Genomic DNA, 72,089 nt, shown 5'->3' on the forward strand with positions numbered 1-72,089 from the left:
AAAAAGAATACAGCACAGATTTGCTCCATGAAAGGGGTCTCACACACACACACACACACACACACACACCTGCGACTGGAGCAGGAGGAAGTCTTACCCTCTTCCTGCGTATTTACTGTGGGTGAGTCGAGTCACAATGTCTGTTATTACTGCACTGCTTTAAGGTTCTCCTCTATAAAACACCACCCCCACCCCCCGAACCCCATGTTCCTCTCTCTCTCTCTCTCTCTCTGCTCCTGCTCTCCTCAGCACGTCTCTGAGCTGCAGGTCTGAGTCACGGCCGTGTTTAAGGAGAAAAGAGGCTGGAATAATCTGCATGCAGAATTCTCTCTGTAGTGGGACAGCAGATGGGTCCACTCGCGTCCCCAGTGACTGACCTATCCGAGCATCGTCTTTCACACGCTCTCTTTAATGGTTCCTTCACTCATGTCTTCAGTGTACTTCTCTTTTCCATCCATCAGCTCGCTGGTGGTAGATGGAGATGTCTCTCTCACTCTCCCTCCCTCTCTTACTCTTTTTCTCTCCCTCCCTCTCTCAATTATCTGCATGTTTCTCTCTCTCTCTCTCTCTCTCCCTCTCTCTCTCTCTCCACTATCAGTATGCTGTCTCTCTACTGCCTATTTCTGTCTCTCTACAATCTGTGTATTTCTGTGTCTAGTATCTGTCTCTCTCTCTCCCTCAGTATCTACTCTCTGTCTCTCTGTCTCTCTGTCTTTATCTTTTTCTCTACTATATGTCTCTTTGTCTCTCTCTATATATCTTTTTTTCTACTATATGTCTCTCTCTCTCTCTATTTTTTTTTATCTACTATCTGTCTCTCTCTCTTTTAGGATCTACTCTCTGTCTCTCTGTCTCTCTGTCTTTATCTTTTTCTCTACTATCTCTCTCTCTCTCTCTTTATCTTTTCTCTACTGTCTGTCTCTCTCTCTCTCTCTCTCTTGATCTTTTCTCTACTGTCTGTCTGTCTCTCTCTCTACTGTCTGTTTCTCCCTGTCTCTCTGTTACCTCTCTGTCTCTCTCTATCTGTTTGCCTGCCTATCTCTCTCTTTATTGCCTGTCTGTGTCTCTCTATCTGTCTCTCCACTATCTGTCTGCTTCTCTCTCTCTCTCTCTCTATTGTCTGTTTCTCTTTCTATCTGTCTCTCTCTCTCTCTCTTATCTCTCTGTCTTTGTTTCTGTCCTCATCTTTTTTATGTGCCCACCCTCTCTCTCTCTCTCTCGCTCTTTCTCTCTCTCTCTCTCTCTCTCTCTCTCTCTCTCTCTCTCTCTCTGTGTGTCTCTCTATCTATCTGTATATCTATCTCTCTACTATCTGTCTGTCTCTCTTTGTCTGTGTACTCTGTCTGTATCTCTCTCTCTCTCTCTCTCTCTCTCTCTCTCTCTCTCTCTCTCTGTCTCTCTCTGTCTCTCTCTGTCTCAGCTCTTTGCTGAATGTAGGTCTCTACACGCCTACAGCCATCAGCAGCAATCAGTTCTGCTCCAGTTACGGTGACGCCACGGCAACACACACTCAAAACATATGAACATACATAACACACACATGAATTAATTGAGATATCACCATAAAACAGTTAACGCTCTCTCTAACGTCGCAAAGGTACCAGGTATGCCCTACTAAAGCATGCTGGGAGAGCTGAAGAACCACCGCCTCACACTGGCCTCATTTATTAACTGCATAATGAGAGAGGTCAGACGGATGCTAACCAACTGATGAAGAAGAGCAGAAGAAGAGCATTGGCTTTAGCTCTGAACAAGGGCCCCCAAGACCATTACTGTTACACTGTGCCCAAAAATAACCCCCCAACGAATAAATTCAGCTATATTAGGATGCACCCATTGCTGACACGGGTGTTCAGGAGCACTCACAGCTTGTATAATCTCCATTGAAAAGCACTGCCAGTAGAATATGCAGCAACACATTAAGGTTGAGGTCACTGTGGCCAATTCCTCTAGAAGGGTATGAAGCCCCTAGAGTATTGTGCTGTGGAGCAGTTCATTGGATTGATCTGGCCTCATCCAAAACCTTCCGGTCGAGTTGGATTGGCAATTGTGATCCAGAAATGATCTTCCAGTGTCATCACCAGATTTCATAATGCTCTCAAGGCTGAATACAATCAAATTCAAGGGAGGAAATATGGGCTAAGCCCAAAATTATAAAAACCCTGAGTAACTGAGGTGCAGTGAAAGGCAAGAAAATGGACATTTTAAAGGGTAATTTGGAAAAGGGGGAGGTTTCCTTGACCCTTAAAGCTCCAGATTGAGGGTTTGGAAGGGCTGAGTGTAAGACCCTGTTTATACCTGGTCACTTCATGTGCCTTGAGTATTAAGATTGTATCTGGATCAGGCCAAGCCACATAAAAAATGACAGTGTAAACACACCCTGATACGAACCTGATCACTCAAACCACTTCAGGAGGCGGTCCGAGTATTGGAGCCATCTCTAAAAGACGCATTCAACAACCAAAACCCCGCCCAGTATATCAAGTGAATTTGCATGTTCAGTCCCACACAGTGATCAGATTTTCGGAGACACATTTGAATACCCAGTGTCAACACATGTAGCAGAACCCAACACTCCAAGATGTACACAAAGTAATACAGAGTAATACAGAAATGCACTTTCTTTGTCCTTCCAAATCCACTCTGGCACTCTTAAATATGTCTGAGTCACAAGATGTTACTGGCCCATCAGTCCCCCTCCAGTGGCAGATTCTCACCTGCACCCAGCAGACACAGCCATTCCACTGGAGAGACGTTGTCTCAGTTTCAACACACCTCTGAGTGAAACAACAAAGAGCATTTGGAGTCTAAACAGCTTAGACTTGCTGAGCTTTCCTCAGCGTCCTCAACATTTTACTCCTTCTGATTAAGCACATTTTGGTCCAACTAACACTAACAAAAGGGACACACTTATTGAATTTCGGCACCAAACTCTGCCTGTCTGATTGCTCTGGGGATAAGGAGAATGACTGTGTAAAGGAGACTTTAACCCTGTGTTTATACTGAATTATTCAGTGCTGCGACCACAGCCTGATGACTTTTCATGGAGAACACCCAGAGGGATTTGGGGTGCAGGGGTGTCAGGGTTGGGGATTGAGGGGAGAGTGGGGGGAGTTGGGAGGCTCTCTCGAGTGTTACCCCTTCTCTGATGGGTAGATCCCATTTAACCTTCTCCCTCTGAGACAGATAAGACGGCTCTGTCTCTATATGAGAGTTATGTATCTATCTATCTATCTATCTGTCTATCCTGTACAACATCCAGAGAATTCGACCCTTCCTCTCTAGAGAGGCCACCCAGGTGCTTGTTCAGTCTCTTGTCATTTCAAGACTTGACTACTGCAACTCTCTTCTGGCTGGTCTCCCTCTGCGCACTATCAGGCCCCTGCAACTCATCCAGAATGCAGCGGCATGGGTCGTCTTCAATGTCCCTAAATTCAGCCATGTCACTCCACTGCTGCGTTCTCTTCACTGGCTTCCTGTAGCTGCTTCCCGCATCAGATTCAAAACCCTGACTCTGGCCTACAAAGCCAAGAACGGACCAGCCCCTCTGTACTTGATGGCAATGGTCAAAAGCCGATCCGCACCAAGAGCCCTTCCAGCTCGGCTCGACCCGCCATCCCTTAAAATTCACGGAAGACAAGCGTCCAGGCTTTTTTCTGTCCTGGCACCAAAGTGGTGGAACGAGCTTCCCCTGGGTGTCCGAACGGCAGAGTCGCTCACTGTCTTCAAACGCAGACTGAAGACCCACCTCTTCAGAGAGTACTTGGACGACTAGAGTACTATGGTCACCTTATTGTCTTGTGTTTAGTAATGTCTAAAGCTTAGAGGTATCCTTTGGATTATTAGTCTATTCTAACTAGCTGAGGTTTTTCTTGGGTAAATAGCAAAGCACTTTGTATGTTGCTTTGACCATCTGGAAATATATCACAACATATGGCAATATTATCTATTTATACACTGAAATACATCAAATATATGTCTCTCTCACCCTTCCGCCCTCCTTCCCTCTTGCTCTGTCTCTCTCTCTTTCGCCTCCATCCCACTACACATACACACACACCTCTCCAAAATCATGGCAGGTGTCAAATATCCATTAGAGTTAATCAGAATTCTCTCAGTTAAATAAATCATGGGTTGGGATTCCCAACATGAGTGTAACACAGACACACACACACAGTCATAGACATGATTTGCATAAAAACACATCCAGTATGTGCTGCTTCTGAGAAAATGTTTTTGTATGTCAGTAAACATTTACACACACACACACACACACACACACACACACACACACATACACACACACAAACACACAGACACATTGACATTCAGGGAATTACGGGTGATGTGTTAACTGTCCTCAGGAGATTTAGAAGAGGAACAGGGATGACAGGAATGGGGGAGACTGAGAGCAAACTCATATTCCAGAATAAGATGCTTTCAGCTGCACTTTCTGAAAGCACGCTACTGCTGACCGTGTTGATAAAGTGTTTAAATCTGCAGTTACTGAAGTTCAGGTTTCAGTTGTGTCTGTTTTCTCTACGCTGAGCTCTGTGGTTCTGAGAGTGTGTGATAACAGTGAGAACAGTGAGTTTGGGCCGGGTTGCTTAGAAGCTGCATTAATAGAAAAATCAACAGCTCTCACTGGTGTGTGTATCATGGCCTAGTTAGAGTTGAGCACTGGAGTGTGTGCTCACAGTCCCAGATCAAAGCAGTGCAGAGTCAGATGAACACACACACACACACACGCACACACACACTAACTAGTAGAGAAAACATGGAAAAATAAAACAGACTGAGAGAAAAGGCGTAAGAAATGTAGCATGAAAGAAAAGAAGGGCCTGGATGGACAGACAGATGCAGGCATGCAGGGAGGACAGACAGCAAGGACACAAGGGGAAGAAAAAAGAAAGAAAGAAAAAAGAAAGAAAGAAAGGAAGACATAGAAAGATAGACAGATAGACAGATAAATAGATAGACAGATAGACAGATAAATAGATAGATAGATAGATAGATAGATAGACAGACAGACAGACAGACAGACAGTCAGACAGACAGGCAGGCAGACAGACAGATAGATACATAGATAGGTGGTTGTTTTTTTTAAAAACACATGGCTCTCCACCATAGTTAGGATGCCGTGTCTAGAGTGGGGTTCAAGTAGGCCTAGGTTGTAGGACCATGAACGTGTGTGTGTGTGAGGGTGAAAAATACCTCTCAAACTATTAATACATGAGCATTGACTTATTTTGTAAGACCAGCCTTAACAGTCTATATGACCAGATCATTTCCTTTCAGTTCAACTTAAAACCTAGGCCGACGTCCTAACCACAGTGGAGACCTGTGTGTCCTCAGTGTCTTCTTTTATGGAAACCTAAAACATGGTCACCCTAGCATTAGGATCAGAGTTTTTAAGGTGATGCCCCAAACATTTTGACAGGTTCTGTATAGTCAGGATGAGCAACATGATCTAATGATCATGACACAATTTTTTTTTGTCAGAATAGAGGAAAGAAAAACCCTCCATTCAGTAACTGAGGTACAACCAGACCTGCTAGAGAGTGCCTTTCCATTTCTAGTTGTCATGGTCTAATTAAAGCTCTCATTAAAGAAGTCAAATCTCCTGTTTCACACAGAAACCTTGCCTAACCTTGGCCTGCAAGTGCCCAATATAGCTACCAGAGGAAAGCGGCATCTATGCAGCTCAGCCTGATGATGATGGTGATGATGATGTGTGTGTGTGTGTGTGTGTGTGTGTGTGTGTATGGGGGGGATAATTGCAAATTGACCCTTAATTGCACATTTGGGGGGGGGGGGGGGGGGGGGGTCAATCCCAGTCTGCCTTTCCACACATTGGTGAAAGAATGGGAGGTTCTAAGGAGCTCACTGAATTCCAGTGTGGTTCTGTATGTAATAGGAGCCACCGCTACAACAACAACAACAAGTCAGCTGGTGAAATTTCCTCCCTCCTAGATCTTCCACCATCAGCTGTAAATGGTATGATTGAAAAAGAGTGGAAGCATTTAGGAACCATAGAAACTTCATGTAAAGTAAGGGGTCAGGAGTGCTGAGCTCAGTGCAGAAAAGTCTCCAACGCAATACGTGTCCCAATACTTTTGTCCATATAGTGTAGTTTAGAGAGCTTCTATAGACGAAACAAAGTGATGATGCTTTGTTTGAAGTCCAGCCTCACTAGAAATACATTGCGTTATTTTTCCCTGCCCTCTCCCTGCGTTCCAGTGAAAGAGAGAGATTTACGATGACATTTCACAGCTGAACTGCTGAAATCAGAGAGGGAGATAGTGGAAAGGTTGTAGACGTTTAGAGTGAACAGCTGAACTAAAATGAACTTCAGATCACTCCAGCCCACTTAACCGAGCTTATCAGTTCTTTTAGTTAAACAGGGATGAAGTAGGTGTTTAAGCTTTGAGGCCCATGTTTACCACATTTCTCAGGTCAACGGATTAGCGTTGCAGTAGAGTTCTAATTAAAGCAGCTTTATGGAAAATTCACATTTCTTGCTTCTGGGCTCCCTCTACAGTTGGGAAGTGAAATTCCCACCTCAAAAGTCAACTAAGGGACACGCTTTCCCGGACGAGCTGAGAGAGACAGAATCAACACTGAAAGTGAAAGAAGCATGTGGACTGAGGCTGTAGAGTAATATTACCCTATTTTAAACATTATTACTTTGAGTTACATAATGCAGTTAGCAGAGTAGCAACAACCGTGACACTATTCTTCCAATTACAGGTCAGTGGAGCATCACAATGATTTTAAAGCTATTTAATTTTTTTTTTAAATGATACATTGTGTTGCTTTAAAACTAAGCAATGAAATTTGCCACATTGCTAATGATCAGATGATTCTAAAAAACAAAAACTGATCTATCCTAATGTATAATTCCATGATGGTGGATAGGACTGGTTTCATAAAAAACAGTATACCCAAACCATTATAAACCAGTCTAAAATGCAACACAAGAAAAAAAAACTATTTTTTGATTTGTTTTGCATTTTTCACTTTACATAATGTATATTTTTACATTTTACATGATGAACAGACCAATAGAAATGCTCCAAAAGGAGCTAACTTAAATTACAATTACAAAACCTAATTTGACATACATTTGAAATTATGAAGTTTTTTTTGCTTGACAGACAGACAGATAGATAGATAGATAGATAGATAGATAGATAGATAGTCAGACAGACAGACAGATAGACAGATAGATAGATAGATAGATAGATAGATAGTCAGACAGACAGATAGACACACAGACAGATAGACAGATAGATAGATAGATAGATAGATAGATAGATAGATAGATAGTCAGACAGACAGACAGATAGACAGACAGACAGATAGACAGATAGATAGAAAATGTGTGTGTGTGTGTGTGTGTGTGTGTGTGTGTGTGTGTGTGTGTAAGGGTGGACATACCTCTCAAACCATTAATACATAAGCATTGACTCATTTTGTAAGACCAGCCTTAGGTTTAACTTAAATTGACATCCATTTGAAATTATAAAGGTTTTTTGCTTCTCCTGTAAAGTTGCTGTTTTGGAGATGCAAGGCTTTAGCCTGATAGAACGTTATTATACTAGTATTTATTTATTTATTTATTTATTTATTTATTTATTATGTGCTTCAGGTAATTGTGTGGAGTTCTGACAAATACCTATATTTCACTCTGCTTTTGAGCTGATTTCAATTAGCTACAAAAGAACAGTCCAATCTAACATTATAGTACTTTTAACAGGAAATTAAACAGTATATAGCAAGTCTAAGCAGAAATGTTAATGATCTAATGTGAACAACGTAAGGATCCTAGGGGAACTTTTGGCAACGTTCAACAAAGATGTCCAACTTCACATCGGTCTGTGTTAGGATCAAGGGTGGGTCAACTGGGTAAAAACAACTCAATATACAGAGCAGCAGACTGTACAATTCAGCGTTTCCCAATCCTGTCCATTGGGACATGTCACTGGGAGTTGGAATAGAGCAAAAATATGTGTACTGTCTGGAGGTCACCATGGACTGAGCTGAACACAGCTGTATACCGTACAGATACAGATACGGCATATTTAGGCTGTTTACATGAAATTCTAGAGGTTATACATGGTAGACATTGCCCCATGAGGAAGATTCAGAGATGGGCATTTCCCGGCTATACCAGTCAGATACACAGCTGATGAGACCACAGACCTGATCTGCAGTGACCAATACTCTTGGTATCCTGCCTTGTCCTTTTCGTCACAACGCCAGCATAAGTAAGTGATGATTAACTCCCTTCTGCAAGTCATTGCAACAGACGAGAGCTTTTAACGTGGAGCACGGTGACAAAGATCTCAATGAGTTTCCAAACTCCTTCTGGCTTCGGTTCTGGATTCTTTGTTGATCTCTGTTACTATTTTCATTGGATGCGGGAAACGTTAAACAGATGGATCGGTCTAGTGGTCTTCCTCTGAGGTTCCGTTGCTCTGCGTCAAGCATTAGTCATACTTAAGGATTGTGCTCTGGTGTTTAATGAGGCAGCTTGGAACATTTCAGACACCTAAGCAGCAGTTGCACTCATCCCTTTTGTGTCAAAGCTCTCCTCAAGTGTAAATCGACCCGTTTGTTGTGTCTGTGGTCTGTTGCTGCTTTGGCAGTTGTGAGGTGTTTTGGCTGTACAGTGCCTGGTGTGGTCACATTCTTGTGTGGTTCCCCGGGCCTAATGGGCCTCCCCGCTGTCGCTGTGATATTGGCATTGTGGTTCTATGGGCGCACGACGTCACTGAGTTGAGGTCAGCTTCGTCTCTCGTGGTTTGCAGTACTTTGACTTTCTGCAGCCTCTTCTGAAATTCTCTGTGGTCAGATTTCCTCACAGTGGGGGTTCATTCCAGCTGACGCTCGAGTACTGCAGCAGTAATGCACGTGTACACACACACACACACACACACGCACACGGTCAAACACATGCGCTACCCCATCCTCCCTGTCCCATTCGTAGGGACGTGACAAACCACAGACCACCACAGATGACAGAGTGACCGCTAAGAGCAGGAAGGAGGGCTGAGGCCAAGCAAACTCTGTGGTAAAGCCAGGATTTCCTCAACGCATTATTAACCTCCTTCCCTCTCTCTCTCTCTCTCTCTAACATACACACACACACACACACTGTCACTCTTTCTTTCTCCTTTGCCCCCCCATTCAGGTTTTGCTTATGTCCTTCCACATGCTCACCATGGGGCTCCACTCAGGCAAACGCAACAGTCATAGAAAGTGAAGGACTCTCTCTCTCCTCCACTTCCTCTACAGCTTGACTACAACTCATCTATTCGTGCTCCACCCACAAACGCAGTCTTTAGTAGCAGCTGTCGTGAGATTGGACAGGCGTTATAGACATTTTATAAACTGCTCATCAGTGTTTGGCCTTCACGTTAACCGTTCAGAGCCGTTTTAGACTGAAAAACTCAGATAATAATCTCTGCTACATACACTTAATGGACAAAAGTATTGGGACACACCTCTTCTTAACTGTTGAAAGGTGTCTCATCAACAGTGTTTGGTCTCATTTCCTATGGATTTAGAATAGGGTGTCAAAAAAGCTCCTGTAGGTGTCCCAACAGTTTTGTCCGCATAGTGTACGTAGAATAAAGCAGCACAGGATGTGTAGCTGTCATGTGACCACAGTAAAGTTGTCACTGTCATTTACAACTTGCCTAGCTTTAATTAGCTACAACATAGTCCGGTTCGATAGACCTCCTTTCGCATGCCTCCAAGTGGCCACTTGCGTTACTGCAGATAAGTGTTGAACAAGTTGTGAACTGCAGGGTCTCAATAGGCTGACTGGATAGTTGCCAACCTTCAGTGAAGCTCTGTAAATCACACACGGAGCAAGGCGGGGTCACTTACAGTAACATTCAGAGGGTCAGGAATTACATACAGTAAGTTTTTCCATTAGACATGAAAGCATACACCCCTCTCTCCTCAGTTACACTTGGCACACAATATGAATACACAACCATACACACACACACACACACACACACACACATACAAAAGAACAACCAGGCCAAGGCGGCTGTGCAGTCTCCATGACAACTGGCTGGAATGTTGAGGCTATCATCAGCATGCTCGTCCACATCTCGGCTGCTGCTCTCTATCTCACTCTCTCTCTCCTTCATCCCTCCATCTGCCTCAGGATGGACATCTTCTTCATACAACCATCACTCCACACAGTACATCAGTGGGCTGGGGTAAGGGGAACCTCTGTGAGTGTATGCGTCACCATAGCAATAGCAGTTGAGCAATTAATGCAGTGTAGAAAGGCCAGGTCTGGGACTGTGAATGCGATTGCGTTGGTGCAGAGCTTGTGAGTGGACAAGTGGGCCCAGTTTGACTAACATGCTTTGAGGACATTGCTTGTATTGCACAGATAGCTATGAGGGTATTTGCAGAACCATAGAGAGATCCCCATGCTTCATTATTTATGCATTTTGAAAAGTTTCTATAAGGTTATAGAAAATGTATGGAAGCCAATATGAGAATAACATTCAAACACTTGTACTCCACAAATACTCATTAATGTAATTATTTAATAAACGGTTCACATGTTAGCAGTGCAATCCATAAATTATGCGGATATGGACCAGCAGCTTCAGGTCCTGTCCACACCAACCATCAGAACAGGGACAAAATGTGATATCAGTGATTTTGAGCGTGGCATAATTATTGGTGTCAGATGGGCTGGGGAGTATAGGAATGCTGATCTCAGCTCAACAGTCTCTAGAGTTTACTCAGAATAGAGTGATAAAGATAACTCCTTGTTGATGAAAAGGGTCAACAGAGAATGGCCAGACTGGTCCCAGCTGATAGAAAGGCTACAGTAGCTTAGATAACCAATCTGTACAATTGTGAAGAGCAGAACAGCATCTCAGGATGCACAACATGATGTGCAACCTTGTGGCAGATGGGCTACAACAGCAGAAGACCATGACCTTCTACTTCTGTCAGCCAAGAACATAAAGCTGAGGCTGCAGTGAGCACAAGCTGACCAACACTGGACAGCTAAAGACTGGAGAAACATATAACTAGGTCTGATGAATCTTACATTTGGAGAACAGCATGAATCCATGGACCTGGTGTGTATCAACAGTCCAGCCATGTTTTCTGGCCATACTTTGTGGCTGATCTTGTGGCTGACCTTTTCCACACTTGCACACTACGGTGACACCTAGGGGTAAGTTAGCAACGTCAATTCCACCTGAATATAGATTCAGATATTTTGAGGTACAGTATTGTGTTATCCACCGAATAGATAGATGAAGATGGCTCCAACCGTGAAATAAGAGCCTCTTCAGGTCTGATATAAATAAAAAATAAATAAATAAAATCACTGTTGCCAGCTTCTGTGGCTATTTATAGCCATATCTCCATGTCCCATCTGTGCTTCCAGGCCAGAAGCCTGGCGCACTGGTGCTTGGGAATGACTCCGGAGGGCACTGGGGCGCAGGGGCAGGGTCAAGCTGGGCTAGGATCTTGGCCGAGGGCACATTTGCTTCATCTGAACTCTTTGTTTAGTGGATCAAAAACTCCAGCCTGCCAGCCTTCAAGTGGGGACTAAAGCATGGATCAGAACTTTGCTCAAACCATAGTTGATCGCAAATCAGAAGCTGTGATTTTAGGAGGTTCTGTCTAATCCAAGGGTGTCCAATCTTATCCTCTAATGGGCTGGGATGACTGCAGGTTTTCGAGAAACGGTCAAGCGTGCTCCCACTTGGGATTGAATCTGACGCCATGCTGGTCTTTTGTGGATAAGGTTGAAATATCAAGAGCACTATATTAAAAAAAATATCATAGGGAGCAGAATTCATGATGTAAATATTCGAATGTAAGTGAAGCTTCATTTACACATACCACTGATGTCACACAAAAACCTTGTATCTCCAAACTACCAACTGTACCGGATGAGGAAAAAGCCCTTTTAACCTCCTTAAACCCTTTTGGGACCACTGGTTGTTGTCTTTTTCAGCCCTGTTATGAGGGTATAATAAAAGCCATGTAGCATAAGGGGTTAAATTTAAATGGAAGTCAATGTAAAAAGATTTCAATGCATTTGTGGAGCATTTCTATTGGTCCATTCATCAAGAACTTAACACAATATAAAACGGTAAGTATAAAAAGGTTGATGGTTGACAGTTGATGACTGTCTTAAGAAAATGTGGAAAAGCTAAATTTCCAAGGTACGAATCAGCACGGAGCAGTAACCTATTTGAGTAGCTAAACATACGATATATGTCCAAATATTTGTGGACACCCATTTCAGGACATGCATTCAGCTACTTTAAGTTGCCAACATTACTGACACTCATGTGTAAATGCACACTGACAGCTTGTTTAGTCCCTGTAGAGAAGTACTGCCAATAGAATAGGACCAGGCATGGGCTTGTAGAGGGGTATGAAGCCCCCCCCCCAGCATTGAGCTGTGGAGCAGTGAAAGAACTGTGCTCTCTGGAATGATGATGGTGCTCCACCCAGTACTTTTGGAATGAGTTGGGGAGTTCATCCAACACCCTGACCATGTCACGCTCTTGTCACTGAATGCAATTAAATCCTCACAGTAATGCTCTTCCAAAATCTAGTAGAAGCCTTCCCTGGACAGTAGAAACAGCTATTCCAACAAAAGCAGGATAAACTGTGAATAATGAATGAGCAGGTGTCTCAATACTTTTGTCCACATAATGTAGCAAAACCACTGGGTAAACATGATCAACAGCAGACCTTTCAAAGGGGAATTAAGTAGTGTATGCAAAAGGTTAGAAATACTTTGGTAGAGGATGGTTCTCTGAGGGATGCCCTAGAAGAACCACTTTTGGGTCCAGACAGAACCCTGTTTGTAATAGAGGTGCCTGAGTGTGAAGAACCTCCAGTGCTGTAACATCTTTCTTTCTCAGAGTGCCACATTCGAGAGCCCTCCCTCTTTCCCACGGTCACTTAACTGGCCTCTATTCAACGCAGAGAAGCTCAGTCAAAGAAGTAGCACTGAACTTTAACCCCGTAACTCTCAGTTTCCTACAAGTGCTTAAGTTTACAAACATGGGCAGGGGGTGGAGTAGGCATGAAGGGGGGTGCTTCCACAATTCGCCATTGCTTCCGTTTCTTTCAATCCTACGACACACCATGATATCGTATCATACATGCAACCATGTTGACATCATTCTCTTGGAACAAAGACTATCATAGAGGATTCCACAGCTTATCAGCAGAGGCCAATCATCTTCTCCTTCTTTTCTGAGTTCCCCTGGGCAGCCTGTGCACTGTGTATCTAATTAGCTGAGACAGAACATCTAGAAATAATGAAAGTATTGACTATTACATCGTGTGCTGGGCTTACATTACGTTTACAATGCAAGCCCGAGCGGAAGCATGACTCAGAGTAAATCCAGCCATAGAAAACGCAGCACAATGCAGCACATTTCGCATGGGGACCAAGTGTGGTACAGGCAGCAGCAGCACCAGGCAGTTACATAATTGGACAATGAGGGATGACTGAATGAGAGGTACCCACGTAACTGTAGGACAGACAGACCCCCACCGGCGGCTATTCCACTCACGCTTTTCAGGAGGACTCTATTGACAGGCTGCACCGCCTCTTTCGCTGGCCAGAAATACACCATGGAGGAACACGGCATGCCCCAGGCTGCTCCGGGAATCACACACACACACACTCCATTCTTCAGGAGGCAGCACAGGAGGAGGCCTTGAAGAGAACATGAGGGGTTTGTGTGTGGACGCAGACCAGGAATTAGAAAAAAGGACGTTATTCCCTGGAGGGAGAAAAATGCTGTAGAAAATAAGGGTCTGAAAAGAGAAAAGAGTTCCCATCCCAGGTCCTGGAGTACCCTTGCCCTGCACATTTTAGTGTTTTCCTAATTTCAATGGGCCTTGAGACATCAAGCCGACATCAAAGAACTACTAGTGCCAAGGCCAACGGATAAACACCTCATGCTCTGTGAGAAGTTGCACTTAAGCACACTGCAAACACTGGCTGCCACACAGTGAAAGGAAATTACTCTCCATACCAGGAGGTGGCAGTAGTGTGTATGTGTAATGTATCTGTTATTTATTTATTGACATTTACAGCATTTAGCTGACACTCATATCCAGGGCAACTTTAATGTAAATCAAGTTACACAGGTAGGAGAATATAGTCTTGAGAGTCTTGCCCCAGGACTCCCTTTGGTGCATTGTGGTGTGCTGACCTGACTGGGGATTTGAACCCCAGTCAGCCTCAGGTAAGGTCTTGATGGTGTTGTTAGGGGCAGTCATGGCCTTATGGTCAAAGATGTGGCCTTGTGACCAAAAAGTCGCCGGTTTGATTCCCTGAACTGTCAGATTTGACGGATTTAAGAATTTAAATGCACTTAAGCAATTCACCCAACCAACAACTACTTTCCAGGAACCGCAGCTAACACCGCCCATGGCTCCTGAGGTGAAGGTGGTGTGTTAAAGCAGGGTACACAATAGGGGGCCCTCTGGGACCAAGGTTGAGAACCTGTGTGCTAGACTGAACAGCTAATCAGGGAAACAAGGGCCAGCCACTGGGTGTTTTAGGTCTCCAATACAGCCAGTTCAACTGCCGTCAACTTAAGGGCTTCCATCAGTTCTCTGTAGCTTCTCAGAGTATGAACACTGATCTACGATGCCTTTCCTGACAGGGACAGATCCTAGATCAGCGCTCACAGCTTGTGAATATGAGCCAATGATTAGATTGTATATTACATTGAGTATTGGGCTGTGGTTTTACCTCAAGGCATAGCAGAAGAATGATTCAAGGTAAACCCTAAGAGTTCTTTTTTTTTTGGCTGATTAGTTGGATCAGTTAGTGCTAGAGCAGAAACACCTCCAACATCTTCAGGGTATGGATATTTAGGCACCAGGACTGGGAACCATTAACATAAGGGCACTGAGTGGAACTATGAGTGGAGCCCAAACCAGCCATTAGCTTCTATCTAAAAGTAGATTTGGCTCCCTCACTGCATTCATCATGTATGACGGTGCAGCGTGGGGAGGACTGCGGAGCACGACGCTCAGACTGTGTGTAGGGTGCCTGCTATTCTAGACATGGAGGTGGGATGTGTAGAGAGGGATGAGAAAGGAAGGATAAGCCCTTACATAAACCTGAACGCACGCAGCATCCTCCACACTGATGAGTCCTGTGTGATTCACCATGACTCAAAAACATGGGTACCACTTCAGCCCAGATTACCTCTCTACTCTCCCATCTCTGATCCCGAAGACTGGAAGTGAGACACAGCCTCCGACGTGTGGAAGAAGTGTTAGAGCCGGTTCGGCACTAATCACAGTCAGTACTGCCAAGCCTACTTCAAACAACAAGAATATCTCAGGCTTCAGGCATTTCCTCTCAGACCACCCCCTCCACCATCCACCCACACAGGCCACATGGGCACGGCCTGTGTCTCGAGGCTACGGTTGAAGACGGATCAATGGGCCTGCATTCACACCCATGCCCCTGCAAATACAGGCCAAGATAGGCAACCGCTATGCAGGCCAGCAGCATTCGATCCAAGCGCTGCAGGAGCCATGTAGTGTTTTCCGGCTTGAAACATCTAAAGTCTCCCACCTCAACTGTTGATCAGGCAAGACACCCTTAGCTTCCGACATTCAGGCTCTGTACTGAAGCTTACATTTACATCTATAGCATTTAGCGGACGCTCTTATCCAGAGTGACTTACAAGGTTACTGGTATTATAGAGGTGAGCCAATGTAGTGTTAGGAGTCTTACCCAAGGGAATCAAACCAGTCTCCAATATAATGTGGTAGCTCAGTGGCAGGTAGTGGTGTTCTGTTGCGCCACACCAACCAAGCTTGGAAGCTATTGCAGCCGACTTGTAGCCTAGTGCATGCTTACTGGCACATCAACAAATGCAGGCCCAAATCATACACATGGTTCCAAAAGGTTAAACAGTCCGTAGGTGTATATACACACTGTATGGGCTAAAGTATTGGGACAGCTGCTCATTTCTTTCCCTCCAAAACCAAGGCTACTAAAAAGTAGCCAACCATGCTTCTGTTGGAATCACCATTGCAGTTTTATCTTATATTTGGGAGCAATGCTCTGAGGATTTGACTGCATGCAGCTACAAGCGCATTAGTGAGGTGGTGATGTTGGATGATCACCAGCCCACCTCTTTCCCAAAAGTCTTGCACACTGTATGGTCCTCTAGCCTACATCTGGCATGGCGTCAATATGTTCATCTGCTCCAGAGAAGAATGCTGTTGTCTACAAACCATGATAAAGCAAAAGGTATTGCAAGTCCCTTATCCAGTTAAAAGATGCTCCATTAAAGGGGCCCTGGGGCCCTAACTTAAATGTTAACTGCCAGATTTAGTAAGTGGAAGCAAGTAAAAGCAACTGGTCCAGCCTCTTCCAGACCAGGTGAGACTACCCACATTCCAACACTCCTTAATGACCCTTTGAGAACACCCAATCCATTGACTGAAGTCCACAAGATCAGTGAGCAATGCACTGTAGCATGAGGAGACACTGTCACCTAGTGGACAACTGGAAAATGAACATTTAGAATTAAATGATAAAGGAAGGAAGTTAACCATCACCCGGTCTTCAGGGAGAATGAATTAAAATAAAAGTGAAATAAAAAGCCAATTCAAGTGATTTAAGACTTTTGGATGTCAACACTACCAGAAACCTTCATAAAAAAGAAAAATACAATGAGCAATATGAATGCTTAAACACCTTTATTGTGCACAATCAAAAAACTGAACTTCACACCTGCAAGTACACAAACTCAGCAGACCACAATGAGGTAGAATAAGAAAAGCAGCCGGGCTTGAGAGGCTCAGCATGGAGTAGATATGGAGAAATGACTCAGATCCATGAGCTGTTGACAGTCTGGGAGTTTAGAAATAAAGTGACATCTGCATTTGGTCTACTAAGGCTCTTAAGGTACGTTCATGTGAAGTTTAGAGTTTTTACATTCAACAAGCAGCTGTTGGTACTCTGGGGGTCATGCCCTTAGCAATACCTGCTGATGTCCAAAATAAGTGATTAAAAACCTACCCCTTTCCAAAGTGCAAATTAAAAAGTGCAACAATAAAACTATGTGCAAGACGGCCATTTTCAATTCTGATTAAACAAGTCAAGTTGATCTGAAAACTTGATGCAACCCAGTAAAAAGCAATGCCTTATAGTGGCATGCATTAAAAAAATGATCTGGGTTGTAATTGCAATATTTAGCGCAAACCTCTTGTTCCACTGAACAAAGCTGAACAAGGGAGAAAAATACTCTCCAGAAAAATTGTGGAGGAAACTCAAAAAAAAACAAAAACAAAAAAACTGGAGGAAAATTAAAAAGCCAGTAGGTAGATTTCTGTTCAACTTTCCATGTCATGGACTTAAAACCGTTTATGTAAAAATTAGTAAAAATAACTGCGTAAAATGTCTGGAAGATGAAAATGGCTTCATTATGTAGCTGTGTATCAAAGTAAAAAAAACTCAGCTAACCACAATGGAGAAAAGCAGCTAGAGAGGAGAGGAAACCAATTTAAAGGCACTGTATGGCTTCGGTCGGTTAAAGATGAAACTTGCATGACTGTTCAAAAAAAAAGGACTGCAACTAAAGAAATAAATTCCATAACGAGAAAAAAAAAGAAAAATCAGAAAAAAAAAAACAAATCTTCTAAACCATGGCCTTATTCTTCTCACCCCAAAAACATATAGGGGGACTTTCAAACGTGTGGGCCCCTGCAAACCCATCCTTTCACTGTGCAAAGTGCCAAAGTGAACAAGCCAAAAATAAAAAAGGAAAAAAATTAAGTGCGAAAGTGAACTTTCTACAGTGTTTCCGCAAACCCGCGCTCCTGGAAGTGCCCTTTAGGGAGGGCTGGCGCTGGAGCTGTGCCCTTGGGAGGCGTGGTGGGGGGTCCAGGCTGAAGCACGTTGACGCCGTGCAGGATTACTACAACTTTAGCTGGAGTCCCGGTTCTTCTGGTTACGCATCAGAGGGCGATGGTTGCTCAGGATATCCATGGAGTGTTGCCAGTGCCAGCAGGAGCGACAGTAGTACTTGAAGCAGGCCTGAATGACAAGCGACATTGTTACGCCACAGCACCGAGATTTATAGCTTTTATCAAATGGTATTTAAAAAGTACTTTTTAAAAAACTGCTTTGTTAGTGGCCAAACTCACTGTAGAAAGTCTAAAGATGGACAACCCTGAACTACCATCCATCTATGGCCAATGAGTTTTGAATCTCTGCTTCTGGGCAAACGGTACCCCACTGAACCCCACCTGCTTTAATTGCAGTGCCTCACCTGGTCTCTGCAGAAGAAGGGTCCAGGCTGGCGGCTGCACACCTGGCACATTGAATCCTCCAGATATGGGTCAATCTGAACCTAAGGGGGTAAAGTCCAAAATGGGTACCCGAGTTTAGACCACACTTCTCTACAAAGACGCATGGAATATTAAGAGCTTGCTTAGACTTCACATACATTACATCTTCCTTAGGCTTTCTATTACCATAGAGGCAAAAGCTTCAGATTTACATTATTTTTTTAATTACGTAAATTTGAGGTCATCCTTCATTCAATCTGTAGCAAACCATATATTGAGATTAGATCATTCCACATTAGGGGTAGGATGACTGCTTTACATACGTCACACAAAACTATAAAAAGGGAGATCTACCCAATGTCACTGGGAGCTGCAACTGATTCACTTGATTAGAGAACCGAGACAGACTAAACCTTCACATACAGAACCTGCTACAACAGGAAAGGAACATACCTTCTTAGTAAATTTTGGCGTCTTGATTTCAACAAATGCAGCACTTACAGCCTTCAGGTAACTGCGCTGGTTGTTAAAGGTTACACGGCCTGACCCTGGCAATGACAAACACCATTTGAACAATTTGAGCAACACCTGAAACTGTGCCATGGTAGACTCTACATCACAAGAGATACCCTTAAAGACAGCCCATATCCAACCTCCCTTTGGGTGTTTTTAAAATTACATTTTTAGATGAGCCATCAGCACAGAACACCACTTCTCAGGGTTATAGGGAACAGTCCAGCACAATATTGCACTTTATGCTCAAACCCACTGACTCAACTTGTGCAATTGCCAGGATGTGTAAAAGTGGACTCTAGCCCCCAGTTCCCTACCCAACTTTACGCCCTGGAGCATAATCACCCACAAAACCGAAGGGAGTGACCAGGTAATCTTACCAATTGGGTACTTGTGCTTGTCTGTGTCTATCCCTGCATACATGACTCCTCCAAACAGGTCGTTCATGATGCTGGCCAGAGCCTCAGCATTCAGCATGCCATGCAGAGCTCCGACAAACACAGTATTACTGGGGTCCAGCCGCTGAGAGGGGCAGCGCACGTAGTTACTGTCAGAGATTACCCATGGGATTACCTGCACCTAGAACAGCAAACAGATCCACTTAAATTAGCGTGCAATCGTTAAAGAACAAGTTAATTCCAATGACAAAAGAAAGTCCTGTAAAATCATGCTTACATCCTTACAGCGCATCCTCCTGCTGGACATCTTGAAGTAGTACTCGCTGTAACCCTCAGGATGGAGCAGATCCTGGGTGCAGGCCTGCAGCAGCCCACGCACAGACTTCTCAGACTCAAACACCAGGTACACATAGCCTGCAAGAGACTAGCTTCAGCCCAGGACTCCAGGTACACCATGAAGAGCTGCATATATTAAAGCAATCAACCACACTCTGGACTAGTAAGCATCAATGCATAGGCTTCAACATGCATGACCCCAGGGGGAAAGAAAAGGGGAAAAGACCTCCAAAAAAAAACCCTCGAGTTTACTGAACACCAGAGAGTTAGCGACTACCCAGTGTCATTTAACGTGCTCTACAAATGTTAGAAGACACCATGCCTCACCCAACCCTTGGTGCAAACCACCTTGAAAGTGCTGGAATAAACTTAGACCTACCCACTGCATTACCTTTGGGCATATTACCTTTAGGAGGGCAGCGAGGATGCTTGCCATCCTTACCAGGCCACTCCACACTCAGTGGGCCATAACAGTTGAATGTGTTTATCAGGCCAGCTGGTGGGGGAGGATAAGTAGAGCAATGAGAAAAAGACCAAGAAAACTGCAATACTACAGAAAGAGTAAGGCAGTTACCCACCCTCAGTAATGTCCCAGGGAACGCCTCCAAGGAAGACCTTACAGGAGTACACTGGGTTTTTGTAGTTTCTTGAGGGAAGCTGACCACTCCAGGTGAAGGTAGCTTCATTAATGGCTTATTTAGAGCAGAAAGCAAAGGCAAATTAATAAAAGCAAGCTAGGATATCCACTTGAGTACATACAACCCTAAAAGCATGGCCTCAAAAGCCTGTATATCCACACAACCAATGAACTTAATCCATATTTAATATTTCCATTTAGAGTTATCAAAAGAAAGTATAACCAAACATTTTAGGTATCAAATAATCAGTTGCATGACATACATGCAGCCTGTCTGTGCAGACGAGCCTCCCTCTCAATGCTGAAGGGGCCTTCCGGGGTCTCAAGCAGGTCCCAGTTGGGCCACACTGACGCTCCAGGCCAACGGCGGGACAGGCTGCTTCCCGGAGTGGAGCTGGGTGGAGGGGTCAGGGGAGAGCTGTCATGATCCATGCGGGAACCCAGGCTAAGCTTCAGAGGATCTTTTTGCATACTGGACATGAGGAAGGGCACTGATGGGGAGATCCTTAGAGAGGACTACAGTAGAGGGAAGAAGAGACTAGATTAATACCGATAAATCGGCTGAAAACAAAACTGATACTGATAAAGTGAGGTCAGCTTGCCATCTATACATTGGAAGTGTTGCAACAGCAAGCTAGCACTTGATGACCCAACTCACCAGCAGGTCAGAAAGGTGATCAGAGCCAGAACTGAAGCCACTGGTCTCAGAGTCCACAGGGCTGCTGGAGTGGGAGCCCAGCAAGGAGCGAGAGTTCAGGCACGCCAAAGCTGGAAACTTCTCCAGGAAGTCTGAAGGCCCAGTGTTCGACTCATGTGAGCTGAAGCCCTGAGGTTTATTTAGAAGCTGACCTAGAGGGCTTCCGAGCATCCCCAGCACTGGAGAATTACATAGAAGGGGGATTAAAGTCAAATAAAGTAAATATTGACCAGCAACTCAAAATTAAAGCTCCACTAGTTAAATTCTTAATGCCTCCAAAGTAACAGCAGTAAAGATGGCTTATTTAGGAACACAAGAAACTGATGGGTCGTTGCGAACCATTTTGGCACCAATGGGAAGGCCAGGCATGAGACAAGCAGGGACTTTACGACAGCAGAAACTCCAAGCTCTGACTCACTGCACAGTTTTGTTTTGAACTGCTTGCTGTGAAAGCATTAGTCATCAGCCCAGGTCATAACATTAGACAAGGGCAGCACTAATATCTAGGTCAAAAACAGGACAGATTTATAGCTTCAACAAACCAGGAGAACATGCTTTAGCTAGTGGTGGAGTCACCCCCCCTCCCAACCACCCACCACCAAACCAATATAAAGTAATAAGCCAAACATGCCCCGGGGGCAAACAAAAAAAACTAACGTACAACGAATTACAGGTCACTCACTCGAGGTGTTTGTGCTTGGGGCAGAATGCTCCGAGTCCTGGCTGCTCCATGGTCTCTCCCAACCGGACAGGTTGAGGGACTGTAGGCCCAGGCCCAGCTCGCTGACGTCAGGCAGACCCCGCGACGAGTCCTGGCCATTGCTGGGAAAAAGCATTCTGCTCCGGACCGCAGACAGGTCCGAGTCCGGATGGTCTGTTAACACAGTCCAGAAATAAAAAACAAAGTATTTGTACACTCCACATCAGCCACAGGGGTATTCTAAAAAGGCACGCAGCTAAAACACTGCCTCTAGACTCTGCTGATAAACACTGATTCCTTTAAACCCTGTCAGACTGAATCTGCAAGCTGGCAAGCCCAAAGCGCGTGAAGATGCAGCAGATGCCATGCGTTTCCCTCCGCAGAGGCGACCCACCCTGCATGTGACCCAGGCGCTGATGCCCTCGCACCCCCCTGCTAATGACATCAGCCCTCAGCCCCTGCTTCGCCGCCACACCAGTGAATTCCTGTCAAATTCTCCTGCAGGCAAACAAGCAGAGTAGCCTTCTCTCCTCAAGGCCGCTCGAGCTGTGGCTGCTGTCCTTGACGGAGGCAGCAGAGGGAGCACGGAGGAAGCTGTGGGCTGGAGAAATGAGGGGAGAAAGCCCTGGCGAATCACAAGACTGTAGCAGGCAGAGAGGTGCTCTGATCAGAGGAAAGAGGATGGGCAAGCTGCACTGCTTCCCCAGAACTGGATGCTATCCAGCTGCTCGATCCAGGCCTGACTCTGCACCCTCTGGCCACGCAGCAGCTGCATGACATCGCATGACCAATGCAGCACTTGTGTAAGAAGCCTGACTGCAGCAGGGAGAGGGCTCTGCAGACAGCATCGCAGCAAAAAAAAAAAAAAAAAAAAAAAAAAAAAAAAAAAAAAAAAAAAAAAAAAAAAAAAAAAAGGACGACACTAAACTCAATTCTAAGAGAAAGTTGAGTCCATTTGAACATTCAAGTGGCTCTGGAGTACCACAGCTCTCTACGTCCTAAATTCCACCGCCTCCATGTTCACCCAAACATTTTCCATACATTACATTTTATAGCCTTCCAGGATAAACAGGCTTTACACCCATCATTACATTACCCACTAAACATACATGGAATGTTATCCATAAGATGCAAGCCCCCCCCCCCACCCCCCCGAATAATTAAGTGTTTAACAAATAGGGCACGAGGGTCTCAATAGCTCACCCTTTCCAGGATCACCAATACTCCCAGGATACAGCAATTGTAACCTTCCAAACATTATGACCTTTAATTTTTGCCTTCATCAGTTACTTCGTTAATCTGAGCATCAATTCCTTTAGCATCAAACTCCTTTAGGTAAAAACAGCAGACAGCTAATAGGATGCAAGCAAGATTCTTCAAGCTGGCAAAACCCCAGAATGAGGGCTACATACAGCAAAGGAGCCTCTGAACATTAGTAGCCTTTGTGAATCTGGCCACTAGTGCTCTGCTGCCCTGGGAGTTTGGGTCTGGCACCCCCCCCCCACCCAAAAAAAAAAAAAAAAAAAAAAAAAAAAGAGCCAAAGGACAATTCTAGAAGTTCATAAGAATTTAAATTCCCAAAAAACCATCACTCTTAAGCCTTAAGATTCTTAATTCTGTGGTTCTTTGCATTACAAATGAATGCATGACTAAGGCCACACATTCTTTATATCTTAACCTTGCCATTATTCAATCAAATCCTTGTGGAGGTGACAAAGAGGCATAACCACTAAACCAAACCTTCAGAAAAAGTTGTTAAAGAGCTAGAAGAGACTGATGGAAACATCCAACAGGGGAGAAACTTATTGGATAGCCAGAAAGACATCATTTTCCTCATGCTGAAACTAACAGTACCTTTAAGAACTACACTTACAGCCCATAACCAGTCATTCTAATTAAGTTAATTAAACTAATCATTTGATTTGTGAAAGATTTGATTCTGAACTTGGGCCAAGTGTGAAGCCATCATAACACAAATACTCAAGAGCATATTGAAGACACTTATTTTCTTAAAAAAAAAAAAAAAAAAAAAAAAAATGTATTACCTAAAATGTAAGAAAGTAGGAAAAATGCCTTAAAAAAAAAAAAGCTTAACATTTGCACAGATGTCAATTATAGCTGTACATTAGTTTGTACATTCTGACTACATATGGACATGCAGTATTCATACCTGCACAAGTAGATTTATTAATTTATTATTTAATAAATTCACAGCTCTTTATTTGTATTAACTCATTATTCTTTTTTTATTTATTACTTCATGCTTTTGTAAATCTTTAAATAATTATTAATAGCAGCCTGTATGGGTCATACCCATGTTACTCTCACCAAGTAATATTTCTTGTATGTGTTAAAATAAAGATTTAGAAAAACATCCAAGAAAATAAGGACCAAGACACAGCCCCCCCAGGCCAAACCTGGGAACCCCACTACTGCCGTACACTCACCTGATGAGCTGAGACCCAGTCCAAACTACAGAGGACCAGTTCAAGTCCAGTTCAATATAGCTTGAACTGGACTCAAGCTGGCCCACTGAGAGTAAGGCTTACCAACACAACCCACACAAACTGCAGCCATCACTGCAGTCACTGAACCAAAACTTGGGAGAAGCTGTTACCCATCAGAGAGTCCCGCTTGGTCTTGGCACTTGGAGTGGTGCACACTCCAGTGAGGTCCAGGGAGTTCCCCAGCATGGTGTTCATTCTGCGGAAGATGTCTGCATTGCTGCAGGTAGACAGGGCAGGAGTGTCTGAGTCCCAACGATTAAGGGCTCTAGGATTGTCTCTCTGTAGGAACACAGGAGCACATGGTGAGGGGAGGTCAAAGGGGCAGGGACTGTCTAGGCCCTGCACTGGTCAGACACCAAACATATCCATGACCACAACCAACAGACAGACAGGAAAGGCGATATTCCAGAGTGCCATGAATGAGGAACGCCGAGCTACACCTATTTCAGCCCTTAAAAGATGGCGTCTACCACAAACAAGCCGTTGCTTTGCGGACAGAAGGGGGCCCTCCTGAATGCGTAAAGGCGGAGAGACCCCAAAAGGCCACCTTTTCGACTGCAAATACTCACCAGAGAAAACGCCATGGCAGAATTAAACAGAACGATCTAAAACACCACTAAACTCCCTCAGCACAGGCCTGCTTAAGACCCCTGCAGAGGAATCAGCGCTCATTCACAACACCTGCGCAGCGCCTCAGCGGATTGACCAATCAGAGGCGTCCGCCAATTTGGCCCCGAATGAGGAGCACAAGGAGGCCTGAGCGCGAGAGGCGTGATTAACCCGTTAATGACCGATACCTGAAATGCAGCTTAAAAGGAACCAAGGCCGAAAAAAAATGTACGACTATTAAAATGTGCTGTTTAGACACTTTTCATCTAGTAGTTTTACCTAATTTTACTTGAAAATATAACATTCAGCGTTTTCGACCCTAGCTAGAACGTGACGTCACTGCCCCATGTTTTGTAGGACCAGTAATGTTCTCCCACTATTTATTATTTTATATAAATATTTTTTTTATTAAGAACAGGACATTTCCATATTATTTCCCACATACATTTCTAATAGTATTTGATGCACCGTATTTTAAAGCAATCAAGTCAGAGCTCCTTTAAAATTCAGTAATTCCAAATTCTCTGAGCTTTTCTAATCACGAAGATGAAGAATATTTAGATTTTTTAAATGAATCAAATTAATTAGCAGTAAATGATCATCATTACTAATTAACGATAATAAACTATCATTTATTTATACCAAATAAATAAATAAATAAATATGTTTTACTTTAAGTATGATTTACTTTATTTATTGTCCAATTTACTGACAAATAAACAAACAAACATGAAGTTACAAGTTTAACCAAGGTATAACTATAAAAAATACACAAATCAGAATAGTTTCTGTGCAATATTATAATTATTGTACGTTATTGGACATAAATGCTGTATTAGACCATAAGAGTGATTAAATGTACCCTTAGAATTCACTATTATTATTATTATTATTATTATTATTATTGTTGTTGTTATTGATGTTCTGATTATTATTATTATTATTATTGTTAGTATTATAATTATCATCATCATCATTATTGTTATTATCATCACCATTATTGTTATTATTACTATTATGATTTTTATTAAGATTATTGTTGTGATTATTATTATTATTATTATTGTGCTTATTGTGATTATAATAATAATATATTATTATTATGTTGTTAGTATGATTATTATTATTAATATTAATAATATTGTTAGTGATTATTGTTGTCATTACTGCGAATGTTAATATTATTGTTGTTAGTATTATTACTATTAGTAGTATATTAGTATTGTTAGTAGTAATATTTTAATATAATCGTTTTAATTTGTTTGTTAATGCTCTTAAATCTTCAGTTCACAGATTCTAGTCCTGGGGTTGTTCTTGTTTATATAGAGAGTGCCTGTCCGCCCACATACACTAGAGGGCGTTCTCTTTCTCTTTCACCAGCTTCAGTCCTGCAGGTTGGTGATTTCCCTGCTGCTACTCATTTACTAAACGTGCTGATAAACTAACAGCTTAATGTGTGGTATTTAAGCTGGAAACTTGAGCACTTCTAAAGCAGCTGGCAGACCGTGAGGCATATCTTCAAACAGCCGGCACACCACCCGCCACACCACCCGGCACATCTGTCAGCCTGCAGCCACACCATCCATCGCACCGTCCGGCACATTATTCATCATTAATTCATGGTGGAGGGAAACATGCAGGGCGTTGTAAGTAGAATTGTCCCTGAGGAAAACTATTTTACCATCATAAATATTCCAGAAGTGTATATTAGTTATTATATTAATATTATTATTATATTAATAATATTAGTTATTTGAATGTTGTTAAGCATTAAACACATGATTGTAGTATGTTGGATTTTATACTAAATATTTTTTTAAACCACTTAAAACACTTTATTATGTGATGTTTAGAGGCTCTTCATGATTTCTCTGTCTGTATGCACGAGTTTTCATGTAGAAATGACTCTGCAGATGGATCTGGGTTTCAGCAGAGCTGGACTCTCCACATGAGGTCAGACGCTGAATTCAGACGTTCAGAAATTCGCCTTGCTCCTCATTTCAAACCCCATTCCTATTGGTCCGTTCATCACTGTAATGTCTCCCTCTGCTGGTTTCAGTGAGGAGCTCATGCACATGTCATGTGCTCCAACGTGCCAGGGCTAAGCTCCGCCCTTCACCTGAGGCTCAGCTAAAGGACACAGGTGCTGATCATGATTGGACAGATTAGGACTCCTCTTAAGCCCCTCAATTGGGCGCGTTCTTGGTTAAGTCACTGGTTCTTCACCAATCTTGTGGTTTTTGGGTTTGACCTTCTGCTTTCTTCTGTGACCTGGATTATGGAATTTGGCTTTAGCCCTAATAAAGTCCCTCTATACGTGCAGCCTGCCTCAACCCGTATGTTACAATCACACCTTTATTGTAACAAACACGCGTAAAGAACACCTGCCAGATTCCAATTATGTCAAAAGTGAAAATGCAGATAGGAGATTTGGATAAGAGGTATTTACGCACGGAGCGGAGTTTTACGCACGTAGACCAAAGTTAAAGAAAAGCAAACAAGCAGCTAACCTCGCGCTTCTCGCCCATTTGAGGGCGCCTTTGGTCCCACTACTGCGCTGATGATGACGTCTATAAACAATAAAGAGCGCGCAATAAGGTAGGGAATCTTGCGACGTCATGTACGTACTTGATTATGGAGATCCGTGTATGTAGATTAACAGCAGTGGACTGTTGTCATGCGTGCCACACAGGGTCCCGCGTTACCCTGTACTGTTTATGGGGAGAGGGTCCATTTCCATTAATCAGATTAATATATTTTAATTAATGGAGGATCCTGAGATGTAGTCACGTGTTTGTTTTTCTCTACAGCTGTTGTGACGCTCTCCAGGGCCTTTACGCACGGCGCGCATTTTTACGCACAGTGGGAAAACCTCAGGGAAAAGTTTAAATTTCATATTTCTTCAAAAACGGAGTGCAGTTAGTCTCGAACAGTGAGCTTCAGCCTCATCTTGTGATTGATGAAGTGGAAACTGGACCTCTCTCCAGTCAACAGTGTACTTTACAGTGACTGCTCATGATCTTTGTTCCAACTGGTGTTCCAGCTTCTTTAAGACACGCTGGCCTGTGCCAGGTTCAGCCATGTAACGCCTCTACTGCCATCTTGTCACTGGCTTCCTGCAGCTGCTGCCCACATCAGATTCAAAACCCTGACGCTGGCCTACAAAACAAAGAATGGACCATCCCATCTGTACTTGATGGCAGTGTTTAAAAAAGTCGATCTGTACCAAGAGCCCTTCCAGCTTGAAGTATGACTTAGCTTGACCCACCATCCTTGGTGGGAGACAAGCATCTAGGCTTTTTTTCCTGTCCCGGTATTGAAGTGGCAGAATAAACCTTTGTCTGGGTGTCTGAACAGTAGAGCCGCTCACTGTATTCAAACCCAGACTAAAAACCTACCTCTTCCAAGAAAGTAGTGTAAGTGGAGTATTATGGCCTCTAAGGCTAAACTAGCTAAGGGCATTTGAGTAAATGATGCATTTAAAGTCGCTCTAGATGAGAGGGTCTGCTAAAGGCCTCAAATGTAAGGTGTTCAGTCCCTACAGGCAGGTGTCCAACGCAATTGTTTGAATGCCTTCACACAAATACTGCCTGTATCAAGTTTATTACATGGAAACAAGTTTTCCCTTTAGTAAAACAGTACCACTTGCTAATAGTACTGCTGCTAACAGTATCCAGCATTTAGTTTAGCAAGTTTCCATGGTGCTGTAGACCCTCTAGCTATATGGCTGAAAGTTCCCAGTTTACAAAACTGGAGGCTAAACAAGTGAAAACGAACAAACTCTGCTACGGTTTTAAAGAAAAGATGGGGTGGTGGTTGTGGTGGGGGTGTAGTAGTAAGGAAACCAGGCCACACAGCTTGTAATGCATTAACATGTTTTAATACTGTATCATACAATAACTTTTTTTACAACACACTTTACAAATAAATTTCTAATGTCAGTATTAACCGTTACTATAATCCACATTAAAACCCCTTCATGCAGTGCGTATAGCACATTATCCAGCTTATAACCTTAATGGCAATCCATCATTAACAGTCAAATCTGCCATCCACAACAGGTTAGACTTGCGTCCGTATGACACAAAGCTAACAAAAGAAAAAACACAGTTCATCTGCAACTGTTATAAAGGAGAGGGAATCCAATCAATGTTGTAAATAAACAAAAAGAGTTAATAACTTACAGATTATTTATTTCATTGCACAAATACTTCTCCCCATATGGCCTACTTTATACTACATGGATCGTCTTCTGCTTTGGCAAGGCCAAGCTGTCACACAGGAACACATTTACAAGCTCAACCAAGATGGCCAATTAAAACCAACCATAGCTCATGCTCAGGATGTAGACGTGGGGGCAAGGGAAGGAAGACATGGGGAGGAAGGAAAAAAAAAAACAAAAAAAAAAACAAAAAAAAAAAAAAAACAAACAAAAAGTCAAAGCCTGCTGAACAAATGAGTCGGCCACTACACCTCTAACAGTAGACCAAGCTACCAAAACACAAATAATGAAGAGGATTACACCCAGGCAAGGAGGAATACACATTACAGTAAAGGGCGCACAGAAGCTACTACTTATCTAGTTCATGCCATAAGAGGGAAAAAACAAACAAAAAAAAACATGCTTGATGTGGCAGCTGACTGGCTCAGACCCTGTAAACCCAGCAAATCTAAATGGAAAAGAAGCAGCCTCAATTTCAATTTTTTTTTTACAAACTGGTCATTCAAAAAAACAAAAAAAAAAACAAAAAAAAAAAACCTTCAGAAAGGAAATAACACAAGTGCTACTATGGCTGTACCATCTGAACCACAGCTGGCAAGACATTCAGCCTCTTTCAGCATCATCCTCGAATTGGTTCCAGTAGGGAGTAGATACATCTGTGTTGCTGAACTCCAAAAATGAGCTGGTCAGGATTAAGTACGAGCTGCAGTGGGTTCACTCCATATGAAGCAAACACCATTTCATATCTGTGGGGAAATATTAAATAAATAAATACTGGAGTATTTGTATTGGCCCATTCATCATGAAATTAACAATGTTAAGAACCATCAGAAAAATGGATAAGGTTTTAGCGAGACATGCGCAATGCTGCCCAAGGCCCCGTCCACATGAGATTTCCTGCTTTTTGCTTTTGAAAATATTCTCTTTCACACAGATGAAGCCCTGTATGGGGTAACATTGCCTTCAAGAGACATCAAAACCAGTTTAATCCCAGACTACTCCCTATGTAGCGTACTATGGAAGTCATCAAGTTAGATGCCAATATATACAGAGTAGCATATTTACATTTATGCATGTGTGAAACACTGAAAGCTAGATACATCTGCAAGTACACTTTGTAGTTTTGTGACTTCAGTAGTTTACTACATAGGGAGTAAGGCAGTGTTTGAGATTCAGGCCAGAAACATGCATGCCGAGACATCAGGAGCTTCAGAAAGTCCCATTTTCTGTCAGACCAGTTTCTACTAATATCCGGACACATGGATGGGTCCTAAAATAATTACACTGCATTTAAGCACAGTGGGTTTAATACATTGAAGGATGGACATACCATATTTAACAGAACTGCCTTGATTTCCATCCAGGTTGGGATGACTCTGAAGTAGAGGGATACCAACGCATCTGGGGAAAAAAAAAACAAAAAAACAAAAAAAAACACAAATTATGCAGAGAGTGTCCCGATATACATAATCCATCAAAAGGTACATTGTGACCGACTATACTGTACATTATGAACTATATTCATAACATGGGTGGGCAACAGGACAACATAACACCAGAGCAGGACTGATGGTCAGGTTTCATTTATTCCACCCACCAGGGGGCAGAATAATGTCATGGTAGAATAATCCTCGAGTCTACAGCCTCAAGTTAAATAAATCTGATTTAATGGCCATCAGTTTGTGGAGTCCAGTCACCCCTCCTTCCCCAAAAGACCATATGACCTACTCAAAAAGGTACTTTGATATCAGAAGAACCACCTTTGGCCCTAGTAACCACCTTGTCTTATAGATGCAAGAAGGGTGAAGAACCTTCAAATGGTATAAGTTTACATCAAGAGAAGGTTCTTCAAACATGGTCCCTTCTGAAACCAAAAGTGGTTCAGGAATTACTCCAATAATCCTTTATTATAATACATTTATTTAAAACAAACAAAAAGTATGAAAATGACTAGTACTACTATGACTATACTATGACTACTTTGGCTGCAGAGCTGAAGACCAGAGCTTGCCCTCCTAACATAGATATGGTGTTTCACTCAGGAATGGTAGGGAGATGCCTTATATTTCCCAGGTCATGCTGCATTTAAAAATACTGATTGTAGTAAAATCACCCATCAAACATGGTGCTACAACTTAGCAGTTATGTTCTTTTAGGGTTAGCCTAACTGCCAAGTTATAGCACCATATTTGATGGGTATATTTATATTAGTGGACTACATAAATCTTCTAAGCCAGCCAAGCACTCCTGTATGAGCCGGTAATTGACAGTTTGACAAAATCCCATCAACACTTTTTATTCAAACATCAAGATGTGTTGGTACGTCCACAGGAGGTCCATTACAACTTGCAGTTTGCCTACACTCCAGTAGGAAAGCTCTGCCAATACAGCCATCCATTATCAGAGAGCAGTTTGACAGCCACATAATGCAATACAGGTCATCAGCAACACCACTTTTCATTCCACTAAAAAGTACATTGGCTTTAAACTGTAAATAAGCTATTCATTGAAAAGCACAACTCACATTCAGGACATTATCAGCCATTCCTTTACAGACAAAGCTAAACTGCATTTTAAAGCTGGGAAAGCTGGACCCATGTACGAGCGCAGAACGGTAGCCAGTTGTCAGACCTTGAAAGCCCTTTTCTGTGAAAGCATCAAGTCACACTCGAGATGGGTCTCAACACCCAGTGGACCCACACTTCAGACGCTGGGCTGAGGTGAGAACCAAAAGAGTTTAACGCAGCACTATAGTGCTCTTGGTGGATGCACTGTAGCATGGCCACAAACGCAGAGTCCAACTGAAGTATAGATCAGAGAGGTGGGGCAAGACTACAGATTTTCTGGAGACATTTGCGATTCATTCGCAGAGTCTTAATGAATAATGCCAAATTAAAAATGTAATAAAATGCAGCATCATTTGTGAAGCATAAACAAGAACTAGGACAGACTGGAATTAATGGACAAGAGGTGATCCTTGGAAAACATAACTGACATGAGGTCAGCAAGCAGTTCTTTTCCTTATGTAGAAACAAACCGTACTTTAACAAGTCCCACTTTTAATCTGGTCAATTAATCTAGTAGTTCAAATATTTCAACTAATCAATTTAGAGGCCGACCTTCTGCCCTCTACAGTCCACGAGGAGAGTGAGTAAGGAATTCACCACACACCAAAACATCTCTCCATGAATTCCATGAGTTCTCCATGAACTCCATTACAAAGCATGATTCTTCTAGAACCATTTGTAGCACCTTCATTTATGAAAGTTAATAATGGGCACATGCCACCATTAATGCATTGCATTTAGGCTGCAGCTCAACATTGGTTCTGTCTCTTGTGGGATAAAGGGCACAGTGATTGACCAGAGCCTGGCCTCCTAATGTACACACAACACTGGGACAGCAGCACAGTCACCATCACTGAGGGCAATTACTCAGCCAGCTCAGATAGCCTCCCTTCTCTACAGTCCATGACTAGAGTCTATTTTAAATAATTGTTAGATATTCTTAAGGGAAAACACTTTGGGTTTAAACCCAGTGCAGAGTCAAGATAAGCTGCATAAACTATTCTAGGTTTCCAGACTGTAGGTCTAGGTTGAACTGTACTGTATATTGCACTGCTGCTTCAGAGACAACAATGAAACTTCTACTTCAATCAAGTTCTGAGCTTTGCATCCCCAACAACCCACCCCCCCACCCCCTTATTACCAAGAAGGCCTTCATGTGGAGCTCACCTGGGCGTGGAGAGCAGCTGCAGCAGCCGCCGCTGCAGGGTAGGTGAAGGCGGCGTGGGGCAGACCAGGGCTCAGCTCTGCCGTGTAGAGAGGGTATGGTGACCAGGCCTCTGGAGATGCTGGGATCAGTGCTGCCCCAGTCAGGTCATCTGAGAAAAGCCACACAGCAAGCCACACACACACATACCACCCTATTGAACTGGTCTTTTTACATTATGGCTCTGATCAATCCCAACACGTTACTTAGTGAGGTAGTTTGGCAAAAGTGAAGGTAGAACAAAGCGAGAAGTATGGTTATTGCTCAACAGTAGGCACTAAGTGGATGCTTGCATCTGCAGTTTTGCTCAGAACAGCAGAGAAAAGCTGAATGTGGTGCGAGATGTTGAACCTGAATGTAGAAGTTGCTGGCCTGAAGCAGCAGTTTGCTCCGATGATGCATGCATACATGTGGAAGTGAATTAGTTTGTTCCTCAGCTATGGGCGACAGTTCTACTCATGCCTAAAGAGTGTGTCTACCTCTGCAGAGTGAAAGCTACCGTGTGGCCGTACACTTACATGGGTCCCGTGCTATGAAGTGTGCTCCTAGAGCTGGGTGGATATTTGTGGGGTTCGGAGTGCCCATCAGCTTACTCTTTGCCATCTTCGTGTTGGCTTTAGCAAACTCTAACCGGAGGGTCTGCGGGTTTTCAGGGTCAAATCGAACCCCCTGGAGACACAAGGTGGGGGGAATACAGTAATAGGAGTGGGCTGTGCCTGAGAAGACTCTGATAGAAATGTGCAATAGTGTGCACTAAGCTGGTGCCCACATGCAGGTGAATGCATCTACGTGACTTCACAGAAAAGGCTAGTGGTGGTCTAAATACAGTCACTGTTAAAGTAGAAGATCCTTGAGGAGCTTTTGAAGGTTCAATTTGAAACTGTGGAGGAACCTCTTAAGGAGGTTCCTCCACAGTTTCAAATTGAAGAACCACCAAAATGTTTCTCAAGGATCTTAAACTCAGCAGTGTACCATCAGATACTAGGGGTGTAACGATACATTGGGTCAGGTTTGATTTGATTCTGGCACTCAAGCTCAATTCAATTTTAAATATTGCTATTAAAATAAGGCCAAGAACCCCCATAAACTCTACCATTTAACTAGTTGCCCAGTTCTGACCATTGATTTCCAAGAAACATTTTTTTTATATAAACACAGCAGATTTTTTTTAGTTTTGAAACCGTTACACCCTCATTAGATACCATTTACCATGGTTGAGAAAAAACACACTACTGTTAGTCCATAGCAAAATGAGCACTCATTTCTGTTGAGCCCAGATGCCCATCTGCCAATTGCCAAAACATATGGCATCAAGTTTAACAGCTATTGTTCAACTATTCTGTAGGCCACCAACCTACACATCTTCCGTGACCCTGCAGCCAATCAAGAATAAGCAACATGTACTGAGAGTTAGTCCTAAATCTGCTATACAGGGTTACAGTAAGACAGTTACACCAATACCACTATTAATATAAAAATGTATAGCAAAAACCACAACCCATAAGCCCCCCCTCCCTCCCCTCATCTGACAGATCATCAATAATTCAAGCCATTGCTTACAGATGGCTAGATGCTTACGTTTAATGCATTTTTCGCCGCTTCAGCGCCAGATCGACAGTCAAAGGTCACAAAGCCAACCGGCTGGAAGAGAAACAAGGAACAGTGAGAGGCAGAATTTAGCTTTAATGCCTTTATGTGGAGAGCAGAGGCTTCAGCAACATTAAGCCACTATAAATGGCAAACATTAAATGGACCATATACTCCTATATTTGGCAAAGCCCCCACCTAAAGCCTTATTATAAACATACCCCCTGGCTGTATGCCAAATATAAACAAATTTTACAGGTCACAAATCTCGACCAGCAAAAAAGGGGCATTATTGTTGGTCCAGTCATTGTGAAATTTGGCCACAAAAAAATAAATAAATAAATAAAATAAAATAAAAAGATTTAACATGTCAAAAGTAGGGAAAAATGGTAAAGACAGGTCTGAGGGACAGTGATGACCCAGTCTATGCAAATCACCGTGCATTTAATTCAATAATAATAATTTAATAAGTCCTTCGACCATTTCTATTGGTCCAATGTTCATAAAGCGTTGATACAAAGGTTAGGTTCATATTACAAGCCTCATTCATCAACACTTGTCAGATCGGCTTTCACCATCTTGACTGTTCACATTTATAAGTGACCAGTATCTGATCAACGAATAATCTGGCCCCGAAACGACATGGACACATACATACATAAAATGAGGACATTTCCACTGGCTAAAACATGAATGGAGAGTTCTTGTAATGTTAAACATGGCGACAGGTCATGAATAAAGTCTTGCCCTTCAACAAAGAGCTAATCAGCTTACTGGTTACGCCGCAAGTCTTTGACAGTCTATTGGGGGGAAAAAGGGTTTTAAAAAAAAAAAAAAAAAAAAAAAAAAAAAAAAAAACCCATCCCACCTTACCCTAGAATATAGGCTAAAAAAATTAAAAAAAAAATGCACAAAATATATCTATAAAACTTGTCACATTGAGGCATGAGAGGAGGAAGGGGGGGGGGGCAGTTATAATTTATAGCCTTTTAGCTATAATTGATATTAAAATAAGGATTTTCACCAGATTGTATCAGAAGTGAGGATTGTATCCAGATCATGATGTATTCTGCATACTCAATACTGGAGTAAAATAAGTGATTTGGCAGACAGTGTGCCTCTGGTAGATGAGTAATGAAAAGGCCAATTCCCCATTTGTAACAAGCAGCAGCAAAGAGGTAATTTGGCATTGCACCTGCATCCTGTGAGGCAAGATTACGATAACGATGCTAAAACAATATATTGCACAGCCTTAATATGGACCATTTAAAGAGACATTACTTCCAAACCTACAATATTTGATTCCTTAATTCAGTTAAGCTGAACTAGTACATCTTCAGCTTCTACAAAAATGAATAAAAAACTATTGGCTGGTGCCAAGTTAAATTAGCAGGCCAGACAGAGAGAGCAACAGTGACCAACACCATACTCTACTTCTACACTGTAGCACCAGTCAGCTGTGATATCTGCCACCATCTCACCTGCTTTGATGTTAACTTAATCAGTGAACCTTCATAACCCTGAAAAGGAAAAAGAAATCCAATTAGGAGCCATGAAGTCACATGCCTGCAGAGAAGAGAGAAAAAAAATCCTCCGGCATTCCCCATAAGAAGCCAACCCAAGACAAAGCTCCATAAAGTCAGTCAGCTTTCACCTACAAACCGGAGGAAGTTAACTCCTTGAATTAAGCAACAATTCCCCCTCAATTAGGCATCGAGGTTTTCACCATATGCAAGCAGAACAAGCTCAGGAGCTGCTGGAAATAAAGTCCAGGGTTCGTGACAAATGTGGACATACTTGTGACAGAGTTAAGCAATTAAAATGACTCATGCATTCCGATTTTACAATGCCTCAGAAGTTACTCTTAGTGCATTTCTAAACATAATTCAATAGCTAAAGACAGAAAACAGCTGCAAGACAAAAGCCTGACATTAGTTACAGGAGGACACTGCATAGGTGGAACAAGCCCCCCGCCCCCCCACCAGCAATCTGCTCTTACCTTAAACGGTCTAAACAAAAGATACAGCTCGCGAGGCTTGATATCTGTTGGCAGGCCACTGACAAACAGCGTTCGGACCTAGAAGACGAGGAGAACAGGAAAGAAAGACGGTAAATTAATGGGAATTTAGGCTTAACCTGTAGATAGACCTGGTTTACAGGTAAATACTGGATAATTAACACTATGGATGCTAGGCCCAGTTGGACTGTACTCGCCAATATGAAACATCTTAAAATAAATGTACTTGGGACGGTCAGCCATGTTGGTCCCCTTATGAAAAACAATGTATATTCGTTAAAATAAAAAGGTGCTTCAGGTGGTTCTTTGAGGTTCCCTAAAGCAGCACGTATAAGACACTCGTACAGCTCGAAAAACCTTTTGAGGGCCAAAGGGGGCTCTTCTGCTGCATTCCTCCAAGGACCATTTGAAGAAGCCTAATTTAAGAGCACAGTACATTACAAATCAACTCCACCTTAATCTAGAAATCAGCCACTAAAAAGGTCTGGTGCACACGCCTTAAAAAGAGGGCCATGTCTTCCACCAACAGTGCAAATAGTTCAACTACTGCTGGGAAATGAACAGCCTGCAACATTCACAGCTACAAATCTGCAGAAAGCGAGATATGAACATAAGTAAGGAAGGCCCGAGACCGATCTGTACTGAACACAGGGCCGGTTTGTTCCACCGGCTACAGAAATAAACAAAAGTGCAAACATCCACTTGTTTGAGCTCAGTGGGAGGCTCCGAGCTACAATGGGCTGCGAGTGGAACAGCGACGGACAACAGCGCACAGCATGACCGCATTTCCTTCCTCGGCCCCGCAGAGCACAGCCATTCTCCAGAGCTAGACTGCTGCCGCTCCACCACACCTCTCCTGGGCTTTACCACTTAGTCAGACATATTTGTAATTCTTGCAGCACATTAAGGGACGTCCACAGCTAAGCTAAAAGCACTGATAATGAGCAAAACCCGCACCATTACAGTTACACTGTTTGTATATACTCAGAAACTTGAAGGGTAGTTGGCTGCTGATCCCACTGGCTGTTTAAAGGGATCTGAGGTTCCAGGTCAGCAGTGACAATATCTCACCCCATAGAAACGTCCATAGAAAGTGCAATAAGGCTTTCTTTGCAAAAAGTTACTATTGGTCACCTCATGAACTGTTCACACAGTGTAAAAGGCAGCTGGCATCACCAGAACAAGTTACATAAACTACAATAAAAAAAAAATACAATTTGGAAGTGCACATTCTGAGTTTAGATGATTGGATTAAGACATTATGTGGAAATATAATGGATCAGTTATTGAGAACCAGGGTTTCCCTCTTCAGATTGGCATAAAGCAACCAGAGAAAAGAAATTAAATATCCAGTTTTAAGAACCGAGGGGACCTGAAGACTCCAAACATCAGGGAAACACTTCATTCTTAGATTTACTCTAATATTAATTTGTAAATAATAATCATAATAAGTACAAATAATGTAAAATACTATGTGCAATACCCCCCACATGCAATTAAGAGTCATTTGCAATAACTTAATATTATTGCTTTTTTAATTCTTATTTATATTGTGTATATAGTGCAAATTATCTATGTTTTTGTAACTGAGTGTCTTGCTATGCCTTTCTGCTGTGACACTGAATTTCTGAATTATGGAACTAAAAGGATTCTTATCTCAATAATAAAAACAAAATAATAATAATAATAATAATAATAATAAATGTATAGACTTCTCACTACACACACACACACACACTACAACATCTCACTACATCTACATCTTTACAGCAGTTTAGCTTTTACAACTGACTTAACCAACCAATTTTTATATAAAACAAATAGCCTAGAATAAATAATAAAAAAAAAAACAATTCTCCAAAAATAAAAAAGGAGACATGGGGTTTTCAGTAAAAAAAACAAAAAAAACAAGCCATGACCATTTACCATCACTTGTATTTCTAGAGGGTTCTTGGTTAAAACGGAGTGGAATGCAGATGCTATTGTATTTGCCTAATTGTTGCTCATTTTAATGAAATAATAATAGCAAAATGAGTAGCTTTAATAAAAACAGGTTTAATATATTTATAAACAATTACATTTTCTCCACTTCATTTCATTCAGCCAGTAAATCTCAGTTAAACTCGCCATAAAAAGTAAAAGCAGTGCTTGTGTTTACACGTTCCCAGCCCAGAACCCCAGCTGCACCCAGTCCCAATGCTCATCCAGCTTCAGTACATGGAGCAGAACTCCAAATCAGCTCTGTTCTCCAGCTTTAGCAACAAAAGCGAGCAGTGACTGAGGAACAGAACCTTCAAGAGCCAGAACAGAACCGCACCAGTACCGGAGAGAGCAGGGGCAGTCTAATAAGAGCTCTAGCTGGTTAAGCTGTAACGCAGCAGAGCTCAGGGGTCCCACAGCAAGACCCGTCCTGAGCGCTGGGACGCAGGTCACTTACCTCTTCTTCCAGAGAGACGTTGTTGTTGTTTGGCTCCGAGTCAGACTTGACACTCATGATGTAGGTAGACAGCCCAAAAGCCGAGACAGCCAAAAAGAGAGAGAGAGAGAAAAAGCGCAAGAGAAACTTTCCTGCTTCTCGCTGAAGTCCCAAAAAAGTGCGTCTGGGGTTCTCCTGCGGTTCGTGGCGCAATGCTGAGAGCTCAGTGCCCGAGTGAAGGTGGAGGTGCCAGATCCACAACGAACGAAGCCCTGGAAAGTTGCAGGTGAAGGTAGGACAAGAACTGAGGCTGAGGTGATCTGGTGGTGGTGGTGGTGGAGGTGCTGGTAGTGGACGGTGGTGGTAGTAGTGGGGGTGGAGGGAAAAGTGCACTGTGGGGATGAGACAGTGGAAGAGGTGACGTCCCCTGCTTCTGCTCACATCGACTTTGCTTTAAAGTGTGCGCTTACGAGGAAAGGGAACATAAAGGGAAAGCTGTGCCATTACTGCCCTGCTCGCCAATTAGGTCATCAAGTAAGGGTTCAAAGTGGCAATCAGGGCCGAGAAAGGCAGCAGCTGGTGGGAAAGCCACGCCCCCTCGGCTGTGCGTCATGGCCTTTAGGATAACATCCACCAGTCAGAGTGCAGCTGCCAAGTCCACTGTCTGATTTGATTGGACGGTGTGATGCGAGCGACCCACCAAACTACTAGACGTAGAAGTATTAGACAAGTATTGATCTACAGGAATGGAATAAGGCCAAATACGTTTACTGTCATTAATCAATAGAAAAAGTAATGCACCCATCTTCTGTTAGGCCTACCAGTAGTTACCAATGGTGAGACCCTGGTATTTTCCTTGTATCTGCCCCACCCACGCTCTTCTACAGTGTATACAATGATTGCATGCTCATTTCTGTACTTTTACTATGTGGCTCATTTTTGGTTTTGCCAGGGAGAGGGGATTGTGCACTAAAGGGCACACTGCTTCCTGACATTGTGTGGGAACACAATCAGGGCAAAGTTTGAGCTGGAACTTTTCAGGACATTTGTCTTTCTATAGTAATTGACCTAAACACAGGGAACCTCATTTTGGCAAGTTATACTATGCATGAGGGACCACCTAGGCTTCTATTCATGGCCACATGCTTTCCTTTGGAGCTACGTTCCTGGGAAGGGTCTATTTTTCTCGCCGTTGGTGCTGCCAGTTAACCCGCAAACATGTAGCTCCCCTAGCACTAGCAATGCTCCTGACTCTAGGAGGGTAAGGATATACCACATCTCCACCACCAGCGACCAAAACACGCTCCTAGGAAAGCGCTGGTTCCCCAGCTCCACCACACCAGTGTTGGCCCACGTTGCTTAAGAGTGATGAGGGGAGAGAGCGCCATCTACCCACTCAGAGAGAGCTCGGCCGATTGTGCTCTCTCGTACTCCGGCCTCTGATGGCCTCAAAGCGGTATGGCTTGGGATTCGAACTCATGACCGACTGCAAGCCCTTCCTTTAATTTACATTGAACAAAATATTCATTACATGAATCCTCCAAATTACAAAATGATCCCGGCAATTAATTGGCAACTTAAAGGACCCATATCCTTCATTTTTCTTAAATTTGACATTTTTCCTTGAGGTGCACTATGGCCATAATTTGTTTTTATGTCTCAGTTTTCCAATCTTCATCTCTTTTAGATTTAAACAGGCTGTTTCTGCATATTTAAGGCCTTCATTATAACTGAGCTGTGTTCTGCATTGTCCCTCAAGAGATTAAACAGTCCTTAGCATGAGTGGGCAGGCCTAAACTGTGGAAGGCTGAATAGGTGGAGATATGTAAATTCGATGGTTGCATTGGCTGCGTCCCAATTGTGTACTAGGCTCAAAAAATAGTTAGTAATTAGTACACAGTTTAGATATTACCTCAAACGTCTGTGGCTGTGACTGAATGGCTCCCTATTGACATGTCCAAATTATACACTGTTAAAAGTAGAAGATCCTTGAGGTAATTTTGGAGGTTCTTCAGTTTGAAACTGTGGAGGAACCTCTAAGGGTGCTTTGAGGAACCTTCAAGGAACCTTTTTCCTCTACAAGAACCTTCTTTCCTAAGGTTCCTCCACAGAAGAACCTCCAAAAGTTCCTCAAGGATCTTCTACTTTTAACAGTGTACAGTGGAATTCAGTGGAATACGGTGATTCTAAGGGCAATACAATCTCCCACAGTGTATTTGTAATTTATAGTAAACAGCTAAATGTGAACCATGATGCATTGAGACTGGTGTTACTAAGCAATATTACTAAGCAGAATGAAATATAGTCGCTGATTTTTGCTCATATAAAAAAGCGGTAGTTACAAGCCAATGAACTGCCATGAATTTCAGATATTTTCCCAGTGTTAGTTCGTTAATGGGCGGCTGTTTCTAAGCAACATAGTGGTCAGATATTATTCCCTGAACAGCGCAGTGCTTTTACTGGCTTTAATTCTGAATTCAGTTCAGAGCTTTACGTGTTTGTTTATTCAGCCGGTGCTGGCGCACAATGATGATGATAATGATGAAAGTGTCCTAAGTGATACTTAGGGAACTAACTAGTCTCTCCCTATATAGTGCAACACTAATGAGGGAGTAGGGATCTATTACGCTCACAATAAAGTGAGGGAAGTCCAGTTTTCCATGATGATACACCATGATACACCCTTTAGGAAAGGCAAGTAAGTAGGTACTCCAACATAGGTGGGACAAGCATTAGTGTTTATTCTCCTTCTATTTTAAATGGCAGCTTGAAGTATTGTAGGCATGGAGTTCATAAGTGTACACAACTGATGCTCAGCCATATCTGCTGGGTTTTCTGATTTGGATGACCAGATTGGGGCAGCATTTTAATACCTGATTTTATATATATATATATATATAAATGTATGGCTTAATTCCATAACCTAATTTCAACATGCAGTTTATCAAATAAATACTAATGATGATAAAAGAGACTGTGAGCACTGCAACAGGCTTTAGTGTGCAATCAAAATGAACTCTGTTAATTTATACAGTTCATTTACAGATCTGTGCAGGTTTATGTAAGTTCCTTTTTTATGTACATTTACTAACTAACCTCTTACATGTTTCAAATTCTTTACCGCTGAAATAATGCTCGCTGACATTTAAAAATGAAGCACAGCACCCAAAGCCAAAGATAATCATGCAGTTATAGATAGCATTATCAGTGCCAAGCTCTTGAAAACTGACATGTGCAGTGATTGGGCGAGTGGAGTCGACCTGGCAGAGACAAGGGGACTGGCCGTCGTGTAGCACCAGCATAGCAAAGTGACACTTTACTCCACAGTACAATCTGACAGTAGCCAGAATGGGTCTGAGAAAATGTATTTCTTATTTTCAGACTCCCGGTCAGCAACATTCCTCCAGTTCTGATTTCTAGTCTTTACTATATCACCAGAAATACTCTGACAACCCAGAGAATTAGAAGTCTTTAGAGTAATGAAAGCTCTTGGGGTTTATTATGGATTTGTCAAAGCAGCGGCATTATTCCAACTGTGGCCTCCATCATGGATACAGCACTCCCTGTACGTTGTTGGACGGACTTTCGTTTCCTGTTGTCTCCTTGTTACTGCTGCTGAATCCCTGACACACAAAGGCCATACAGTGAGGCCAGAACCCTGTGATGAGGCCTTCATGTTTTATTCGAGAAGAGCAGGCCCATTGTCCCAAAAGCCACCTCGCTCTGCACTCCTCCACTCTCCGCCTCACTGAACCCATCCCATCGCATCACCGTCACAAAGCTCCAGAGCACTTAGCCTGTGTTCCCAGTGTCCTCTGTGCCTCAGTGCACATCCACCGTTCACCACAACTTTCCCATCTTCAGCCGTCGTCATGAAGAAGCAGATCTTGCAGCCTCCATTACTGTGCTTGGGTGTTTTTGCAAGGATGTTAAAAAACACATTTTGTAGATTATATTTTTCAGGTTTCAGGCTAATCTCATTTTGCCCTTCTCTCAAACTTATTCCTCATACTCGAGATCATACAGACGAACATGGCTTGGGACTTAAATAGGTTTAATTTATGGTACACTTTAGGAATAAAGGTTCCTAAATGGTTCTTATACTGTAAAAAAACTCATATAAAATATTGTTTTTGCTCAAAATCTAAAAAAGGAATAATTAGCTCATGCATCATTTCATACATGATATTTATTTGAGTTAAATTGCTAAATTGTTCATTCTTAGGTTGAACCAGCAAACATTAGTTTACAGTGTAGCTTGTACATGTGGTTCTAGGAACTCCCTAAATGGTACAGAACCTTTATATTATGTAGACCTTCTTAATAGATACTTTACATATTGCTGATCTCCAGTTTTGTCCATTTTTAGATTTTTCCCCCCATGATTTGAACCTTGTAGCTGCTTCTGTAAACTGTGTGAATAGTTCTGGATGAATGGACCAACAGAAATGCTCGAAATCACTTGGAATCAACTCTTAATTTACACTGACTTCCATTCAAAGTGAAGATCTTTACCTTCTTCTGAAAAGCCACCATTTTGGAGATACATGTTTTTTCATTGGACAGCAGCGATATCTGGGTCTCTTTAGGAACCTTATGTTAAAAGAAAATTCCACCAGTTTCTCAAAAATATGCTGAAAATTCAATGGTTGAAATGTAAAATGGCACTGAAAGTGTCTGGGGTTAATTGTAGAGAAGCAGACGGACGGAGTCATTTTATTTGCTATCCAACTAGGTCAGTGAGCCCACAGGTCCTCTGAGTTTCATATTGTCACTGTAGCGCAAAAACCATGTATCTCAATTTCTGCCATTGTTCACATTTTGAGCTAATTTGATCTGGCAGCTTTGCTATATATATATATATATATATATATATATATATATATATATAGATATAGATATATATATATATATATATATCATGATGGACCAATTGAATGTTATGATGACTTTTTCCATCTCCTTTAAAGGTTCCATTTAGGAGATAAGGAAAGGAAAGGTGCACGTATTTGTCATTGTACAGAGAAATGTGTCCTCCGCATTTAACCCATCTGTGGTAGTGAACACACACACTAGTGAACTAGGGGCAGTGAGTACACACACACCCAGAGCAGTGGGCAGCCAACTCCAGCGCCCGGGGAGCCGAGAGGGTAAAGGGCCTTGCTCAAGGGCCCAACAGTGGCAGCTTGCCGAGCCAGGGAATTGAACCCACAACCATGTTATCGATAGCCAGGTGCTCTAACCGCTGAGCCACCACTGCCCACTGTGATATTAGGTTTTTGCGTAAAAGTGACAATATATAATGCTGAAAAAAGTGAAATAATGGTAAAAAATAAGTTGTTTTTCGTGTACAATGCCCAACATCTACCTTTCTGCCAGGAATGCATTTTAAAACTGTACCAAATCCTTACCTCAAACTATCAGGCAGTGTTTTTGTAAACACTTCATTTCATAGCTTTCTGTTAGGGAGCTGTTAGAGGCATTAAACTATACAGATGTCTAGTTCCATTCACCAGCAGTGATTCTGAATTGGCAAGTTTCTCAAGATGAAAGTGTTTCATAACCAAACCACCTTGGATAATGTATAGACATATAGACTTATAAAAGTGTATTATATATATATATATATATATATATATATATATATATATATAGATATTCCCAGGATTGAGAACCACTTCTCATCACTCCAGAAGCGTAGGACTGCATGGTGGAGTGATGTAAGTCATAAGTACACAAAAGGTAAGATCAGGTCAGGAAGCAGCTGCTATTCTGTAAAATGCCGTTATAATGTTATGGCTTCACCAGACAACTGGTACACCCAAACAAGCCCTCGCTCTCTGCAATGTCAGCATGATGCCCAACTGAGATCTGTATTGAGATCCTTGTTTCTTTTAGCCTCGCCTATAGTTAGCCTGTCACTCACAACTGAGGACACACAAACACCTCCGAAAAAGTCACTGGAGTTCATTGCTTCACTCTCAGGGACACGTTTTCCCCCCATGACCAATAAAAACAAAGCCCTTGCCAGAATTAGACTGTGTTTATTGTTAATATGAAGCCCAACCAAACAAGCACAAACTGAAATATGAAAAGCAGTGCTTGGAACAATACCTGCCTTTTCCTCTCTGCTTCTTGGGAATTTCTAAAGCCTTCAAAAAAGATGCTAAGAGCAGAGAGAGCAGACCATGTCTTAGTTTTCATGTCTTCGGCATCCATCTGATGAAAGATAGAGGAGCTACAGAAACTGAATGCCAGGCTACATTCGGATCAGCTACCCCACTGATGACAAAGAAGCTTTAAGTAAGTCTTTTTGAGTAAGTTTAATATTTCACTTTTTATGTCACACGTACTAAAGAGCTCACATTTTTCCCAAAGCATGGCTTAATCTTGGTTCAAAGCCCTAGTCCTGAGCCTTCTCGATTTGAGAGTTAATTTGTTTTCACATCCTCCCGCATATTTTCTCAACTGAGCCCCGGTTTCCTGTTTAGATGTGAAGAATGGAAATTAAAGGTTATGCTATTAAAGCAAAGGGCAACACATTCCCAGAGCGCCGGGCTCAAATATGATAAACGCTAATAAAGAGAATGTGTCCACAAACAGATCCACAGTTACCCACAATGCTTTATTCCGTAAAACGCTCATATTAACATCGGAGTGATTAAGAGTTAGCCATGGGTCCAATGACCTGTTTCTATATTCACCACCCTAGCAACCACCAGGAAACACCTTACGAACATCACAGCACCACTTCACAACACATTAGGCACCTTAAGGCACCTTAGCAACCACCTGAAATACCACAGCAACCACCATAACAATCACAGGTGGCACATTGTGAGAATCACCATGATTAGTTGTGGTCTGAACAATTATGCACAGTTCCAAATGTGAGCAATACTCTCAAATAGGTTCTTCAGAGATATTGTAGAACTGGCAACATCAGGTAGTGTCCCATAGGCCAGATCCATCCTATGTGCGAGCCCCACCTTGGGTCTCAATCCGTCAATCAACACCATGTGGAGTCCAATTCTGGTTCTGAAGATCTACCACCCAGGAGAGATCAGATCCAGCAGACCTGATTCTTGTATTCAGAAAGCAATGAAGGTTTCAGGGTGGAAGATCTCCTGGACAAGGACTGGTCACCTCTGGAATAAGCACACACAGGTTTCCACAAGTGGACCAAAAGCAAAAATGATGCTAATGTCCACTAGCACTTTTACAGTGTTCTGTTAGCGCTAAGATACACTATGTGGACAAAAGTATTGGGACACCTGCTCCTTTATTGTTTCTTCCATAATCAAGAGTATTCATTAAACCTGCTTTTGTTGGAGGAACTGTCTCTACTGCCCAGGGAAGGTTTTCTACTAGATTTTGGAACATTGCTGTGAGGATTTGATTGCATTCACTGACAAGAGCATCAGTGAGGTCATCAGGATGTTGGACAACCACCACCTCACCTCACCCCCAACTCCCAAACTCATCACAAAAGAATTGGATGAAGCACCATCCATCATTCCAGGGAACATAGTTCTACTGCTCCACAGCTCAAAGCTCAATGGAAAGGTTCTGGATTAATTTAAGGGTTCTCCAAAAACCGAACATTAAAGAAAGAACCACTTAAGGAACCCTAATATTAAAGAACGAGAGCTTATTTTCAAGCACCTTCACCATCCACCTGTATGATGTCTCTAGGACTAAGACCTTTGCATGAGGATCGGTATGTAGCCCACTGTTCAGAGGCCCAGCTCCAACACCTCCAACTCCAACATCAAAGCCAAACCCAGATACAGACACTGAGACCTACTTTTGAACACAGAGCTACAACTTATCCAGTTCCGTGCCTCCCCACTACACCAGACGTGCAAAGCAGGACGACAAAACCAGAACAAAGGCAGTGAGGAAGAACTAATCTCATCAAATATTAAACAGACGTTTCCAGATTGATTCAGTGAAGCATGAGGCTGCTAAAGACTGGATGAAGCATCTGCATTATGGAGCTTAACTGGGACAGGGAACTTCATGCAGGTGGTGAGAGCTGCTGCTTCTTTTACAGTTGGGATTTTGACACTTTTAAAAAGGTTCTGCAAAGAAATGCCACAGAAGGACCACTTTTGGTAGCCTAAAGACTCGTATGTCACCTTAAATAACCACATAAAGCTTCAAGAGCTGTAGGTGTTCAAGCCAAGAACCATGTAGGAACCTTATTTTAAACTTATTAAATAGACATTCCACTGATTTCTGCATAATACGGATGGATGAGATGTAAACAAAGTCAAGTAGGTACATTATTAAATGGACAAAAGTATTGAGACACCTGCTCATTCAGTGTTTCATCTGAAATCAAGGGTATAAGAAATGATCTTGCATTTGTTGAAGTAACTGTGTCTACTGTCCAAAGAAGGCTTTTTACTATTTTCAGAAAAGCATTGCTGTGAGAATCTGATTGCTTTCAGGGACAAGAGCGTTAGCTAGGTAAGGATGTTTGATGATCTGCACCCCACCTCATCCCAAACTCCCCAACTCCCCATCCATCATTCCAGAGAACACAGATCTTCTGCTCCACAGCTCATTGCATGGTGCCAACAGGTTCATGTTTATCTGCTTCAGGGAGTCCTATTCTATACTTCTCTACTCTACAAGGACCGAACAAGCTGTGTGTATGTGATCTGAGTTTGCATATCTGTGTCAGCAGTGGATGCAACTTCACATAGCTGAATTCACTGATTAGGAGGGGTGTCCACAAATATTTGGACATTTAGTGTAACTGTGATGTATACTTGTTGTTTTACTGGACTTAATAAATTGTGCATGCGACCTGGATTGGTTGAAGGAACATTTACATTTATGGCATTTAGCTGATGCTCTTATCCAGAGCGACTTCCAGGGTTACTCATATTACAGAGGTGGGTCAATGTAGTGTTAGGAGTCTTGCCCAAGGACCCAGTCACCCAGACCGGGAATTGAACCCCAGTCTCCCACATGGTGTGGTAGCTCAGTGACAGGTAGTGGGGTTATCTGTTACGCCAAACCAACCACCACCCAGTTCAGATCTATTTGTTGACCCTCTCGCCATCAGCCATAGACGAAACACTGTTGGTTACTTAAACAAAACGCTTGTCTAATTGAGATGTCCAAGTGTGAAGGCCTTTGAAGAGCTTGTAATGTAAAGGTTTCTCCAAGAACCAAGCATTAAAGCAAGAACCACCTAAGGAACCCTAATATTAAAGAATGAGAGCTTATTTGCAAGGATGTCCCTAGTATCCCGGTATGTAGGCTGCTGTTTGGAGGCAGCATATTTGCTACTATTTTGTGTAATACCGTCCTGTAAAGGGAGCTTTTAGAGGCCTTCAACTTCTCATTGAACCCATTCACCAGCACTGTGAACACTTCTGACTGGGTCAGATTCTCTGGAATGCAGCATTTTACACCAAACTACTCTGACTAGCTTTGTTTACATCATGACCGTTTTAATATGCGTCCTTGTTGGCTTCAATTACGTTTAAGCTCTTCACAACCAATCATTGAAGATTTGGGCAACAGTTCTCTTGTCCCTGACAGAGGCCTTGTAGTCAGGGAGGAAAGTTATAAAGTTCTAAGGAGTTCCAGACTGCATGAGGGCTACATGGCCAGAGCACTGACCTGTTGTCCATCATCTCCACCCAGTCTTTGCCCTAACCACTAAGACAAATGAATATTTCATACAGACCCTCCCCCGTGAGTGGTACTGTCGGACCGCGTTTCTCTCCACAACTGCACACCAGGCTTTCTGCGCTCTTTAGAGGACGCTAGAGTTTGCATAATTCAGCGACCACATGCTGTGTCTCTCTCAACCCCCCCCCAACCCTCTTCTTTAATAAAAAGGGTAGGTCAGCTGGGATGGTGGGTGTTGCTGAAATTTAAGTGGCTTCTTCTGATGAAGGTAATGGAATGGCACTAAGCACAGACCTCATATCTAGACCACTATGCAGATGTACAGAACATGCATGTCTCTGAAAAAAAAACGACAGCAGCTGTTAGAAGGGGGGAGGAGTCTTGCTACTGTTGTTAAGTGAGGTGTTGACTGGTCACTTCATTAGAAAGTCCTACCCTGTAGCTCCACCGTGCTGGCGTACAGCCTAGTTATATGTCGATCCTCAGATAGCTTTTTATCTATGGCCACTTTCTGACCACAGACTTGCTTTTGGCTGGATATTTTGGGTGGTGGACCACTCTCAACCCAACTGCTGTGCATGTAATACTTACATCAGTGCCACGTGTACCACCATGTCAGTATGGTTGCTGTGCTGAGAATGGTCCTCAAGTAAGTAGAGGTAAAGGGTGGCTGACAAACCATGCAACAGCAGATGGACTATGGGCAGATGGACAATCTGTAATTGTACCCCTATAGTGGACATTTAAAGTAGGTGGAACTCACAAAGTGGTCAGGGTAGAGGTTCATGGTGTCTTCACATCCAGTGTAACTGGCCAAAGTTGGTGCACCCTTCTTATCTCACCGTGATACAAAAACACTAACAGTAACACCCAACCAACCACATGGGGTACCACAGCCACCACTTGTCAACGTCTTAAAGACAACATAATAAACACCTAAAATATTATAGCAACTGCCATGGTAACCACCTGGAACACCTTAGCAACCACCTGAAATACCACAGCAACTGCCCTAGCAACCACCAAGAAACCCCTTATCAACATCATAGCACTCACTTAGTAACTCTGTAACAACCACCTGAAATACCACAGCAACTGCCATAGCAATCACCGGGAACCCTTTAGCAACCACCTAAAGTACTATAGCAACTACCCTTGCAACCACCAGGAATACCATAACAACTAGAGAGCGCTTTTTTTTTTTTTACTATAGCAACATCTTTGCAACCACCTGAGTACCTAATAACCCCCTTGGCAACCATTAAAAAACACTGAAGGCACCTCATAGCAACACCTTAGCAACCACCTAGGAAACCTGAAATTCCATACCAACAACCCTTGAAATGCTAAGAAACACCTTGTCACAATCACAGTACCCCATAGCAACTATTTAGCAACCACCTGGGGCATCTTAGCAACCACCAAAACAATCACTTGAAACACTTTTGAAACCACCCAAAGTACTAAAACAACTACCCTAGTGACCACCAGGAATATCCTAATAACTGCTATGCAACAACCTAGCAACCAGCAGGAATGCCGTACGACTTGGGATACCATAACAACCACTTTTCCACCCTAAAGAACACATAACAACTGCTGCCTGTAAGCGGGTTCTAGATATATATGCTCCGTTTTTTCTACTTGATCAAAATCATCTCCTGCCGTTTGTTTCCATAACAGCAGCCGCTGATACATGCGGAGTGGTGGCTGCACTATGTGCGGTAGAAAGATTAACTCCGAAGAACAAAAGGCTCATTGACGTTAGAGGGCTTAGAGCCAGAGAGGACGTCAGCTGTCCTAGTGGACAAGGCAGACGAGATGCCCACTGGGGTCTGTAAAGCCACAGGTGCCGTGATGTGCAGCTATGAAATAACCAAAAGGTCAAAAGGACGAAATTTGGTGATGCTTGTTTGTAAGCTGGCCCATACCGGCTGGTACAAACTGGACACAGTTTGGGTTTCAAGATGGTCATCTTGATGTGATGTATTTTTGCCCATTTAAAGCGACGTGAGAATTGAATTTTTATTTATATTTTATATATATTTATATTTTATTTATGATTTTAATTGTTCTTGCAAACTATTACTTTAAACATCATGGAAAGATGGTGAGTCTCTTGAGGTCGTGCTGGTCCAAATCTTGCGCACTGCTCATCATGGCTGTGGGAGTCACCATCCCTGGGGAGGCCTGGAAAACAAAACAAGCCTTCTGCTGAGAATGTAAAGTGAACTAATAACCCGCCGTTATTCGACTCCCCTCTTAGCATAAGTCAACATGCGCTTTCCTCAGACAGGGCACATGTTGTTAGGATTCATGTGCCGAGTGTTCATTAGTGTTGCATTACATGTGCCCCCTGACCGTGGCTTCTGCGGTCTTACAAATAAAGCTTTCCAAACGGATCTTGGTTTGGATGTGTGGTTCTAGGAAAAGCTTTAACTTTAAACATCATTGGTGACTTTTTCAGTGAGGTTCAGTAAAATCTGAACCTGATCCAATCACTAAAAATCACCAGGGTGTGAACAGCCTTTATGTTTTTAATGGGCTACCTGAAGTGAATCGGAAATGCTGCTTTTTGACGTGGGAAAGTGAAATCAGAGCTCCACTAAACCGTGGTATAGGCTGAATAGGCGGACATATGTACATATCAGAGTCAGGTCCTTGCAAAACCTTTGGAGGTTCTTCAACTTTAAGCACCTTAAGAGGTTCCTCCATAGTTTCAAATGGAAGAACCTCCAAAAGTTCCTCAAAGGACCATATTCTGTTAACAGTGATGGGCTGGGGAGTGAATGGTATGTCTACAACACCCGGAGAATTCGACCCTTCCTCTCTAGAAAGTCGCCCAGGTGCTCGTCCAGTCTCTCGTCACTTCAAGACTTGACTACTGCAACTCTCTTCTGGCTGGTCTCCCTCTGCGCACTATCAGACCCCTGCAACTTATCCAGAATGCAGCGGCACGGGTCGACTTCAACATTCCTAAATTCAGCCATGTCACTCCTCCACTGCTGCGTTCACTTTTCACAGGCTTCCTGTAGCTGCTTCCCGCATCAGATTCAAAACCCTGACGCTGGCCTACAAAGCCAAGAACGGACCAGCCCCTCTGTACTTGATGGCAATGGTCAAAAGCCAATCCGCACTAAGAGCCCTTCCAGCTTCAAGTACGGCTCGGCTTGACCTGCCATCCCTTAAAATCCGTGGAAGATGAGCGTCCAGGCATTTTTCTGTCCAGCACCGAAGTGGTGGAACGAGCTTCCCCTGGGTGTCTGAACGGCTTAGTCCAACGCTCGCTGTCTTCAAACGCAGACTGAAGAAAAAAAAGAAAAAAAAAGGTGCACGTATTTGTCACTGTACAGCCAAATGTGTCCTCCGCATTTAACCCATCTGTGGTAGTGAACATACACACACAGGTAAAGGGCCTTGCTCAAGGGCCCAACAGTGGCAGCTTGCCAAGCCCGGGTATCGAACCCACAACCCTGCTATCAATAGCCTAGCCACCACTGCCCCCTAAAAGACCCTCCTCTTCTGAGAGTACTTGGGTGAATAGTAGAGTGGTCTCTGGTACTGACTTGTGTTTAGTAGAGTCTAAACTTAGAGGTATCTTTGAATTTTAGTCTATTCTAACTAGCTGAGGGTTTTCTTAAGTAAATAGTGAAGCACTTTTGTAAGTGGATCTGGATAAGAGCGTCTGCTTAATGCCTTAAATGTAAATGTAAATGTCTTGAAAGTAACAGTATTATAACAGTATTTTCAGTTTTCCATGAACTTTCCATGAACTTCAAACTCTTCAGTAACACTCACTACCACTCTGAGCAGGTCTGGCCTGGTGAATTTCTCTAGAACGGAGTATTTAACACTCTAAATGGCTTTCCTAACATCGTAAGCATTTAATAATGCACAGGTCTCCCTTTAATGCCAGGTGTTATCAGGCTCAGTGCTATGTGGAGGTTCCCTAAACTTCACACTCTTCACACTCACACTCATCTCATTTAGAACAACATCTCCTTATCAAAGCAAGAGTGGCTGTTCAAAGGCATCACTCCATCAAGCCCCTTTTGGTAGTATTATTCTGAAGGGTGTTATTAGTGTTACTCGTTCTAAAGCAGGGTACCAGGCAGTGGTTAAACATGTACAAGCGAGGAGAGTAAAATATTTTGGCTCTGAAATCTCTTTACATTCAGCAGCGCTCACATGCTGACATTTATACGTAAGAGTGTTTCTTTCCAAACAGAAGGGTCGGCATGTTAGTAGCAGAAGCAGAGAGAGAGAGAGAGATTTACAGCGGGATGTAAATCATGAAGCCCTGAATTTGAGCTTATCTTGCTGCCAAAATCAGTGATTTTACAGAAAACTTAAACACTGTCTTAATGTGTGAGTTTCACAGTTTTAAACTCCACTACAGTCTGCGTCTTTAAGAAGCATTAACCCTTAGAAGCCCCAGTTATCTCTGGTCATTTTATCTGATATATAAGTGTCAAACCATCCCACTCGCTCTTGTTTATACTGAAAACAAAACCCATCAAGGCCTGGACTCAACAAGACCTCTGAAGGTGTCCTGTGGTATCTGGCACTAAGATGTCAGCAGCAGATCCTTTAAGTCCTGTAGGTTGTGGGATGGGGCCTCCAAGGAAATCACATCAGTGAGTCTTGGGTTCCCACAATCCTGTCCCTGGTTCACCAGTTGTCAAAATCTGCATAATTCAGTGGTTAAGATCTACAAAAAGAACTTTCTACTAGACTAGATTTTTACAAGCATTGCTGTGAGAATTTGATTGTCAAGTCAAGTGGGTTTTAAGTCAATTGGCCCTTGATTGCATTCAGCATCAAGAGCATTAGTGTGGTCAAGATACTGAATGATCACCACCCCACCTCCTCTCCAACTCCCCAACCCATCCCAAAAGTATTGGATGGAGCACCAACCATCATTTCAGAGAACACAGTTCTCCACAGCTCAATGGTGGAAGCACTGTTCATCAGTTGTTCTTCAATGGAGCACTTGTGGTAGGTACTGACCACTGTATACTGGGAAAACCCCTTTAGGACCTGCCTGATGTTTTGGAGATGCTCTGACCCAGTCATGTAGAACATCACAGTTTGGCCTTTGTTAAAATGGCTCACCAGATTGTTATGCTTGGCCATTTTTCCTGCATTTAACACTTTTATCACCTTCAAGAACTGCTTAATATGTGGATCCCACCCACTGACAGGAGTTACTGTGAATAATGGAGATAATCAATCGTATTCACTTCATTTGCCATGTGCCATAATGTTATGGCTAACAGGTGTTTAGTAATGAAACTGCAAAAACACTGTTTTTTTAATATCCAATTTTTGTGATGCTACAAGGAGTGGCATAATACGAGGCAGCCAATCAGAACTAAGGGCACTGACAAACATAACCTATCATATTAAAGGCACAGTAACGAAACTAGCCTCTAACCTATGCTATGGGTTAATGTGTGTTTTTTGCACATAAATACCACATAAATACCACAAGTGGACATGGGCCCTTTAAATGTAATTCACTACACACCTAACTCTGTAATTAATTCTGTAATTACATTTAAATAATTACATGAATAGAATAAATAGCAATATTAGACAGTAATTAGTCTGAAACATCTGTTAAAAAAGAAGGCCTAAAGACACAGAGCGTTCCCCTCCGCCTTTTTTTTGTTCACATTGTTATCCGTCCCACAGCGTCTGCTTGTGTTTGGAGGGTGCTGGGGGGGGGGGCTGTCATCCAAGGGCTGATGCAGACCACCTGCCTTGGCCTTTCTCTGACCCCCTGCCGCCCCCACAGCAGAGGCATTCCACTACCTTCTCCTGCCATGTTTATCCTGAAGACGATTAGACAGCACTCCTATCAAACGCATGCCTGTGAACGGCCAGCCACTCCTCCACTCGTCTTCATCTGCGGAGTGTGGGAGAGAGGGAGGCCAGGGGGGCCTCTCTATTCTGATCCGACATGTTAACCGCCAATAAGTAAACACTTATTTAAGCTGTATAGTATTTAAACTGGTTTACAATACTGTACAAATGTTGAGCACACTGTGTTTCTAACCATTTATCTGAGCAATAAGTGTGTTTATACTCATAAAAACACCAGAAGTCATCAAAACAAATCCAAACAATAATCAGTGGATAAAATAAGTAACTTAAGGTTGTTTTATAACATTTGTGTGGATTTGTGAACTAAAAACAGTCATAGTTGAGTTTTACACACCCACCCACTCTCTCTCTCTCTTTCTATCCCTTAGAATAAACAAGCTGGTTTTGTTACTGTGCCTTTAAGACTGTTTGTAAATTCCCTCGGCTCTGATTGGCTGCGCTATGCTGGATCTCATATAAAAAACAGTCTGGGCTGAAAAACTCCTTCTAACTTTAATATGGTGGGGCCCTATATGTAAATACACTGATTTCTGTGACAACAGTACGTTTAAAACTGGCTATTTTTGTAGCTTAGTTATCATGGACTGTAGGAACTGAAGAAGGATCTGTAACAAAGTTTACATACTTTCTAATTTCTCAATTGAAAAAGTAAGGGAAAGTTCATTTTGCCATGATATCGGTTCTTTAAGAAGAACTGATCACCAACAACATGTACAGGGGAATAGCTACAAATAACACTGTGCTTCCTTAAAGAAGAGGTTCGGAAATGATCTACTTATGTTGTGTTATTTGCATTTATTTATTTATTTTTAGCAGAACATGTACTGCCCAACACTTTGCACAGTGCTGTAAACATCAAGCATACAGTATATAGCTTATATATATATAGGAAACACATTTATAAGGCACTTTATAGGGAAGTTAAAAACACACCTGGGAAGAAAAACACTGAAATAAGAAGACAGTAAAACACAGCTTTAGAAAAGAAAAGTAAAGAATGGTAAGATATCCCTCCAAGAAGGAAATTATTCTAGTTAACCCCTTAAAAAGCCTATGGACCGCCGGCAGGCCTGAAAGTGTTATAACTTTTGTAATCAAAGAATAGCCCCACCAGTTTGTGAGCTACTGAGTAATACCCCTTAGTGTGTAATAAGCCTTAAGTATTAGCTCAGCCTGTGAGAATACTGGGTATCTTACATAGGTTCTAAGAGTGTCAATCATTCTCAGGTTGTCAAGTAGAAAATTCCAGTGCTCGGTTACCGTAGCAACTGCAGATCATCCCCGCCTCTTCCTTCGAGCTTCTGGGAAGACCAGGCTAGTGCGATTTGATGACCTGTGTGGTCTAGCAGGAACAGACTGTCGCTTAAAAGAGAAGGAAAAGATGTCATTGCAAGGTCTTCGTTTCATAGGTGGCCATGATGACTGTTTAAGGCTACCAATCTCAGCAGTGAAACACTACTCAACTAAACCTAAGGTCAAATATTTAAAATCAGTGAAGTCAGGTTAAAAGAACACAGGTTTGGGTGCTGTGTTCAGTTCCACCAGCATCTCAGCGGATTTACTTTAATGAGGAACTGACCACATAAACTAGATGTTGGGTGGGTACTGGAAATTCTGGCCTACCTTAAGAGGAGAGCTTTGGAAATGGTCTCACATACATCATCAGCTTTCTCAGATGTTTAGTTGATGTATGTTAATGTAATGAGAAATTAACCAATATTAGTAATTAACTTGATTAAAGTGATTAGTGGTTACGAAATATTTATACCAAAGCATTTGAGATTTTTTCAATTGGCCCATTTGTTTTGGAATGACCACACAATGTATAGGATAGCTAGTAGAAAGTAGATTATCTACTAGTTGAATCAAAAGACCTGGATTCAAATCTGAATGTAAGTGTTCAATACTCTCTCTGTCCAGGAGTGTAAAAACACAATTAGGTGAGGTTTAAAGGGTGGTGAAGGTCTGGGCCCTTTTTTTGCTTGGATGGACATAAACAGTAGAGAGAATGTAGGGAGTAAGACCTCTGGTAGAGTAGATGAAGGTAAATGTAAAAGTATACAGGCCTGTCATGATAACTACTTTTTTGGATGATACATTGTCCCAGAAATAATAATAAATAAATAAAAATTACACATATATATATAAATACATTAAATAAAAAATATATATATATAAAAGCGTAATTATGCAATTACACCCTTTTAAAAAAGCAAAGAACTTTTGATAATTAAGAATAATTATACACTACAACTGGAATATTAAAAATGTGTTTAAATATTGTTAATAAATTAAACATAACTAAAATAAAAGTTTTAACTTTTTTTTTTTTAAGTCGGCACACCGGCTCAATCATATTAATGGGCTTACCTTGCTAAAAAAAAACACATGGGCAATATCGAGGTCAGCTAAAATGACTGATGTCCATAAGTCCTTGTCCTTAAGTCAATAAGTCAATTATCATGACAGACTTAATAGTATATAAATATATAAAATTTTTGGCTCAGAGGGGTCCATCTGCCACTATGATCTGAAGATCACTGGTTCAGTACCGGGACTTGCTGCTTGCCATCAGCAGCCGGAGTCTAAAAGAGCACAATCGGCCTTGTTTTCTCAGGGGTGGGTTGATGGCACTTCCTCCCCACACCTAGTGTGATGTTGGTCAGCACAGGCATCTGTTAACTGTTGTATTAGAGCTGGGAAATTGCACTTTCCACCGAGCATGCTGGCTGCCTGGTATTGCTGCATTAATGGCAGTTTGTAAAAAGGTGGCGTCTGGTTTCATATGTTTCAGAGGAACGCTTACAGTGTTGGGGCATTGCTAGTGATATGGGGGAGTTTACATGAACAGGGATTGGGTAATTGTTTCTGCTTGTCTATTTATAATGAGCAGTTCACACATTCAAAGGATGGCTAATGTGTTAAAATGGGTTAATCTAAGGGTTATATAAGATATTATAAAAGTAATAGAATAATCTTAACATCCACTGCATAACATAAATCGCTCATTAAAGGTACTTTATAGCAATAGCAGTTCACCATGAAGAAGAAGACGAAGAAGTATGGAGCAGGACAAGTCGTTCATGCTATACTAAATTCATCTCCGTTTGTTCAAGATGTAAATACAAGGATGGTTTGAGGCCTGTTCTCTGCTCCATACTCCAGCAAGCCTGCACTGCCAAAAACTTCAAACAATGAGGAACTGCAGCCTGATAACATAATTCACTCTCCGTTCACTGAAGAATTTCTCTTGGAAAGTTGTTGCCTTTTCTGGGATTTATTTGATTTAAAACCGTCAGCTCTTTAAACTGTAAATGTTTAAACCCAACATAATGCTGACCTCATCGTGAGGTCTATAAGGCCACTGTATGAGCTGAGAGCTTCTGACGCAGCTGGTGCTACGCGGTTGTTAAGCTTTCACGATTTATGACAGCTAAGCATGTTTCTGATAGAGCGTAGAACTGTATAGAGGAATGTAAGCTGAACCTAAATGACCTGGAAACAGGATCTGGACATGGAGGATGTGGAGGTCTTGTTGTCAGACGAACTGGAGTTAAATAGTAATGCATATTCAAGAAGCGTTGATGTCATTCTTCCAAATGTCTTTGAATCTCCCAAATGGCATCTTTACATGGTAATGTAAGGAACGGAAGGTCAGTGTAAAGATATTTTATTACAGGTCATTTGGGAGCATTTCTGTTGGTCCATTTATCATGAAGTCCAAAAATGGAGATTTATGCGGGTTTTTTTATGCACCAGCGACAATATACTCGTTTTTAATGTTTTTTACATTATTATTAATAATAATAATAATAATAATAATAATAATAATGTAAAAAAACAAGTCATTTTAAACCATTTCTATTGGTCCAATTCTATTCATGCAGTTGGGCACAGCTGACTTTAATCTGACCTAAGTCTAATCAAATTTAGCCTTGCCAAATAGTTTGTACTGTAAATGTAGCCCTGCCGAATGGTGGAGCCTATCAGAGCACTGTACTCTCACAATGATCTAAAAGTGCTCTGGGCTTTAGTGCATTATTGAGACAGGCCGTGAAATGTGTAGTGTAACAGAGCAGTGACTAAACAGAACTACACAGCAGGTACAGTACAGATGTCAAGGTGCTGAACATCTGGATTTGGGCCCTCAAGGACTAGCACTGGGTTCTCTGATACTGTACGTAGCTTGTGGAAATATCATAATCACTAGATGTATTGTGTGTACATATTTGTATATATGTCACTGTGACAAATGTGTCCTCCGCATTTGACCCATCTGTCGTGGTGAACACACACACACACACACACACACACACTAGTGAACTAGAGGCAGTGAGCACACACACACACAGAGAGCGGTGGGAAGCCAATTCCAGCGCTTATGGAGCAGAGATGGTGAAAGGGTAAAGGACCTTGCTCATGGGCCCAACAGTGGCAGCATGCCGAGCCCGGGTATCGAACCCACAAGCCTATCGTCAATAGCCCGGAGCTCTAACCGCTGAGCTCACTGCCCACTGTAACATCATTACTTGTAGAAAAGCTTCATTTAATTAGTTGAAGTGGTCGCTGATGGTTGTTTTGCTGTAAACTGGCTAGAATTCATCCAGCTAACCTGCATGAACACCACAGGCTAAAATAATAACATTCAAATGCAGTTTGTTTTTAAATTACATCAGGATTGCAGACAAAATGCCTGCAGCTAATTCCTCAGGCACTGACGATATCCTTGATGTTAGAGAAGCATATTGTGTATCAACATTCATCACAATACCATGGAATATCGTCATATTGCCCAGCTCTACTTCTAATGGCATAATTCTAACTCCATACAAACCTACAACCTCAGTGCTGAATGGTAACAGGTGCTCTAACCATTTGTCCTACCCATTGGGCTGTCCTACTGATGGTTATTGCACATGTGCACAGTGCTTGTATATATTATAATATCTGCATTTTATTATAATGTTTATTTTATAATGTTTTCTAGGGTATTTTTCATGCCAACTCTGCATAACTCTCCTCAAGTGTCTTATACAAACGCACTGTTAGGAACTCACTGTTATTGTTCAGTTATTATGTGGAAAACCAGGATGTGAGTATATTATCTCGCATAAAAACCTTGTATCTCCATTTGTGTAATTTTTTAACTTTGTGAATTTGGCGGCTGTTATTTGTATTGCAACATCATTGAAGTTCATGGTGAATGGACCAATAGAAATGCTCCAAAATGAGCCAAAATATATATACATACATTGAAACTTATGTTATTTTTGCTTCTCCTGTAAAGTTGCTGTTTTGGAGATAGACAAGACGAGGTTTTTGGGTGACAGTGAGGATATGCTTCCTAATTTTTGGTAGAACCTCTGAGCTCAGAAACCTGAAGGCCTCAAGACATAATGATAAAAACAGGCCCTCTGCCTTTACAGCACGTGGAATCATGTTTAACAGAACAGCTCCACCTGCTGTTAAGCTGCTGCTTGACATCTGATGATGTCCAAATGTTCAAAATACAGTATAGAGACCTGTGGATGCTGGATGCTGTAGCCAAATTCTCATAAAGGCTTAAAGCCACAGAGACACTAAAGGTACAAGTCTGCTCAAAGGCCCAGGATCAGCTTAACACCCCTCTTCATACACCACCAGGCTTTAGTCTCATTCTCAGTCTCTTATTCTCTGATTGGCTATCAAACTCCTACAATCTAAATGACTATTGGCATTGGGCCATCTGATTGGAGCTCAACAGTCACAACCATCAAACCCTGGCTTGTCGAATCCACAGACCTTATACATAAAGAGACCAGCCACTGCTTGAAGTATGAATGGTAGTTCTCGTGACGCTTAACATGGTGTCTGTTTACAGATAAACGTCCCGCCTCTCAACAGTATGAGACAGTCAGCTTGCTGGTTATGCCGCAGTAGGATGTCTGGAGATCTGAACAATCGCAACAGCCAGAGCAAGCCAAGAAACATTCAAATTTAATCCGATTTGATCAGAGATTTAAAAATATGGCTTTGATTTGTCCTTAAGTTTTGAGTATTTTGGTATCTCCCCATTCACAGAGATAAAGGCCTGGTCAACAGACCTGTCTATTAGGACTTTGTTGAATCCCACCATCTGAGTCAGGTAGCTAGGTGACCCTAACCCTAACCCTAACCCTAACCCTGTCACTTATCCTGTGGCCTGGACCGCAGAGGACCTCTCCACCCATGCAAGGCTTAAACCATGGTGGGAAAATCATGCAATGGCATGACTGTAAGTCTGTACACACCCACAATCTCCGTGCTGAGGCGCATGCTCACTGCACAGTGATTTTAGTTGGTGTAGCATAAAGGGTAGGGGTTCGATTCTCCTAAATAAACCATTCCCAGACTAGGATTCGATTCCCTGTGTGGTAAAGCACACTAAGCTGCACCAATAAGAGTGCTTTGGCAAGACTCCTACTGTTACATTTTCCTACCTGTGTAACAGGAGTGAGTTGTGGATAGGTAAGTATAGAGGGTGGAGTTCAAATCCAGCTCCTCCAGTTGCACTTTGCATTGATCCGGGGCTTTGTCTGGCCTAATCCGGACTTTCCTGCGTTGCTCGTTTGTAATCGTCCCACTTTTTAAAACAGAAACAATATAATAAGCAATATAATATGCAAACATTGTTAAAGTACATACTGTTCATCCTCCAGGGCTAGAGGCTAGAGGTTTGGCCTTCCTTTCACATTGGTATAAATTATAAGGAGGGCTTCAGCTTAGACTGCTTTGGTGCATAATACATAATGCATGGCAGCCAGTCAAAACAGAGCTCATTTACATATCAGTCTTCAGTCTACAGTGACAAAACATCAAGGCTGCATGTATGCAAGCAAAGGGTCTCTGGATGGGATGGGCCCCCTTAAGATGTGCCCCATCGTCTTCATCATAGGAGTAGAAAGTCAGGATGGGTATTTGGTGCTTTTAGCAGTTCTGACGTCCAAAAAGGTATGATTTTCTGTATGGAGACCACCATTGATTACAGGAACAGCCGACACCCACTAACCTACAACCCTGGAGAAAGCTGAAGCCATTGGCTGCCAGCGCTGGTGTCACTGTACACTGGCTGGGATGGGGGGAATATGACCGTGTGGTTCTCCTCTAAATGGCCCAGAATGGAAGGTCATAACATAAACCTGCGATGAGGTTTTATTAAAACAGAGATTTGCTGCACGGTAAGGCATCTGATCGATGAGTATACAGTGTGATAGTGGCTAGGAAACGACTGCTAGCTTCTGCATGCCGCCCATACCGGCGTGGTGTAGCTACTAGCTATAGCTAGCTAGCTAGCGTTAGCATAACAACCTAGACACACACAAAGTCCAATCCGGCCGATTTTTAATTGTAGTAAAACTGTCAAATTCGTTGCTTAACGTTAGACCTGATGTCGTTTTTCTTAGTTGGTCTTTTCCCCTGGTCTGTGCTGGCATAACTCCCCTTTAGCTAGATAGCATAGCCAGCTAGCATAGCTTAGCCAAGTATAGCTAGCTAGCTAGTAACCTAATACTGAAACGTGTCTGGAGAGATCAGCCGCTGGACGTCGTTTAAAGCCAATGTATGATTGAAATGTTAGTAATTATATTAGGAGATAGTTTTGATAATCGTAGCTAGCTGTGACGAGGTTTACAACCCCTTCTTTCAGTTAGCTTGTTAGCTAGCTAGCACGTTAGCCAGCTGAGCCGGTCAATGAGACCCAATGATTGAAGGTGAGCAGCAGAAGCTTCACATTTCGGTTTAATTAAGTGTTAAAAACGAGCAGACTGAGCTGCAGTAGACCCCAAAAGACGGGCATACTCGAAGTTGTGTGTGTGCTGAGCATCGACACAAGTGTCAGAGTAGAAATGAGGATGTAGAGACTGAAATTCGTTCCCTGAGTTTCTCTAAAGCCTCCTGTCTAAACCGAGGGAACGACTTATTACACTGGGAGGATCGATTTCATCAACGAGGAAAGGGTTTGTTGAATTGAGGGAATGGCTTATTGAGAAAAGAACGATTTATTTAATAGAGAGAAGGGTTTAAACTGAGGGAACGATTCATAAATTGAGGGAACGAGTATGTTTTTAATGAGGAAAAGGATTGTTGAATTGAGAACCGATTGTTAAATTAAGGGAATGGTTTATTAAGGAGAATTCACACTGAAGGAACGATTTATAAATTGAGATCAGAATGGATTGAGAGAACAAGTTATTAAATAGAGAGAAGGGGTTTAAACTGAGGAACGATTTATAAATTGAGGGAACGAGTATGTTTTTTTTTTAATGAGGAAAAGGATTGTTAAATTGAGGGAATGGTTTATTTGAGAAAAGAATGATTTATTTAATCGAGAGAAAGGGTTTAAACTGAGGGAACGATTTATAAATTGAGAGAACGAGTATGTTTTTTTTTTAATGAGGAAAAGGATTGTTAAATTGAGGGAATGGTTTATTTGAGAAAAGAATGATTTATTTAATCGAGAGAAAGGGTTTAAACTGAGGGAACGATTTATAAATTGAGAGAACGAGTATGTTTTTAATGAGGGAAAGGATTGTTGAATTAAGGGAATGGTTTATTAAGGAGAATTCACACTGAAGGAACGATTTATTAAATTGAGATCAGAATGGATTGAGAAAACAAGTTATTAAATAGAGAGAAGGGGTTTAAACTGAGGGAACGATTCATAAATTGAGATCAGAATGGATTGAGAAAACAAGTTATTAAATAGAGAGAATGGGTTTAAACTGAGGGGATGGTTTATAAAATGAGAGAATGTACTTTTTAATGAGGAAAATGATTGTTAAATTGAGGGAATGGTTTATTAAGGAGAATTCACACTGAAGGAACGATTTATTAAATTGAGATCAGAATGGATTGAGAGAACAAGTTATTAAATAGAGAGAAGGGGTTTAAACTGAGGGAACGATTCATAAATTGAGGGAACGAGTATGTTTTTAATGAGGGAAAGGATTGTTGAATTGAGAACCGATTGTTAAATTAAGGGAATGGTTTATTAAGGAGAATTCACACTGAAGGAACGATTTATTAAATTGAGATCAGAATGGATTGAGAGAACAAGTTATTAAATAGAGAGAAGGGGTTTAAACTGAGGGGATGGTTTATAAAATGAGAGAATGTATTTTTTATAAGGAAAATGATTGTTGAGTTAAGGGGATGGTTTATTTGAGAGAATTCAGACTGCAGGAATGATTTATTGAATTAAGAGAATAGGTTTAAACAGAGGGAACAATTTATTACATTGAGAACCTATTTTTTAATGGGGAAAATAATTTTGTTTAACTGAGAGAACTGATTGTTAAATTGAGGATTTTTTTTAGAAAATTCACACTGAGAGAATAACTCAGGGGGAATAATTTATTCATTTGAGAGAATGGATTGCTAAATTGAAGGAGACATCAAAAATGACTTGTTTTCCAGGTGTGAGGCCCGATGCTGATGCTGGGCAAATCAGCCAGGAACCATGCAGCAGAAGCGCAACATCCAGATCATAGAATGGGAGGACTTGGACAAGCGCAAGTTCTACTCCTTTGGAGTCTTCATGACCATGACCATCCGTGCCACTGTGTACCCAGCCATGCTGATCCGCACCAGACTGCAGGTACAGAGGGGGAAGTCCCTCTATACCGGGACCTACGACGCCTTCCGAAAGATCCTGCGAGCTGAAGGCGTGAGGGGACTTTACAGGGGTTTCATGGTCAACACGTTCACCCTCATATCTGGCCAGGCGTACATCACCACCTATGAGCTGGTGAGGAAGTACGTCTCCAACTATTCCAAGGATAACACGCTTAAGTCGCTGGTAGCCGGTGGGTCAGCGTCGCTAGTGGCCCAGAGCATCACAGTGCCCATAGATGTGATCTCCCAGCAGCTCATGATGCAGGGCCAAGGAGAACATCTAACACGCTTCAAAGTCAAACCTAAAGTATCGGGAGCAAAGCACACAGTCACTTTCTGTCAGACCAGAGACATTATAGCTCAGATATTTGCAGTAGATGGGTTTCGTGGCTTTTACCGAGGGTATGTGGCATCTCTTCTCACGTACATACCCAACAGTGCAGTCTGGTGGCCTTTTTACCACTTTTATGCAGGTAAGAACTTCTCTGAATGGTTAATATAGATTGTACAGGAGGCTACGTACCTTCATGCCAACCACTGTCCTACAAAGATCCAAATAGGCTCTGTAATTTAATATGTGAAAACTGATAATTGCTGGTTAGAAATGCAAGGTTGTTTCTTTAGGAATTGGAGAAAACTGACTAGTTGAGTGAGTTGCTCCGTTTGTGTATATAAACACAGCTATTCACAGGAGCTTTGTGACTTAGAGGATTGTATTTGTCCTCAAACACTCACAGTGTAACACCTTCTTCTCCACAGAACAGCTGTCCAAACTGGCACCCAGTGACTGCCCACATTTGATACTGCAAGCCATGGCTGGACCTCTGGCTGCTGCCACTGCCTCTACAGTCACTAATCCAATGGATGTTGTTAGAGCCAGGGTTCAGGTAATGTATAAACAGTGTAGTCTATGTTGCACTTTCTTTTGTGGGTTTAAACCCACTCTGCTGGAGTAGAGAACTTGGAGAACAGTTAGAGTTACACTTTGCTCTACATTTGGATCTACACTACATGCCCACAAGTTTGGAGTCATGCCTTCTAATTAGTTAATATCCTTGATTTCATTACTTTGGAGGGGCAGATGTAGAGCTGAGCAAAAAGACAATCCTTTATCATATCGTGATAAATTTTGTTATCGTGATAGCAATATGCTTTTCTAAGGAGGAGACTGTTAGTGCTTAATAAACACTGATCAGCTGCAAGTTTCATTACTAACAGTGTAATTAGACTGGTTTCATTATACAAAGAGCAGCAGATGTTAAATAAAAAATACTGGACTCAGTACAGGAGAGTCTCTGAATAGTAGTTTATAAGAATCTGTCGCTACTGATGTTTTTAGTCTGTGAGTACACGCATCATGATAAATATTGTGTAGCGTGAAAAAAGTCTTTAAATATTGTGGTATAGTATTTTTGACCTACTCTGCTTCTTTACCTTTACCTTGCATGAACACGTTCAATGTCTGTGTCATATCTGGATATGCTTACCTGGATTACATTTAGACTTTGCACCCAGTTGTATCCCCAGTGTGACCAGAGGAAGTTTCTCACCTGTTACTGCTAGTGTATTGTAACCAATACACTATACACATTATGGACGTCTGCTCATTCATTGTTTCTTCAGAAATCAAGGGTATTAAAAAGAGTTTGTCCTGCTTTTGTTGGAGTAACTGTCTCTACTGTCCAGAGAAGAAGGCTTTCTACTAGATTTTGTAGAGCACTGCTGTGAGGATTTGACTGCATTCAGCAACAAGAGTGTTAGTAAGGTCAGGATGTTGGATGATCACCACCCCATCTGATCTCCATCTTTGGATGGAGCAACAACCATCATTCCAGAGAACACAGTTCTTCAATTGCTCTACAGCCCCCTCAATGCTGGGGGGCTTTATACCCCTCTAGCCCACGCCTGGCATTAGGCAGCATGGTGCCAATAGATTCATGTTTATCTGCTCTAGAGAGTCCTATTATTTTGGCAGTACTTCTCTGCAGGGACAAGACTCTGTGTCAGCATTGGGTGCAACTTGAAATAGCTGAATCCATTCATCATTAAGAAGGGGTGTCCATAAATATTTGGATGTATAGTGTACATGAGGTAACTGCTGCTTTGCTCCAGTAAACGCTTCTAACTGTAAAGTTCTGAAGTGGTCCAGACAGAGGAGATCCCCTGTTTAACGGCTCTTATGGACAGAAAATCAAGTCAGCAAAATGATCAGTAGATTATGGAGACTCCACTTTGATGGAAAAGATGTAAAATGGTCATTTTGTATTCATTATAATATAAATCTTGCTGAAAGTCGATGGAAATTTTGATTTAGTGTTTAAATAGCACAGCCTTTGTTCTTCAGGGGCTTTGTAGGTGTACTGAATGATGGTTGCTGCATTTTAAACAAGGCTTTATCTTCAACAGGTTGAAGGCAGAACCTCAATCATCGAGACTTTCAAACAGCTGATCCAAGAAGAAGGGTTCTGGGGGATGACCAAGGGCCTCTCTGCCCGCATCATATCCTCCACCCCCACAGCAATAGTCATGGTCGTCGGTTATGAAACCTTGAAGAAACTGAGCCTTCGTCCAGAGCTGGTGGATTCCAGGCACTGGTAGAGCCGTGGTGTCTCGGCTGTCTCCTCTGTGACTCCTCCTCCTTTTTGTGTGTCATCCGTTTTCAGATTTTGCCTTTTAACCTTGTTGCCTTGTGGCATCATTTTCCGTGTCTTGGAGGCATTTTATATTTGATGTATTGGATTATTTTATGGTTTTATCTGCTGTAACAATAATGGATTACTTTTATCATTGTTGGTTTAATGTGGGGGGAAATAAAATCCTGCTCAGGTTTGTGAGGGAACTCGCAAAGCATTTGATGTGATCAGAGGAATCTGAGGGAAAATGTCAATTTAACTGTGTATTTAAGATGTTTAATTTATTTTTTGTTACCAACTAGGTGGTCTTCAGGTGTTTCTTAATGTCTGATTCGTTCTCATTGGGGGGACTTGCAAGATTGTTGTGAATGGTACCTGCCCACCTGTCTCTGCCTCTTTGTGTTCTGTGGTGCACTGGATATTGCTCTCCTGTATGTTTCTCGATAATTGTCATGTCTGTTGTTGTGAACTGTGTCTTACATTTCATGTAAACCTACTTTTGTTCTTTTCTTTTTGTTGTTCTTTTTTTTGGGGGGATTTTCTTGGACTCTGATGAGAAGGACGTTGCCAAAGCACAGTGGAATATGATCCAAGGAATGAAAACATGTGTGTTGCACAAGATATGTAAGAAAAGTATGCAATGTTGTTAGGTTATTGGGTAAATGGATCCATGAGAGATTGTAACTGTCTGTCTGGAAGAACTAAAAATGTGGTCCGTTTATATAAAAAAGAAAAGAAAGAAAAAGCAAGTATCTGTTCTTGAATTTTAAGAGATGGTTTAAATTAGGATGGTGTAACAGTGATTTTATTAACTGTATAGCATCCAAGGGTGTCTTGTTTTTAGTTTTTTTTTTTTTGTTGTTGTCATTTTGAGACAAGCATTCACTGCTGATTCACTGCATGTATTTAACTTGTTCCTAAACTCTTGTTTCTCAAGGGCAAGTGTTGAATGTTTAAACTGTCCATGCACTTTTTTGTAGAACCACTAGAGGGCAGATAGGCTGTACAATGGAGGCACAGACACGTTACACAGCCTCCACCCACCACACTATGCTTCAAGGTGCTGTGGCCTGCATTTAGTCTGATGTATAATGTCAGTTTGTGACTTCTGTTGGGGTGAAAAATGCTCAGATGCTATTTACAAGCCTGTTATTTCACCTCAAACTGAAACCTACATTGATCCTTGGATAACCTAGTGTTAGCTTTTAGCAGCTCCAGAGTCTCCAGCACGCTGGATAACCTCATTGAGCTTTGCTTCAGTTGCCTAGTAGCTACTTTAAGGGCTACAACATGCCTGATAGCAGCACTGGTTCTTGCTTCAGTCAATTAGTGTTGGGTTTTAGCCTTTTCAAAACCGCCAGTTTGCCAGATAAGAGCTTTGATTCTTGCATCGGTTGTTAGCCTCTACAAAACCGCCAGTGTGCTGGATAACCGTGTTGGTTCTTGTGTCCGTCAACTGGCTGAAGCTTCTAGCCTCTACAAAAGCTCCAATGTCCCGGATAACAGCATTGGTTGTTGTATTGGTTGTTTGGCGTTGGCTTTTTGCCTCTACAAAACCTTCAATGTGCTGGATAACAGCGTTGGTTCTTGTGTCGGTCAGCTGGCTGTAGCTTTTAGCCTCTACAAAAGCTCCAATGTCCTGGATAGGAGCAGTGGTTCTTGCAACTGTTGTTTGGCGTTGGCTTATAGCCTCTACAGAACCGCCAATGTGCTGGATCACAGCACCGGTTTTCATGTTGGCCAACTGACTTTAGCTCATAGTCTCTACAAAACCACCAGTGTGCTGGATCACAGCACTGGATCTTGCATCGGTTGTTTAGCGTTGGCTTTTTGCCTCTACAAAACCTTCAATGTGCCGGATAACAGTGTTTTTCTTGCATCTGTCGTTTGGTGTTAGCTTTTAGCCTCTTAACAAAACCGTGTGCTGGATAACAGCATTGGTTCTTGCAGCTTTTAGCCACTCCAAAAGATCCAGCGTGCCAGCATCATTCGTGCTGCCGCCCCCTGGCCTCCAGTGCGCCGGGTAACAGCTTTCGGTCTTGCGTTGGTCGTTTGGCTTTAGCTTATAGCCACTCCAAAAGCTCCAGTGGGAGATAACAGCATTGGTTCTTAATTTACTCGCCTGGCATTAGCTGTAGCCTTTTAGCCTCACTTCCAATGTTTTTCGGAGGCAGCTGTTGCGTTGGGTGGGCTGGGTGTATGTACATTTTGGGGGGGGTGTAAATATGAAGAGGCGAGACTGTTGCAGAACAGTTTGGGGGGTTTTGGAATCAGCATATTGTCTCCAAACATATTATTCAAGGTCTATTTGGAGCATTTTTATTGGTCCATGCATCCATTATTTACACAGGGTATAGGGTTAAAAAAAAAAACAAGTAGACAAAATAAGGTGATAAGTGTTTTTCATTGGTCTGCAGTGATTTTACTTGTAAAGAAGAGGACCCAGCACTGTTTAAGGTTCACAGTTTGTCACTTTCATGTACCAAACTCTCATTGGTTTCTTTCTAATATGATACAGTTTGACTTTTTTGGGACATTTTCTATGTTTTCTGTTATTCCAATATGTTAAGTTTGCCAAGCAAACAGAAATCCTCAATTTTACGGACGAAATCCACAGAACATGCCGTCCATCAATGGGAGTGTCCAGCATGAATGTTGAAAAGCTGAAAGGCTGTTTCACAGTTATGTCAGCAGTCCCCAGTTTAATGTTCTTTTCACTGGCTCCTCATTTTAAAATGACTGTTTTGATCTTGCTTTCATAACCTTCTTCACCTTCAACAAAACAGTAATTAAAGCTGTGGGATGTGAAGCAATCCGTCTCCGTAGTGTGCTGCTCCAAAAATATAAATACTCTGTCAAAGCAAACCCATTCTTTCAACATCTGATGAGGTAATTCCTTCTCTCAGACTGAAAGCCTGAGTGCACGCGGGCTGTAAACTGCAGGTTTGGCCTCTCAGCATCCGCACACACTCCTGCGGTGTGGTTTTATGAAATTGTCTTGGGTAGCTGAATGGACTTGCCTCTGAATTAATGGGGCCTCTTGCTGCTCCAGTGCCTGGTGGGAAATGCGTTTCCTTGACACCTCACATTATATCAGCTAGATAGGAGCGTTATTAATCCTGAAGGAAATTGCAGGGCTCCAGAAGACCCTGAACAAGCTCTCCAGCTAGGGCTGACCTATAACCCGGACTGAATCGAGGATTATTCATTAATTCACTTCAGCCAAACTTTAAACCAACAGTCAGGACTGGATTTAAACCAGCATTTTAAAGATACACTATTTGGACAAAAGTATTGGGACGCCTGCTTATTCATTGTTTCATCTAAAATGAAATAAAGGTATTAAAAAAGAGTTTAACCAGCTTTCTTTGAAGTAACTGTCTCTGCTGTTCAAGGAAGAATACTTTCTACTTGATTTCGGAAGAGCATAGCTGTGAAGATTTGAATGCACTCAGCAAAAAGAGTGAGTTAGTGAGATCAGGATGTTGGATGATCACCACCCCACCTCATGCTCACCTCCCAACTCCTACCAAAAGCATGGGATGGAGCACCATCCATCATTCCAGAGAACACAGTTCTTCCACTGCTCCACAGCTCAATGCTTGGCGGGGGCTTCATACCCCTCTGGCCAATGCCTGGCATTAGGTAGCAGCATGGTCCCAATAAGTTCATGTGTCTCTGCTCTAGAGTTCTATTCCAGGGAAGGCTTTCGACTACATTTCGGAGGAGCAACGCAGTGAGAATTTGATTGCATTCTGAGAGACGTTTTTTGGACATGTGTTTACAGAGACAAGATTGGTGACAGTCTACCTCCAGTGTTTGATAGCAATGTTAGCCTAGCATCTCCTATTGTCAACTAAAGAAGCACACTTCAGATGCCAAGCATGTCTTGATTGATTGGCTGCATCTGGGGTTGGGTGATCAATCATGGGTATGAGATTTTTCAGCAAACTATTCCTTTATACCTTTTCAGGTTTGTTTTTTTAGAATATTAAGGATTTGCATACTCCTATTTTTATTATTTAAAATTCAGACATGACAACGCCTGTTCCTGGACTGCACAGCACTGTGAATGGAGATATAGTCTATTTAAAGGAAACTGTGGTCCAGAACCAGGCTCCAAGGGCCCATATCTTCCTATAGGTTTCTTGTATTTACTCTCCCACTGTATTTGAGTTTATTTACCAAAAGCCAGTGGAATGCATTTTACATGACCATTTTCTAACCTTTTTAGGTGTCAAGTCAAGATGCTTTTATTGCTATTTTAGCTCTGTACAAGTACACAGTGAAATTAAATTAATGTTTTTCCAGAAGTAGAGGTAAAGGTGCACATATTTGTCACTGTACAGCAAAATGTGTCTCTGTATTTAACCCCTGTGTGGTAGTGAACACACACACACACACTAGTGAACTAGGGGCAGTGAGTACACACACACCAAGAGCGGTGGGCAGCCAGCTCCAGCGCCCGGGGAGCAGAGAGGGTTAAGGGCTTTGCTCAAGGGCCCAGCAGTGGCAGCTTGCCGAGCCCGGGTATCGGACCCACAACCCTGTTATCAATAGCCCGGTGCTTTAACCGCTGAGCCACCACTGCCCACTGAGTTAGTGAGTGTAAGGTGCATAGATATTTAACAGGTAGGTATTAATAATAAGGTGCATAGAAATTTAACATGCCTTGACATTACATGCAGACAGCTTATAATGCACATAAATCATGAAACACAGCAGGGACCTTGGTAGTAAAGTATGGAATATAGAAATAAGATAAACAGGATGCAGACAGGTTAAAATGCTATGGGTTGTGGCGGTGGTGGTAGTGGGGATAGGGGGGTGGGGGGTTAGTTCAGCCTCTGTTGTTTAAACATCTGACTGCTTGTGGGACAAAGCTATTGCAGAACTGTGCAGTGACAGCATTGAAGCTCCTGTACCTTCTGCCAGACCAGCAGCAGTGAAAAGAGTCCATGTGAGGGATGAGTGGGGTTCAGGTTGGTTTTATCACTGTACTTTTAAGACTTACATCTGATTGGACTGATAACACTGTTATCCAGCACAGGTCCTCATTATGGTGCCCCTATCCAGAAGCAGTCCAGGCTAAAACACTCCTTATAACTTCAGCGAATGGATGAATGGGTGCGGCTGATGTTCCACAGGCCGAATAGATGCATGTAAATGAGTTCATTTTTGTGACATCACATAAACTACTCATTTAACTTGCATTTTAGCTTCAATATATGTGTTTAGGCTTTGAACACTGATGTTTGGTGGGCCCAAACCTATGGATTTACAGTGTAATATATAGCCTAACGGGAGCATGCTAAAGAACCGAGGGCAGGCCTGATGATTCAGTCAGTAATCAGCCTAAGGTCAGCACAGACTAATGATCCGGCTTTGAGATACTCGTCTCCACCAAATCAATCTATAGTTGGGGCATCTGTGCTGTGAAAGGCCTGGGGCTCGGGCTCTCCCGCTGGGAGTCCAGCATACAGCAGCGAGCATTATTAATGACTAAATAAGGACAA

General features: G+C 42.3%; 3 protein-coding genes across 5 annotated transcripts; 1 reads left to right on the forward strand and 2 right to left on the reverse strand.

Moving 5' to 3' along the window:
• Positions 1–16,823: 16,823 nt before the first annotated feature.
• cpeb1b (cytoplasmic polyadenylation element binding protein 1b) lies at positions 16,824–22,131 on the reverse strand. 2 transcript variants are annotated; one of them, XM_072671231.1, is made up of 11 exons: positions 22,033–22,131; positions 21,621–21,812; positions 20,900–21,117; positions 20,505–20,757; positions 20,183–20,296; positions 20,011–20,100; positions 19,546–19,682; positions 19,251–19,449; positions 18,811–18,905; positions 18,339–18,419; positions 16,824–18,103 (listed from the first exon to the last, which is right to left on the reverse strand). In XM_072671231.1, the coding sequence occupies exons 1-11, from the start codon at positions 22,037–22,039 to the stop codon at positions 17,993–17,995; spliced, it is 1,497 nt and encodes a 498-aa protein (XP_072527332.1). In that variant the 5' UTR covers positions 22,040–22,131; the 3' UTR covers positions 16,824–17,992. The 2 variants fall into 2 exon arrangements, with proteins under 2 accessions (XP_072527332.1, XP_072527331.1); XM_072671230.1 differs by lacking the exon at positions 22,033–22,131 and having other exon boundaries at positions 19,996–20,100; positions 21,621–21,789.
• A 6,481-nt stretch (positions 22,132–28,612) lies between these two features.
• On the reverse strand, positions 28,613–39,278 carry rbpms2b (RNA binding protein, mRNA processing factor 2b). The gene is made up of 8 exons (XM_072671679.1): positions 38,789–39,278; positions 36,334–36,411; positions 35,816–35,854; positions 34,326–34,388; positions 33,266–33,416; positions 32,711–32,859; positions 30,307–30,377; positions 28,613–29,722 (listed from the first exon to the last, which is right to left on the reverse strand). The coding sequence occupies exons 1-7, from the start codon at positions 38,843–38,845 to the stop codon at positions 30,312–30,314; spliced, it is 603 nt and encodes a 200-aa protein (XP_072527780.1). The 5' UTR covers positions 38,846–39,278; the 3' UTR covers positions 28,613–29,722; positions 30,307–30,311.
• A 21,875-nt stretch (positions 39,279–61,153) lies between these two features.
• slc25a44b (solute carrier family 25 member 44b) lies at positions 61,154–67,318 on the forward strand. Of its 2 annotated transcripts, none has more exons than XM_072671341.1 (4): positions 61,154–61,279; positions 63,743–64,413; positions 64,700–64,827; positions 66,347–67,318. In XM_072671341.1, exons 2-4 carry the CDS (start codon positions 63,786–63,788, stop codon positions 66,536–66,538), a joined length of 948 nt encoding a protein of 315 aa, XP_072527442.1. In that variant the 5' UTR covers positions 61,154–61,279; positions 63,743–63,785; the 3' UTR covers positions 66,539–67,318. The 2 variants fall into 2 exon arrangements, with proteins under 2 accessions (XP_072527442.1, XP_072527441.1); XM_072671340.1 differs by lacking the exon at positions 61,154–61,279 and adding an exon at positions 61,289–61,506.
• Positions 67,319–72,089: the final 4,771 nt, after the last annotated feature.

This window comes from Salminus brasiliensis, chromosome 25, assembly GCF_030463535.1.
Source record: "Salminus brasiliensis chromosome 25, fSalBra1.hap2, whole genome shotgun sequence".
NCBI lineage: Eukaryota > Metazoa > Chordata > Actinopteri > Characiformes > Bryconidae > Salminus > Salminus brasiliensis.

Bases quoted from the DNA above. Each gene is read 5' to 3' on its own strand.
- cpeb1b (XM_072671231.1), bottom strand. The intron at 21,118-21,620 runs GTGAGTGACCTG...GTAATTCTCCAG, and splicing joins CCCAAGCACAAACACCTCGA to TGCTGGGGATGCTCGGAAGC. The intron at 18,906-19,250 runs GTAAGATTACCT...TGTCATTGCCAG, and splicing joins CAAGCACAAGTACCCAATTG to GGTCAGGCCGTGTAACCTTT.
- rbpms2b (XM_072671679.1), bottom strand. From the start codon at position 38,845: ATGAGTGTCAAGTCTGACTCGGAGCCAAACAACAACAACGTCTCTCTG. The intron at 35,855-36,333 runs GTAAGAGCAGAT...TTTCCTTTTCAG, and splicing joins TTTTGTTTAGACCGTTTAAG to GGTTATGAAGGTTCACTGAT. The intron at 30,378-32,710 runs GTGAGCTCCACA...TTTTTTCCCCAG, and splicing joins CAGCTGCTCTCCACGCCCAG to ATGCGTTGGTATCCCTCTAC.
- slc25a44b (XM_072671341.1), top strand. From the start codon at position 63,786: ATGCAGCAGAAGCGCAACATCCAGATCATAGAATGGGAGGACTTGGAC. The intron at 64,414-64,699 runs GTAAGAACTTCT...TCTTCTCCACAG, and splicing joins TTTTTACCACTTTTATGCAG to AACAGCTGTCCAAACTGGCA. The intron at 64,828-66,346 runs GTAATGTATAAA...TATCTTCAACAG, and splicing joins TTGTTAGAGCCAGGGTTCAG to GTTGAAGGCAGAACCTCAAT.